This window comes from Notamacropus eugenii, chromosome 1 (genome assembly GCF_028372415.1).
Source record: "Notamacropus eugenii isolate mMacEug1 chromosome 1, mMacEug1.pri_v2, whole genome shotgun sequence".
Taxonomy (NCBI): domain Eukaryota; kingdom Metazoa; phylum Chordata; class Mammalia; order Diprotodontia; family Macropodidae; genus Notamacropus; species Notamacropus eugenii.
In genome coordinates, this window is record NC_092872.1 from 406,404,252 (window position 1) to 406,462,841 (window position 58,590).

General features: G+C 39.3%; 1 protein-coding gene across 1 annotated transcript; it reads left to right on the forward strand.

Annotated features, from left to right (window-relative positions):
• The first annotated feature begins 6,358 nt into the window (after window positions 1-6,358).
• C1H5orf47 (chromosome 1 C5orf47 homolog) lies at window positions 6,359-35,272 on the forward strand. Its single transcript, XM_072630998.1, has 5 exons — window positions 6,359-6,757; window positions 12,964-13,037; window positions 24,226-24,325; window positions 27,003-27,051; window positions 33,662-35,272. Exons 1-5 carry the CDS (start codon window positions 6,367-6,369, stop codon window positions 33,678-33,680), a joined length of 633 nt encoding a protein of 210 aa, XP_072487099.1. The 5' UTR covers window positions 6,359-6,366; the 3' UTR covers window positions 33,681-35,272.
• The last annotated feature ends 23,318 nt before the right edge of the window (window positions 35,273-58,590 follow it).

Here is a 58,590-nt window from a genome sequence, read left to right on the forward strand (position 1 = left end):
CTGTGAGAAAGTTGGCACCTGGCATTAAATAGTGTACTACAGGAAGCTGAATAAAGTCATCATAATCATGACTGCAGTTGTTTCTGACATTGTCAATGTCATAGACTAGGAAGCTTAGGCCCAGGGTGAATGGTATGGGGTTATTGGTTTTGATGACTTTTTTTCCTCTATTCCTGTGGCTGAGACTAGTCAGGGGCATTTTGCCTTTACTTGGGATTTACTTTACTTTACTTGCCATTATACTTTCACTGTTCTTCTGCAGGGATATCTGAACACCCCCTCATACTACCACATTATGGTCGGCAGAAACCTTAAAGAGGCCTCCATTCCTGAGGCCACTATATTGATGACATGTTGACCAGACTAGATGAAGTCTGAGTGGCAAAGATCCTAAATTATGAGATGGTGGCCCATACTGGGGATAAGGGATGGGAAATTAAGCATAAGAAAATACAGAGTCTAGTCTACTCAGTTAAGTTTGAGGAATGAAGTAGTTGGGGAAAACCAAGGGGATTCCAGGCAGTCTAGAATAAACTACTTTAAAAAAAAAAATTATGTTTATTTATTTATTTTTGGTTTCCAACATTCATTTCCACAAAATTTTGAGTTTCAAATTTTCTCCCCATCTCTCCCCAATCCTGAAACACCATGCATTCTGATTACCTCTTCCCCCAGTCTGCCCTCCATTCTATTACACCCTTCCCTTCCCGTATCTCCATCTTCTCTCTTTTCTTGCAGGGCAAGATGGACTTCTATACCCAATTACCTGTATTTCTTATTTCCCAGTTGCATGCAAATACAATTTTCAATATTTGTTTCTAAAACTTTCAGTTCCAATTTCTCTTCCTTCCTCCCTCCCCACCCATTCCCACCGAGAAGGCAAGCAATTCAATATAGGCTATATATGTGTAGTTTTGCAAACACTTCCACAATAGTCATGTTGTGTAAGACTAATTATACTTCCCTCCATCCTTTCCTGCCCCCCCATTTCTTCTATTCTATCTTTTGACCTTGTCCCTCCCCCAAAATGTTTACTTCTAATTACTCCCCCCTCCCATTTTCCCTCCCTTCTATCATCCCCCACTTCACATATCCCTTTCTCCCCTACTTTCCTGTAGTGTAAGATAGATTTTCATACCAAATTGAGTGTGCATGTTATTCCCTCCTTAAGCCAAATGTGATGAGAGTAAGCTTCACTTTTTCCCTCTCACCTCCCTCCTCTCCCCCTCCACTGAAAAAGCTTTTTCTTGTATCTTTTATGAGATAATTTGGCCCATTCCATTTCTCCCCTTCGTCTCCCAATATATTCCTCTCTTTCCTCTTAATTATATTTTTTTAGATATCATCCTTTCCTATTCAACTCACCCTGTGCTCTCTGTCTATATATGTGTGTGTGTGTGTGTGTGTGTGTGTGTGTGTGTGTGTGTGTGTGTGTGTGTGTGTATAATCCCTTCAACCACCCAAATACTGAGAAAAGTTTCAAGAGTTACAATTATTATCTTTCCATGTAGGAATGTAAACAGTTCAAATTTAGAAAGTCCCTTATGATTTCTCTTTTCTGTTTACCTTTTCATGCTTCTCTTGGTTCTTGTGTTTGAAAGTCAAATGTACTATTCAGCTCTGGTCTTTTCATCAAGAATGCTTGAAAGTCCTCTCTTTCATTGACATTCCATTTTTTCCCCTGAAGTATTATACTCAGTTTTGCTGGGTAGGTGATTCTTGGTTTTAATCCTAGTTCCTTTGACTTCTGGAATATCATATTCCAAGCTCTTTGATCTCTTAATGTAGAAGTTGTTAGATCTTGTGTTATCCTGATTGCATTTCCACAATACTTGAATTCTTTCCAACTGCCTGCAATATTTTCTCATTGACCTGAGAACTGTGGAATTTGCCTACAATATTCCTAGGAGTTTCTCTTTTTGGATCTCATTCAGGAGGTGATCTGTAGATTCTTTCAATATTTATTTTGCCCTTTGGTTCTAGAATATCAGGGCAGTTTTCCTTGATAATTTCATGAAAGATGATGTCTAGGCTCTTTTTTGATCATGGCTTTCAGGTAGTCTCATAATTTTTAAATTGTCTCTCCTGGATCTATTTTCCAGGTCAGTTGTTTTTCCAATGAGATAGTTCGCATTGTCTTCTATTTTTTCATTCTTTTGGTTTTATTTTATAATTTCTTGGTTTCTCATAAAGTCATCAGCTTTTATCTGCTCCATTCCATTTTTTAAAGAACTATTTTCTTCAGTGAGCTTTTGAACTTCCTTTTCCATTTAGCCTATTCTGCTTTTTAAAGCATTCTTCTTCTCATTGGCTTTTTGAATCTCTTTTGCCAATTGAGTTGGTCTATTTTGAAAGGTGTTAATTTCTTCAGTATTGTTTTGGATCTCCTTTAACAAGTTGTTGACTTGCTTTTCATGATTTTCTTGCATCACTCTCATTTCTCTTCCCATTTTTTCCTCCACCTCTCTTACTTGATTTTCAAAACCCTTTTTTGAGCTCCTTCATGGCCTGAGACCATTGTATATTTATTTTGGAGGTTTTGGATGCAGAAGCTTGACTTTTAGGTTCTCCTCTGATCATATGCATTGTTCTTCCTTATCTGAAAGGATGAAAGAAAATACCTGTTCACCAAGAAAGTAGCCTTCTATAGTCTTATTTTTTTTTTCCTTTTTGGGGGGCATTTTTCCAGCCAGTTACTTGACTTTTGAGTCCTTTGTCAAGAGGAGGATATACTCTGGGGACCTGTAAGTTCTCAGTTCCTCCAAGGTGGCACAATCAAGGGAGAGGAGTTATTCCTCTACTGGCCTATGCTCTGGTCTGGGAGCAACCATAAGCACTCTTCTGCCCAGGATCTGCAAGTAGGATCCCCTGTCCAGAGCCAGCTCCACCACACCAGTGCTCCTCCTCATCCCAGGGCTGCCACTCAGGGCTGAGACCCAGATCAGTGGCTCAATTCCTCAGGGTTTTAAGCTGAGGGCTCCAAAAATGGATGCTGCCAACAGTGGCTGCTGCTGGCAAGCTTTCTCGCTGACCTTTGAAGCTGTCTCTGGTATTTGTGGGTTGAGCAATTTGGGAACTGCTGTTGCTGATGGTGGCACCCTGAAGCCTCCTCTGGTCCTGTCCCTACCAGCCACGTGGCCTTCTGGCCTGTGCTCTGCTCCAAGCCCTCTGTGATAGACCTTTCCTGTTGGCCTTCCAGGCTGTATTGGGCTGGAAATCTCTTTCACTCTGTTGTTTCATGGCTTTTAATGCTCTATAATTTGTTTGGAGTCATTTTTTACAGGTATTTTATGGGCTATCAGGTCAGTTCTTCTACTCCATCATCTTGGCTCAGCCTCCCCCTTCCCCCCCGTTCCTGGAATAAACTGCTGATAATAATTTCCCCACATTCTAAAAAGGAAATCCAGATACTTATTGAATTCAATATATTTTGGAGAACACATATTCCCCCTCCCCCCCCACTCGGTTATTCTGATGGTCCCCATTCACTGTCACATGCAAGTTTGCCTCTTCCAAGTGAGGCTCAGAATCGGTCACAGTCCTGGAAGATTTAAAGCGGGCTGTCCAGTAATCTTTCATTGGGCTATTATTATGACCCTGGAAAGCCCTGGTTTTTGGAGGTTTCTGTCCATAAAGACCCAGCTGAGTAGAGCTTTTGGTAAGGGTTGTGGGGGGGGGGGGGGTGAGATAGAAGCTGCTTGAATCTGTCTGTTAGCTTCTGAAGCTGCAAGTGAGTTCCCACTTTGGTTCCCAAAGTAGTCATTTACTATAACACTTTTGAAAAAGCAGTTATTCACTTGTGCCTTAGTTTCTACTAAACATGGGCTAAATACATGGATCCTTTGTTCAGAATTGTCTATTATGACTTGGATGATACAAAGTGGTTCCTCTCATATAAAGGGTGGAGCACAGGTGCCCTCTATTGCTAAAGGGAAATAGAACAATCAATCACATGTGCTTTAGTCCCTCTAGTTATAGTATCTTTCATAAACAAGTGATAACTGGGCCAGAGACTAAGGCCTCTAATCTAAGCCCTGGAACCATGCCTTCTTTACTAGACCAATGTGTCCCCCCATATAAGGATTGGTTTCTAAGGAATTCCATTTTGCCTGGTTTACTTATGGCTCCATATGTTACAGGAGGCACGTGCAAATGGACTTCAGCAGCCACTAATCTAGTAATGGGATACTATAGGGTATTAGGGTCCTGGTAAGTCCTCCTAGAGTACTTATCTCCAGGCTACATAGCTGGCATGTTCAAGGGACATGAGGAATGGCACAGAGATTTCAATCTACAGATTCCTGGATGGCATCCATAGATCTAGTCAAATAATCTGGGACCTAGAGAGCTGGGAGTTAGATAATCAAAGGCTTTTCCCCTTAGGATCAGAACCCATGGAGGAATTTTGATGACCTCCTATTGCATATAGTTGTTTATATACTAAACAACCAGGCTGAAGCCACTATATGAACAGCAGAGGTTGAAAAGTGGGTTCATTTGTTAATATGGACATTGGGGTGATGATTCCATATTGTACTAGAAATGGGATATAATCCCCCTAAGAACAAAGCAGCTACTCCTGCCCAACTGGACTCATTGTATCAGTCAGAGTATCACTTAACCCAAGTGGCCTTCAATTTGTCTCCAGCTGGCAAAATAACTTCCATTTTAGGGCAAGAAATTTGCCTCTGTTGATGACAGCTACATCACGTACTACATCATAAGCCGTATATGGCATGTACTATACCTGTAACAGGTGGCGAGCCTCCCAAAAGCCAATTCATCACTACACTAGGAAGGGGAAGGGCTCTCTGTCAAGTGGTTTCTGGGATCCAGTCTCCAGAAAGACTAATCTAACAAGAATGGACTGCTTTTGGAGAAAGTTTGGGTCAACCCTTTCTGATCCTTTCTTATCCTTCCCCAGTTTAATCTCCTTGGTCTCAAGATACTTGCCTCAGAGAGCTCTGTACCCACTGAAGAAATAGCTCGAGTGCTCCTCATTTGGCAGGCTTCCTTTCCTCTCCATTGGTTCAGAAAATTCCTTCCTATAAGTGGCTTGGAGAACCAAAGTGGGGTATTGTTGGGAGGTACCTTACTAATAGTGGACCACTATATAACTATGATGAATCTATATTAGAAGAAAGGAGAATCCTCTAGCTGACTTGGTAGTAATTCTGAATCCCTGAATGTTGCTGAGGGATAATCCTTATTTAGCTCATGTGGAAGAAGTGTGTAGTCCCTTCAATGATGCCTCTAAGTGGACAAAGTTTTCGTGTCATTCCTTTCATATGGCTATCAGAGAGTGGAAGGTTTTGGTGAGTGGACTAGGGAACACTGAATGGGTGGTGCTATTGAAAGAGTCTGGGGATCAACTTAGATCCTAGAGCTGGTTGAATGCATGACATGTATGACCTATTAGCCACTTTACTACAGGCAACCTTAATGTGTGATGAAGAATTGTTGAGGGTATCAGAAGTGTCATCATTTGTGCTGTGTGTGGCACTCTTGGTGCTGTTCTGTCTCATAGTTACCACCTTTCACTACGAATTGTGAAGATCAGCATCCTATACCACATGAGATTTCAAACTTGGTCCTTTGTAAGAGTTGGGGGCTTTGGGGGAGGGGAGGATAGAAAACTCTAGGATTTCTGACTTGTTTTCCTCTACATTTTTTCCCCTTTCTGGTGATTCTTGGTGGTGGTAGGAAAGGTGTATTTTCTTTTTCTTTATCCTCTCAGTACTTGCCCATTCAAGGAGGTTTGTCCATTTAAAGTCTTAGAAAAATTTAAATAGTGGAAGATCCTTAGGATTTTGCCACCATGGCACAGCGTGTGACAGCCCAGAGTTAGGACCAAAAGGTGTCAGGGCCAGGATGGGACTGACTGGGGTGGGGGTGGGGGGCAGGGTGAAGGGGGGATGGGCAAGGCTCAAGCTGTGCCTTCCCGGTGGCTTCTACTCCCCTGCCCAATGGTTTCTCCTTCCCCACCCCACCTCCCTGCCCTGGTTTGGTCTGGCCAGCTGCAGTTCTCATCTTGGTGCCCTCAGCCCCGCATGGGTCTGATCTGTCGGGCTCCCCGAGTCCCCACGCCGCCCCCCACCGTGTCCAATCCCTCTCCTGCTCCAGTTCTCCTTCCCAATGCCCTCCCCTACCACGGTCTGATCCGCTCCAAGGATCTCTTACAAGGTCGGCGCCCTTCCCCTCCCGCCATTTTCGATTCTGCCCAATTCCCTCCCTCCCTCTCTTCTCATCAATGGTGTGAGCGGCCCAGTTTCCCCGTGTCTTCCCCCCCTCCCCCCGCGCCCATGGTCTGGTCCGCCGGGTTTTCTTCCCAGTAGTTTCCCCCGCGGGGAGTGGTGCGTGCCGGCAATGGCGTCGCCCTCGACCTCGCCCTCGCCCCGGCCCTCGCCCCGGCCCTCGCCCCGGCCCTCGCCCGCGCCGAGGCGGCCTTTGCCGCGCTGTGTCTACGTGAACTGCTTCGGCTCCCACCCGTGCGGAAGCGTCCTTGTCTATGAGGGCCGCGGCTCGAGGAGGCTGCAGCGTCACGAGGCCGGGAGGGCGCTGTGGGGGGCGGAGGCGGACGAGAGGATGGAGGCCGAGGCGGACGAGACGGCCGCGGGCCCCGCGGGCAGCCCCGAGCTCGCCCCGCCCAAGACAGAAAGACCTCGGGCGCCGAGGGCCCGGGAGCCGCCGCAGCTGCCAGGCCAGGCCGGGGGCAGCCGATGGGGGCGGGCCGCGAGGGCCGTCAGGACCCGGCCAGGTGGGAGCTGTCCCGGGGTGGAGGTGTGCATGGAGGAGGGGGTGGGGAAGGGCCGCGCCCGTGCCCCCAGCTCCCCCCGCACCGCGGCCTGGAAGACAAGTCCCGGGAGGGCTCCCCACCCGCAGCGGCCTCGGCCCCTCATCTTTAAAACGGGCGGGGGATGGGGTGGGGTAAGGTGTCACCGGATAATTCATAAATTGGTGATTTCCTCCCTTTCTTTGAGCGCTCTGTCTCATGAGTGACCTTTTCTGCCACTTTCTGGTGAGATTAACTCAAGTGTATTTGATTATAAGATGTCCTAAAATTGTGTTTTCCTCTTACAATTTATTCATTCATTCTTTGTTATTTTTTAAAACCAAGTGATTGTTGGGTGTAGAACCTTGGTCTGGTGCTTTGGGACAAAGAAAGCATGGCTAAGGCGTGGTCCTTGTCTTCTGGAGTTTAGAGTTCAGCCGGTCAGGGTGATAGTAGTAATAACGCACAATAGTAAATGCGAAGAGGGGTACAAAGCGGATTGTCCTGTGAGGATTATTGAAGAGGAAAGATGGAGTAAAAGGACCTGGATTCGGATTCCCCTCGATGAGCCCTTTTCATTAGTGTAACCTTGGGCAAGTCAACCCACCCTCTGGGCTTTGGTTTCTTCTTTTTGGAGACCTCCCTAGTCCCTTAAAAGCTCTAAATCTCTGATCCTGGGACCTGGGAAAACAAGTTCTTGTTCCTTCCATAGTGGAGGGAGAATAGAATGTTTCAGGACATTAAAGGGATAGGACTTCTTTTTTTCTTAACAATTTAAACTTCATTTAACTTTTTTCAGTTAATAAGCATTTATTTTCTTTCCCATGCTACCTTCTCTTCCCAATGGAAAAGAAAAAGAAAAAAATATAATTGATTTTTTCTTTTAATTTTTCAGCGTCCTTAGGTCTTTCAAAATTATTTTCCTCTACATTGTTGTTCTTAGTGTATAATTATTCTGGTTATCCTCCGTTCACTCTGCATCATTTTGTAGCATCTTACCAAGTTTCTTTGAAACTGGCGCCTTCATCATTTCTTACAACATGGCAGTATTCTATCACATTGATATGCCATGATTTGTTGAGCCATTCCCCAATTAATGGTTACCCCTGTTGGGGTCTGGGGCTCTGGGAACCCTGAAATGCAAGGGTACAGAGGACATGCCTCAAAAGAATTTGACTTCTCAAGCATTCCAGTCAAAGTAGGGAGTTTATTGTGATGCCAATAGAAGTGGGCAAGCTGCTTAAGGAAGCTGCTCAATTTAGTGGGGTTAAGATTGGCACTTATACACTAGAAAAAACAATGAGAAGATCTGAATAGGGTTAAGGAGTGGTAATGATGAAGGTTGAAGAGAGGTACAGGAACTCCAAGACTTGGAGTGCCCTGCATGGGCCATCTGGGAAAGAATTCATGGACTCAAGCATTGTGGAAGTCAAGGTAAAGATTTATTACACTTTTCAGAAAGCAAGAACTCTTAGGGAACCTGTAACCTTAGAGGGGTACAGGTAAAGTTTAAATAGGATGTTCTATAGTAAAACGTGCCAAATATGCTAACTAGGTGATTCAGGGTGGGATTAGGGAGTGGTTAAGGAGCATTCTTAAAGAAACATGAACTTTTGGTATCTATTGTGCAGGTATTTTACTCAGAGTTTATCAGGAAATAGCCCAAGGTGGAGCTACAAGGAGGTATGGTTTTAGGCCAGAAATGTCACTAAGTCAACTAGTGATCAGGACTGACTAAGGAATACCAGGCTGCTCTCATCAGGGTCTTGTTAGACAAGATAAATGTAAGGGAGTATACGAATGTCTAAGTCTAGGATACATAGGATTGGTCAGTGAGAGTAAATGTTATGACCCAGAACACAGCCAGCTCAACCAGGTACACAGCTGGTTCAACCTAATAAGTTCTATAGGTACAGCTGGTTACTGTATCAGGAAAAAAGATAAAAGTTTTGCAGGGGCAGGCTGGGTCTTTTGGCTTGGCTGGGGAGAAACTACCTGGGGTAGTGTTTTGAGGCTAGGGAGAAATGTGATTTTTAGAGAGAAATGTGATTTTAGAATTAGGGTCCAAGCACATGCACCCAGGTACCACATCAGTAAATCGCCTGGGGTGGCCCAGGTGCAGACAGTGAAAGGAGTTAAGTGATTGGAGAGCCACAGTTAAAGGACTGGTGAAAGGGTTATTGAGTAGGTAGACTGGTGACTAGATGCCTCAGGTGACTGCCAGGGTTCTGAGCTGCTGAAATGTATGGGAAAGTTCAGGGGCTGGGTTGCATTCAAAGACATGGTCTTTCCCTTTTAGGGATCCAGGGCCCATTGATCCATAACGCCCTGTAACACCAATGTAATACCCATAGTGGCTGCTATGAATATGCATGCATATTTCCAGGGTAAATTTGCAAAATAAAATAAACTCTCTTCCTCAAAGGCAAAACCAAAATATTTGAGATGTCATTAGAATATCAGGAGGTAAGATTTAACAGGGTACTTATCACCAATCCAGGGAGCACTGACAACTTAAACCTTTCTGTCAGGCCTCCCCACAAAAATAAGTTCCCCTAGACAAATTCCTCCTTCAGCTTGCTTCTCTCTCTGCCGTGCCTGCTCTCACTCTCTGCTTGTGCTCCCCAAACCCTCTCTCCCCCTCCTCCCCTCTCCTCCTTGGGTAAGCTTCTCCCAGCCTGAGCTCCATGTGACCCAGGCTCCATGTGATCATGGGCCTATTAATGGGAGGGGACGATCTTCCTATTCTATTAAAATTACACCCTCACAGTTCCCTGTTCATTGCCGTGAAAAAAGAGCTGCTATAAATATTTTTGTAGATAGGGGTACTGTTCCTTTCCTAAGTCTGTAACTTGAGGAGTACAGACTTAGTCAAAGGGTTTACAGTTTGACTTTTTGGGTATAGTTACAAATTATTTTCCAGAATGGTTGGAAAATAGCCTTTGCAATGCTGACGTATGTGTCAGCATTTGTCATTTTATTTGTCAATTTTGCCAGTCAGATGAGGTATATCCTCATTTAATATATCCTCACTTTGCTGTAATTTGCATTTCTCTAGTGATTTGGAACACTTTTTTCTTATACCTTTTGATTACTTGGATTTCGTTTCTGAAAACTTCCTATTCGTATCCACAGTCTTTTTAACCAGTTGGAAAATAGTTTTTTTTCTTATTAATTTGAATTAATTCCTTATTTTAGAATATTTAATATTTGTTTATTTCAGATAATGTTTTGGAAATAAGACTTTTGTCAGAGAAACTTGGTCCAGAGATATTTTTCAAGTTACCTGCTTCTTGTAACTTTAACCATATTGGTTTTGTTTGTGTAAAAAGCTTTGAATTTTATGTAATAAAAATTGTCTGTTTTATCAATGTGATACTTTTTATCCTCTGGGTCATAAACTCTTCCCCTATTCACATATATGAAAGGAAAAGTAATTTCTTCTTTAATTTATTGTCACTTTTTATATTTGTCATGTATCCATATCTTGATATGTGATTTCATATGTTCTTCTGTTCCTAATTTCTTATATTCTGCTTTCCAGTATGCCTCTCAGACTTTTTTCATAAGAACTATTTTCTGTCTTCACCTTCCTCATCCAGTATTTGTTAAGTTGATATTCTGAACCTAATTTTATATTTATCTCCATTAAATTTCATCTTATTTGATTCAGCCTAAAGTTTTAGCCTGTTGAGATAATTTTGGATATAGGTTCTATAATCCACATATTAGTTATCCTTTTTAGTTTCATATTATTTGCATGTTTGGTAAGTGTGCTTACTATTACTTTAAGTCAGAACAAAATGTTGAACCATACAGCACTAAGGGATGATGTTTAAGTTAGGTTAGAGAGACCTCACTCCAAGTCAGAGGTCTTGGAGTCCATGAAAATAAAAAACAAAAAACAGCAAAACTTGACAACTATTTCAGTATAATCTATTTTCTGTGTAATCCTGTGTATTTTCTTTTGTACATTTAAAAACATTATTCTGAGAAGGGGTCCACGGGTTTCACCAGACTGTCAGAGGGGTCCATGGCATTAAAAAAATGTAAGAACTCTGCCTCTAAGTTGACATTGACTCAGTAATGACTAGTCTTTGGATGTGGGCATTCAACTAGTTCCAAATCTACTATCTTATTTTTACCCATAAGGACAACAAGAAGACATTATCCAGGTATACTTCATCAACATTATTCCTTTGATTGACTTGTTTTGTACTGTCAAAAATGAAATGAATTGAATTCAGAATGACTGGTCTTTATTAAGTCATTCTACCCACTAAGTGTTCACTGCTTCCTTTTCTATGTGCTCATATAAAGCATCACTTTAAAAAATGTCTACTACAACTTTGCTAGTAATAGAAACTCATTGACCTGTAGTTTACAGATTTCATACTCCACATTTTTTTAAAAAATGAAAACATATTTTCTAGCCCTTCAGTATTTTGTCCATGCTCCATGATCTTTCAGATATCACTTGTAATGAGTGAGTAAGCACTCAAATCTGCCAATTGTTTTCCCCCCCTAACTAACTGAAGATGTTTTCTTATTATCTCCTCACTTAACTTGGGTCTCAACCCCTGCTAACCATTTTTGTTTTTCATTTCCTAATCTAAAATCCTTCTCCTTGGAAAAGAAAAAAGAAGTTAAAATTTGAGTTAAATAGTCAGCCTTTTCACTGACATGCATTACTGTCTTCCCCTGCATCCTAGAAAGTGGTACTATCCTTTCTTTGATCCTCCTTTTGACTCCAAAAGAGCAAAACTATCCAACCAGCAAACTAATTGAAAAACAAAACCTCTTGTTGTTAACATTCATTACCAGTCAGTTCGTTTGGAGTGTTTGCTTTCTTTTGCCACATTCTTTGACTCTTATACATTTTTTGGTTTCACTTTCAATTTCTTCATTCTTCCATCTTTTTTACAGCTTTTTAAAACATCTGAGTCCCAGTACTGTTTCTACAGCATTTTTTACTACTCGTTGAGATTGTTTTTTTGCTCAAAGCCAAAGTACGCTACAAGTCAAATGAGTCATAGAGACATAAACCAATAGAGATGAAACTCCAGAGATTATCTAGTCTAAAAATATCAAATATGTGGCCCACTCCCATCAGAACCAGATTAAAATGTAATTGGGAAATATTTAGCAAAATAAAAATACAGTTGAACATACGTAACAGTTTTCTAAGTCAACATATATGGTCTGCGGGGATTGTTATCTAAAATTTAGTAGCCCCTATTGCTATTTGCATAATGCCATTGATCTATCTAATCCAACCTCATGATTTGCACATGAATAAACCAAAGACTAGAAAAGTTATATGAGTTTGGCTACAGGACTTAGACTAAGATTTAGCCTCAACACTATCTTCAAAGATGAGGAAACTGAAGTCCAGAGAGTGGGGTTGATTTGATGAGGGTCTGCTAAGTAGCCATTGTTAAAAACAAAAGAATGTGAAGAACCAAGAAACTACTGTCATTTCTGTCACATGATAGAAATACCATCTTGGATTATAAACTACTATTCTTTTCCAACATCATAATCTTTATGAAAACTGTCTTAAAACTTTGTAAACGACCCAACAACTGGCACTGTGCTCTGCATGTGCTCAAAAGAATTAAGTTCATTCACCCCCAATCCTTGCCTCAGTTAATTTTTTTTATTATGACCTTAATCTTCAATAAAAACATCAGTATAAATAAAGGATTGCATATGAAAATAAACTCATATACAGTTTGTTTTTAAATAGTGTATACTAAATTTAACGAGATCTGGCCTCAGTTTTTGACTAGGACTCAGAAACTGGACTAGGTGAAGTCTGTTTAAGAACTCTTCAAGCCCTTGCCTTAATTTTCTTATATGTAAAATAAAGGGATTGAATCAGATAATCTTTAAGGTTCCTTCTGTCTATGTTTCTAATGTTAGAAGATGCTTAGATACTAGCAGCAGATGTTTTGCCTGCTGCTTGTTAGGCTTTAACAATTGGAGCAATGTATAATGCTTTTATTTCTAAGCACAGAAACATATAACATACAAAGAATTCCTTGATGCATCATAATGGGCATTTGTATTGTTTCTATTCCTTCAAAGATAGAAACCTCTAAATTGTGTCACTGATTTAAGTTATGTGACAACCTTATTTTCTAATTCCTTCTGTTTCATATTTTAAAACAAAATTTGCTTTTTATTAGGAAATGTCAGTGATGCATTTGAATTCTGCATGCCTTTGAATGAGGCTGCTAAAATTACAAAGAAGAAGAAAAAGGTAAGATATAGATAGAGAAAGAAGCCACTGGTTAATTTAGGATTGTACTAAGGGCAGATGCCCAAAGGTAGCCAATATGAGGGGGAAAAACTGTTTGGAAATAATTCTTTGAGATTAAAAAAAAAGAACCACATGACTAGGAAATCAGCCTTTTGTGGAATCTATAGTTCACTCAATAATCATAGGGATGTGGTTAGAAGGCTGTGTGATTCAAATTTGTCAGATGAAAGAGATAAATAATTGAGAAAAATGTAACAGATAATTGACGTAGTTCAAGAAAAGAACTGTATTTTATAGGAAAAGAGAACATTTTCTTTGCTGTTATCAAAATATTTATTTTATGTTTTCTTTCTGACTAATGTAATTAATTTGATTCCTTATTATTTCCTTTTTTATTTTTTATTTTTATTTCCTTTTACTTTTTAAATTTTTTCCCACTTGTATTTTTTTCTAATTATATGCAAAGATAATTTTCAGTGTTCATTTTTTTTTTAAGATTTTGAGCTTCAAATTTGTCTCCCTGCCTTGCTCCGTTTCCCTCTCCCCAAGACAGCAAGAAGTCTGATATTAGCTATACGTGTACTACATTAATCATGTTGAGAAAAAAGAATCAGAACAAAAAGGAAAAACCACTGGAAAGAAAAAAAAACAATAAAAAACGTGAAAATAGTACGCTTTGATCAGCATCCAGACTCCATAGTTCTTTTTCTGGATGTGTATAGCATTTTCCATCTTGAGTTATAAAGGGTACACCTTGCTGTAATAATCTTAGTGTCACTGAGCTCTGAATGCACATCCCATTTCTTAGAGATGGAAAAATTCTGAAGTTGAAAATCATCAGAATTCAGCTTGTTTCACAGAATCTTACAGTTGCGAAGGACCTCTGAGGTCATCTAATCTATCTTATACCTAGTCAAGAATGCCCAAACAACATCACTAGCAAGTAGCCATCTAGTCTTTGCTTTAATACCTATAACTGGGTATGGAGAGTTGGGGACAAGAATTTCTGAGAAAGCCCATTCTAAGTTTTCATAGCTGTATCCAAGTTAGTAGCATTGATTGATTAATATCCTTTTACAGTTTCTATTCTTTATGCTAAATATCCCCATTTCATTTAATCCTTGTGTCAATCAAAAAGCATTTATCAAGTATCTACTGTGCCAGGTATATGATCTTAACATTCTGTTGGAGAATGCCAAATATTAATAAACACACATATATGTATATGTATACACACAATTGCAAGGTAATTTTTTTTTTGTGAGAATGAGGGCATTAGAAGCTGAGGGAATTAGGAAGAGTTTCATGTAGAGCAAAACTTTTGCTATATGGTCTTAAATTTCTTGACAAGGGCTTCATAATCCCTAGCAATGCTTTCCAGGATCCATCTAGCTATATCATCTTTCCTCATATGAATCCCCAGAAGTGTGTAGTATAGTAATTATTAGGGTTGACCTAGAAAGTTCTCTTTATGTCCTGAGAAGAGAGTGGAACTCCATTTTTAATATGAGACCAATAGATACATGCCAAGATACTCCTGTTTGCAAATGACATTGTGCTGATTTCACCAAACCCAGAACGCTATAGAACCTCCTAAATAAGATCCATAATCACGCAAAAGAGTTCTGTCAAATACAGTCAAAACCAAATGGCCAAAGATTCTCTGTTATTCAGATTGTGATATACAGTTGGATAGACAAACGATAGAACCTATCCAGTGCATATAACTCAGATAAAATATATAGACAGTGATCTGGGCTGAACCTTGAACAGGAATGGGAGGTTGGGTTGGATTGTCTTAGAAGTTTTTCCCTAAAACAAAGGCTTATCTTTTTGACACTAGTATTCTTCTATTGACCTGTGTATGAATATCAGAAATGCTAAATTCTCCAAGGATATGAAGTTTCAGACTACCCAAAAAGCAAGGGAGATGTGCAAGATGAGCATGAGGAGACTGCAATGTGTTATAGATGTAGAAGCAATGTAAATTATGTAGTCAAAGAAATGTATGACAAGAAAAAAGGGTAGGCTGTTCATGTTGTAAGAGCAAGTACAATCACATGATCACATTGGTATACATGCATTTTCTTTTTTTTTTTTTTTAATTTAGCTTTTAACATTCATTTTCACAAAATTTTGGGTTACAAATTTTCTCCCCTTTTCTCCCCTCCCCCCCCAAATGCCAAGCATTCTAATTGCCCCTATGACCAATCTGCTCTCTCTTCTATCATCCCTCTCTGCCCTTGTCTCTGTCTTCTCTTTTGTCCTGTAGGGCCAGATAGCTTTCTATACCCCTTTACCTGTATTTCTTGTTTCCTAGTGGTAAGAACATTACAGTTGATCCTAACACTTTGAGTTCCAACTTCTTTAGCTCCCTCCCTCTCCACCCCTTCCCTTTGGAAGGCAAGCAATTCAATATAGGCCAAATCTGTGTAGTTTTGCAAATGACTTCCATAATAGTTGTGTTGTATAGGACTAACTATATTTCCCTCCATCCTATCCTGTCCCCCATTACTTCTATTCTCTTTTGATCCTATCCCTCCCCATGAGTGTTGACCTCAAATTGCACTCTCCTCCCCATGCCCTCCCTTCTATCATCCCCCCCCACTCTGCTTATCCCCTTATCCTCCACTTTCCTGTATTGTAAGATAGGTTTTCATACCAAAATGAGTAGGCATTTTATTCTTTCCTTTAGTGGAATGTGATGAGAGTAGACTTCATGTTTTTCTCTCACCTCCCCTCTTTATCCCTCCACTAATGAGTCTTTTGCTTGCCTCTTTTATGAGAGATAATTTGCCCCATTCAATTCTCCCTTTCTCCTCCCAATATCTTTCTCTCTCACTGCTTGATTTCATTTTTTTTTTAAGATATGATCCCATCCTCTTCAATTCACTCTGTGCACTCTGTCTCTATGTGTGTGTGCGTGTGTGCATGTGTGTGTGTGTACTCCCACCCAGTACCCAGATACTGAAATGTTTCAAGAGTTACAAATATTGTCTTTCCATGTAGGAATGTAAACAGTTCAACTTTAGTAAGTCCCTTATGACTTCTCTTTGCTGTTCACCTTTTCATGGTTCTCTTCATTCTTGTGTTTGGAAGTCAAATTTTCTTTTCAGCTCTGGTCTTTTCATCAAGAATGCTTGAAAATCCTCTATTTCATTGAAAGACCAATTTTTCCCCTGAAGTATTATACTCAGTTTTGCTGGGTAGGTGATTCTTGGTTTTAGTCCTAGTTCCTTTGACTTCTGGAATATCCTATTCCATGCCCTTCGATCCCTTAATGTAGAAGCTGCTAGATCTTGTGTTATCCTGATTGTATTTCCACAACACTTGAATTGTTTCTTTCTAGCTGCTTGCAATATTTTCTCTTTCACCTGGGAGTTCTGGAATTTGGCCACAATGTTCCTAGGAGTTTCTCTTTTTGGATCTCTTTCATGTGGTGTTCTGTGGATTCCTTGAATATTTATTTTGCCCTCTGGTTCTAGAATCTCAGGGCAGTTTTCATTGATAATTTCATGAAAGATGATGTCTAGGCTCTTCTTTTGATCATGGCTTTCAGGTAGTCCCATAATTTTTAAATTGTCTCTCCTGGATCTATTTTCAAGGTCAGTTGTTTTTCCAATGAGATATTTCACATTATCTTCCATTTTTCCATTCCTCTGGCTTTGTTCTGTGATTTCTTGCTTTCTCATAGAGTCCTTAGCCTCCATCTGTGCCATTCTAATTTTGAAAGAACTATTTTCTTCAGTGAGCTTTTGAATCTCCTTTTCAGTTTGGCTAATTCTGCTTTTGAAAGCATTCTTCTCCTCATTGGCTTTTTGAACCTCTTTTGCCAATTGAGTTAGGCTAGTTTTCAAGGTGTTATTTTCTTCAACATTTTTTTGGGTCTCCTTTAGCAAGGAGCTGATTTGCTGTTCATGCTTTGACTTCATGTCTCTCATTTCTCTTCCCAGCTTTTCCTCCACCTCTCTAACTTGATTTTCAAAATTCTTTTTGAGCTCTTCCATGGTCTGAGCCCATTGAGTGGGCTGGGACACAGAAGCCTTGATTTCTGTGTCTTTGCCTGATGGTAAGCATTGTTCTTCCTCATCAGAAAGGAAGGGAGGAAATGCCTGTTCCCCAAGAAAGTAACCTTCTATAGTCTTATTTCTTTTCCCTTTTCTGGGCATTTTCCCAGCCAGTGACTTGACCTCTGAATATTTTCCTCACACCCACCTCACCTCCTGATCCTCCCAGCCAGTGTTTGGGGTCTGAGATTCAAATGCTGCTTCCAGCCTCAGGGCTTTGGGCGGGGGCAGGGCTGCTATTCAGTGTGAGATTAAATTCAGATGCTCAGGTGAGGGCAGGGCTGCCTCTCAGGCTCAGTTCCCTCAGGGAGTTTATGCACAGACCTTCAACAATGGATCCAGGCTCCTGCCTGCTTGGAGAGCCCTGGTCTGCCGCTGCCCCTCAGCTTCTGTCTCCCAAGGGGGCCTGAGCCATGGGGGCACCCCACTCCCCCCTCGACCTGCCAAAGGGACTCTCTCACCAACCCCCGTCACCTGTGGGTGGAGGTACTTGTGCGGCCGCTGGAGATCCCGTCCCTGAAGCCCGCTCGGATCTGTTCCTCTCGGTGCCGCGGCCACGGCAGGGCTGTACTCAGCTCTCAGTCCCAGCGCCCAGTCCGCAGCATGAAGGACCTTTTACGAGAGGTTTGCAGGTCTCTCCGGAACAGAAATCTCCCTCGCTCCAATGTTCTGTGGCCTCTGGGTGCAGAATTCGCCATGAGTTACTTCTTTGTAGTTGTTCTATGGGTTGTGGGTTCGGAGCTATGTGTATGTGCGTCTTTCTACTACGCCATCTTGGCTCCGCCCCCTACATGCATTTTCAAGAGCTCCAGGGGAGAGATTATAACATTTTGGTTGGATTGTTTAAGGTGAACTTTGAGGAAGATGTGAATAGGAGTCAAGTAAGATGAGCAAACAGATATAGATTGAGATCTGTGTCATCAATAGAGGGAGTATCCACAGTGACGAAATCACAGATCCATTGACGTATCAATACAGCTAAAGAAAATGCTAGATGAGGTCTCTTGTAAAGAGTAACAAGACTCATGAATGAATTTTTAAAGTATCATTTGAAAGTTACCTTTGGATATAGCTGTCCACATGATGCTTTTTATGAGAGTTGGATTCTGTGAAAAGTCTTTTCTTTGTGCTACAGCCCAAGACAATTACACATCTGTAACTGGGATATTTAAAACAAACTCCAAACCAAATGAGCCAGAGCTGTCCTAAAAGCACAGAATCTTAGAGTTGGAAGGCACTTCAGAAGCCAGCTAGACCAATCTGTAATTGGATAAAAATTCTCTTTCCAACACATTCAACAAATGGTCATCTAGATTTACTTGAAGACTTCTAGTGAGGGTAAACCCCATACCCCATGAGATAACTTATCCAGTTTTTAATTAGTTCTAGTTATTAGGAAGTCTACCCTAATATGAGCTTAAATTAGCATGTTCTCACCTTCCACCCCTTGCTTCGGGTTTTGTTCTCATGTCATTTAATACACTCTATTTTATCAGATAAAGAGGTAAAGTGATTTGCCCACAGTCAGATAGCTAGTAGGCTGTAGAGGTGGGATTTGAACCCAGTTCTGCCTCTTAATCCATACTCTTTCTTCTGTCATCATGAATTCATTTACATGTGTAGTTTATGGCCTTTGATATTGATATATGAAAAAATCAGTATTTAGACAAATTTACTACAAAGAAAGAAATAATGGGGGGTGGTGAGCCAAGATGATGGAGTAGAAGGACAGACCTGCTCCAGCTCTCTCCCCATAGACCATGAAATACCCATAAAAATGACTTTAAACCAATTCTAGAGCAGCAGAAGCCACAAAATGGCAGAGTGAAACAGATTTTCAGCCCAAGATAACCTAGAAGGCTGACAGGAAAGGTCTATCTATTGGACTCGGAGAAGAGACTGAAGTGGACAGGATAGGGTGCAGAATCACAGGTAGCAGCTGCAGTTCCCAGATTTCTCAATTCATAAACACCCAAGACAGTTTTGGAGGTCAGTAAGAAAATTCTTCCACCTGGGTGAGAGGGGAGCGGGGATCCAGCCCCAGGGTGGCAGCAGCAACCACTTTTGGAGTCCTTGGCCTAAAGACCCTGGGGGAGCCAGCAGTTGATCTGGCTCTCAGTCCTGAGTGGTGCTCCTGGAGTGAGGAGGAGTGCTGACATGGTGGAGATCATGGTGGCAGTGGAAAGGAAATTCTACTCACAGATCCTGGGGAAAGAAAAGTGTTTGTGGTTGTTCACAGACCAAAGTGCAGGCCAGGAGAAGAGTAAACTCCTCTCCCTTGATTGTGCCACTTTGGAGGAACTGAGAACTTACAGATCCCTAGAAATATCTCAGAGAACAGCTGCACGAAACCTCTAAAGCCTAGGATACTATACCCTCCACTTGACAAAGGACTCAAAAGTCAAGTAACTGGCTTAGAAAATGCCCCAAAAAGGGAAAAAATAAGACTATAGAAGGCTGCTTTCTTGGTGAACAGGTATTTTCCTCCATCCTTTCAGATGAGGAAGAACAAAGCATACCATTAGAGGAAGACATCAAACTTAAGGCTTCAACATCCAAAGCCTCCAAAAAAATATGCAACTATCTCAGGCCATGGAAGAGCTCAAGAAGAATTTTGAAAATCAAGAAGGTGGAGGAAAAATTGGTAAGAGAAATGAGAGTGATGCAAGAAAATCATAAAAAGCGAGTCAACAGCTTGCTAAAGGAGACCCAAAAAATGCTGAAGAAAATAACACCTTCAAAATAGACCAACTCAAATGGCAAAAGAGGTCCAGAAAGCCAATGAGAAGAAGAATGCTTTAAAAAGCAGAATAGACTAAATGGAAAAGGAGGTTCAAAAGCTCACTGAAGAAAATAGTTCTTTAAAAAATGGAATGGAGCAGATGAAAGCTAATGACTTTATGAGAAACCAAGAAATTACAAAACACAACCAAAAGAATGAAAAAATAGAAGACAATGTGAACTATCTCATTGGAAAAAACAACTGACCTAGAAAATAGATCCAGGAGAGGTAATTTAAAAATTATTGTTCTAACTGAAAGCCATGATTAAAAAAAAGCCTGGACATCATCTTCCAAGAAATTATCAAGGAAAACTGCCTTGATATTCTAGAACCAGAGGGTGAAATAGAAATGGAAAGAATTCACCAATCACCTCCTAAAAGAGGTTCTGAAAGGAAAACTCCTAGGAACATTGTAGCCAAATTCCAGTGTTTCCAGGTCAGGGAGAAAATATAAGCAGCCAGAAAGAAACAATTGAAGTGGAAACACAATCATAATAACACAAGATCTAGCAGTTTCTAAAGTAAGGGATTGGAGGACTTCGAATATGATATCCCAAAGGTCAAAGGAGCTAGAATTACAACCAAAAATCACCTACCCAGCAAAACTGAGTATAATATTTCAGGGGAAAAAATGGAATGTCAGTGAAATAGAGGACTTCCAAGCATTCCTGTTGAAAAGACCAGAGCTGAATAGAAAATCTGACTTTCAGACACAAGAATCAAGAGAAACATGAAAAGGTAAACATGAAAGAAAAGCCTTAAGGAACTCATTAAAGTTGAACTGTTTGCATTTCTACATGGAAAGATGTTATTTGTGACTCATGAGATCTTTTTCAGTATTAGAGTAGTTAGGGGGTATATATATATATATATAGGTGTGTATGGGTGCATATGTATGTGTATATATGTGTAGGTATGTATATGTACATGGCTGTATGTGTATATATATGTAAATATATATATACACACACCCATATATATGTATATATGTATACATACATAGGAGAGCACAGGGTGAGCTGAATATGAAGGGAGAATACCTAAAAAAATACAATTTACTATTGAATAGAATGCACTAGGTATAAGAGAAAGGAAGAGGTAGAAAGTAGCAAATCATCTCACGTAAAAGAGGGAAGAAAGAGCTTTTACGATGGTGGGGAAGAGGAGGGAGATGAAAGAAAATAATTGAGCCTTACTCTCATGGAATTTGACATTAGGAGGGAATAACACACACTCAATCGCACATGGAAATCTATGTTACCCTGCAGGAAGGCAAGGGGGAAAGGGATAGGGGAGGGAAAATAATAGAAGGGGAGAAAATTAGGGAAAGGGATAATCAGAAGCAAACGCTATTGTGGGAGTTCAGGTCAAGGGAGAGAATGAAATAAATGGAGGGCAGGATAGGAGGGAGGGAAATGTGCTTGGTCTTTTACAACGTAACTATTGTGGAAATGCTTTGCATTGTCACACATGTATGATGTGTGTTGAATTGCTTGTTTTCTCAATGAGTGTGGGTGGGGAGGGAAGGAGAAAATATGGAACTCAAAGCTTTAGTGATGAATGTTAAAATTTGTTTTAGCATGCAGCTGGAAATTAAGATACACAGTCAATGGAGAACTGAAATCTGTTTTGTCCTACAAGAAATAGAGGGGAAGGGGGAATGGAAGAAGGGTGAGTAGTAGAAGGGAGGACAGAATGGAGGAAGAGGTGTATGGGGTGCATGCTGTCCTGGAGTGGAGGTGGGGAGAGATGGGAAGAAAATTTTGAATTCAAATTCTTGTGGAAGTGAATGTTGAGAATTGAAAATAAATTACATATATTAAAAAAAGAAAGAGATAATGAGTCAGTCAATTATGTATGCTTATACATTCAGGGCTTTTCAAAAGAAACCTCATCTAGGACTGATAACAGAAATGCTGAAATTTACTTTGAGAAAATGATGTCCATCCTAGAAATGAGTTATGAGAGGGGTCAGAGCCAAGATGGGGCACAAAAAGCATGGACCTTCTTAAGCTCACCCCCCCACACCCCTGAAAATACCTATAAAAATGACTCTAACTAAATTCTTGAGCTGAACAACCCACAAAGTGACAGAGTGAGACAAATCTCCAGGCTTGGAGAGCCTGGAAGGTCTACAGGAAGTGTGGACTGGGAGCAGAGTGGAGTTCAGTCTGGTGTGAGCTGCCAGCACAGAGCAGGTTGGAGCAGGCCTCCATTCACAGCTGTGGCATTTTCCAGGCTTCTCAACCCACAAATGTCAAAAAGCATAGAAGGTTAGTGGGAAAACTATCAGACCTGAGTGGGGGAGGGGCACAGTTCAGCTAGAGTCTGGCCCTAATCCTGGGGTGGAGGAAGAGGTGGCACCGAGCAGTGGCAGCAGCAACAGCTTCCAGGACTTCTGGGTTCACAGATGGTGGGGGATTGAACAGCTGATACAAAACCCCTGAATCCTGGGACAGCACACCAACCCCCACCCCTACTCCTACCCCCAGTGGAAGCAGAGTCCTACCTTGACAAAGTTAGAAAGTCAAGTTATTTGTCTGGAAAGATGAGCAAAGAAGAAAAAAAGTCAAACTAGAATCTTACTCTGGTGATGAAGATCAAAACATATAACCAGAAGATAACAAAGTGAAAGCTCCTACATCAAAAGCCTCCAAGAAAAATATGAATTGATTGCAGGCCATAGAAGAGCTCAAAAAGGATTTTGAAAATCAAGTAAGAGAAGTAGAGGAAAAATTGGGAAGAGAAATGAGAGTGATGCAAGAAAATCATGAAAAACGAGTCAACAGCTTGCTAAAGGAGACCCCAGAAAGTACTGAAGAAAATAACACTTTAAAAAACAGACTAACCCAAATGGCAAAAGAGGTAAAAAAAAACCAGTGAGGAGAAGAATGCATTAAAAAAAGGATTGGCCAAATGGAAAAGGAGGTCCAAAAGCTCACTGAAGAAATTAGAATGGAGCAAATGGAAGCTAAGAACTTTCTGAGAAATCAAGAAACTGTCAAACAGAACCAAATGAATGAAAAAAATACAAGACAATGTGAAATACCTCATTGGAAAAGCCACTGACCTGGATAATAGATCCAGGAGAGATAATTTAAAAAATTATTGGACTGCCTGAAAGCTATGATCAAAAAAAGAACCTGGGCATCATCTTTCAAAAAATTATCAAGGAAAAATGCCCTGATATTCTAGAACCAGAGGATAAAATAGAAATGAAAAGAATCCACCAATTTCCTCCTGAAAGAAATTCCAAAGGAAAACTCCTGGCCAAATTCCAGAGTTCCCAGGTCAAGGAGAAAATATTATAGGCAGCCAGAGAGAAACCTCAAGTATCATGGAACCACATTCAGGCTAACACAAGATCTAGCAGCTTCTACGTAAAGGGATTGAAGGGCTTGGAATATGATATTCCAGAGATCAGAGGAGCTAGGATTAAAACCAAGAATCACCTGCCTAGCTAAACTGAGTATCATACTCCAGGAGAAAAAGATGGAATTTCAATGAAATAGAGGACTTCCAAGTATTCTTGATGAAAAGACTGTAGCTGAATAGAAAATTTGACTTTCAGATACAGGAATCAAGAGAAGCATGAAAAGGTAAACAGGAAACAAGTCATAAGGGACTTATTAAAGTTGAACTGTTTACATTCTTACATGGAAAGATGATGTTTGTATTACATGAGATCTTGCCTAGTATTAGAGTAGTTGGAGGAAATATAGATAGATAAAGGGCACAGGGTGGGTTGAATATGAAGGAATGATATTTAAAAACAAAGGGTGAGAGAGGAATATATTGGGAGAAGGAGAAAGGGAGATATAGAATGGAGTAAATTATCTCATATAAAAGAAGCTTGAGAAAGGTTTCACAATGAAGCAGAAGAGTGGGGAGGTGAGAAGGAATGAGTGAACTTTCCTTTCATCGAATTTCGCTGAAGGAGGGAATAACATACACACTTAATTGAATATCTTACCCAGGAAAGTAAGGGGGAAGGTGATAAGGGGCAGAGGGAGATAAAAGGGATGGCAGACTGGAGTGAATCAGAATGCATGCCACATAGGGGTGGGAGGAGGGGAAAGATAGGGAGAAAACCTGGAACTCAAAATCTGTGTAAATGAATGTTTAAAAATAAATAAATTAAAAAAGTAAATGGGTTATGAACAATTAGTGCAATGTTAGAGAAAAACTCAAGGTAGATTTTAGGTCTGCGTTTCAATAAAGAGTGAGAATCCAAATAATATTCTGATGAATGTGCATCATGGTGAAGTTATTCCTTAATAATGAGCCTCTTTAAAGGTTGTCAACAAATTGACATTCCTTATGGTGTTTGTCTTTTTAGTGTGCAGCATGGGACAGCGTATACAAAGTGATTTCCAAGATGCTGAATGAAAATGAAAAAATCAGAGACAGAATGAACTTCAAACAGGGTTGTGCTGAAAGTAGGTAATACTTTATTTGAGATTGAGAAACTTCTATTATAGGTTTTAGTCACAAAATAAAAGTGCTGGTACATCAGCAACTCTCATAATTGTCATGTGCAGAGTGCAGAGTCACAAATTTCTGTTTCTTGTAATCATTACTCTTTTTAATTAGATCTCCCTTTACTATATTTTTAAAGTATCCTGTCTAGAACTGGTGGGTGGGGAAAAAGGTTTGTATGAGTGAGAGATATGGTACCAAGTACAAAGGTATTCATTCTATTTAAAGCATAGCAGGAAAATGGAATAGTCTGGTTTCTTCTGATAAAAATATTTCAAATTCCAGTACTTTTTGACTTCATCTGATGAAGTAAAACATCCTGTCCCTGTGTGAACTTTTGTAAATTACTTAATTTTTTTGGATCCCAGTTTCCTCATATGTAACATGAAGGGATTAGACTAGATGGACCTCCAAAGTCCCTATAAGTTTATAATTCCATGTTTCTTTCCTTAAAGATGCAGTGCAGCCCAAACCCTTTAATAATGGCCTTTACATAACTACTTCCAAATAATCAAAGTGCACATTTACACTGTTGTTATAGTTGACGTTATTGTAATTTAGAAGTGTTAATGTAGCTAAAGTACATTGAGAAATAAATACTGTATTAAGAAAAGTGGAAAATTCTGTGTCTACAATGCTTAGTGTACAGGGCAGGGGAGAGACAAATATAACTATTAACTGTTTTGATTTTATTTATTCTATTGTTTTTTCCTCAGGAGACAATGTAAACCATAATGACCTTATATAACCAGCATATATAACCACCAAAGAATCTGAACTTGCATGTCTGTACTATAGTTGCAGTAGGTTCAGTAATACTTTGTATTAAGTAATTGGTAAAGTTGTGCCATAAGTTGATTCTTACCATAAAATTGTTGTTTAACAAAATTCTAATTTGTAAATAGTAAACTGCCAGGAACTTACTACTGTTCACCTGAATTTGTATGCAGTGATATTGTTCATAATGGCAAAAAAGGGTAAAAAGCTAGTGTGAACATATATAACTTTTCTGATCTAATTTTAAATTGGAATAACATGGACATTTTACCTTATCTCCCTCCATCTCTTTTTAAAAATAAAATGAAGAAAAGAATAACTTGAAAATACAGGGGTTTTACTGGGGGTAGTGAGATGGGCCACGCTGGGAATGTCTGGGGTTCAGACGTTAGCTGTACTCATTTGATGCAAACAACATATATCATGAGTGTTGAGAAAAGGTCTGGTGTTTAGGTGCTGGAGAATCCAGAAGAAGTGATGAGGCCTCTGATCTTGATATTTTATGTGAATTTTGTATGCAAGGTAGTAGTCTCAGAAGAAATTGGACAAATGGAACAAGGGGCTCATTTTGACAGGTGGGAGACAGACCAGAGAGACGCATTGATAGTGAACTGTCTGTGATATGCATTTTTGGGTTCATTCCCAAAGATTTTATTATAGAGTCTGGTAGGTTTGAGAGCATGTTGAGAGCAGGGATGTTATTCTTGGTATTGTTTGAGGATGAATAAATGAATAAAGCATTTACTAAGTGCTTAGTATGTGCAAAGCACTATGCAAAGCACCAGGGATGCAAATTGAAAAGCAAGAGAGTCACTCCTTACAGGAGGCTCACATTTTAATGTGGGAGACAACACATAAAGAAGCTTTTAGCTGCAAGTCAGATGGAAAAGTTCCATGTTCATTGGAGTGCAGTAGTGAAGCAGATGTTAATGCCTCTTCTTGAATGTCATTTCCACTGATAACATTTTATCAGTTTCTGATGCTAAACCATTTGACAGTGTCAAGGACTTTGGTAGTGAAAATTTTGTTTTCTTCAGTAGTTGTGGCTGTAGCACCAGTCTGAACAGTTGCCAGGCTGCAGATCCACAAGGGCTGATTCCCAAGATGATGGCTGAGTTCACTGGGCTAAGAGTATTGCTGTTCCTAAGGTTTTTGGCCTCAGAGTCCTGGGCTGTCTCCCTCAGGGTCTAACAGTAAATGGTGGTCTAGGTGGTGGTGTTGGTTTGACCTGTCCAGCTTATGCTTCTCCCTCAGGGTGCTATGCTGCTTCAGCTAAGCTGGCTTGTTTGTCCCTTGTGTGGCAGTGTGGTGAGGATGACTGACCCCCTACTCCTTGGAAATTATTTTCTTGGATGATGATCTTAAAGTTTGGACTGGAAGCCCTAACGTTCTAGGGCTGCCATTTTTAGGGATCCTTCACCCATCTGTCTATTGGTGGTATTTGATGAGTTATTGCTAGGAGCTGATGAGGAAGGTAGATTGCTTCTCCACAATGATTTCTCATTTTAATGATGACAAATATAGTAGTCTGGGTGGGTGAGAAACCCTTAAATTATTACCAAATTTCAAAGGAATCAGGATCATCCATATTTCTATCAGCTTTTGCAAAAAGTCCTACATTAAATAAAGAGAAAAATGGCTTGGAATTTCTAAGATGAAACTTAAAATAAATTAAACAAAATTAATTAATTCTTGTCATCAAGTATTTTGTGTGGCTGCCCTAAAGTGGTTTATACAATATTAAATATATTAAATTGACAAATACTAAAGAATAAAAACTGATGAATGCTTTTAAAAGCCTATTCATAGGAAAATTGTCATGGAAGGTGATATTTTCCATATGTTTTTTATTCATCCTAGATGGTGATCTGGTCCAGAGTACAGAAGAGGAGTCTTCTTATCTCAGTGGGTGAGTACCAGGGTAGATTATAACCTATGAGTTAAAATATAGATGGGTTTAATTTTCTCCTCTTTTACTGCCAAATTTCTCTTACCTGGGGTTTGCACCTGTTGCTTGCTTTTATTTCTTGAATTAAACATTCATTAAATGTCTGTTGTGTAAGGCATAGTGCTAGATGTTGGGTGAAATACAAAGTTGAATGAGTGATAAAGCATTTATTAAATATTTACTGTGTGTCAGGTATTGAACTAAGAAAGTAGAAGTGTAAGGATAAGATATAGGCAATATACAGTAGTATTTGTTTGGATATGACCAGAAACGGATACAGAGGCCCATTTCTGGGCAAAATAGGGCAGAAGTTTGCCCATCAAGTCCCACTATCCCAGGGTCAGAGTCTGAGGGTTTTGTGGGAGGGATACATTTGGCATTCAGGCTATGTGGGCAGCCCATTGGAGTTGTGTTCTTTGCAATTGTGTTTGAATGCTTGACAGTTATGGTTGAGACAGAACCTCAGTGTCCCAGTACCTTATCTTGCCAGGTGATCGTCAGAATCTTCCTAAGTCAATTCAAATGGAAGAGATTCATTTTCTTGGCATGGTGCTGGTAGATTGTTCAGGTTTCCTAGACTGTGCAGGTTTCACAGGCATACAATGAGGTCAGCACAACGGCTCTGTGGATCCTGTTTGGTAGGCAATCTAATGCTTCTTCTCTCCCATACTTTCCTTTGGAGTTTCCCAAACACTGAACTAGCTCCAACAATGCATGAGTCAATCTCATCATCTATGAGTACATCCCTGGAAGGTATACTTCCAAGGTAAGTGAACTTATTCTCGACTTTCAACATTTCTTCATTTTCTTTAACCTGTGTTTCCACATATGAATGGTATGGTGCTGGCTGGTAGAGGACCTCTGTTTTCTTGGTATTAGGCTAAAATTAGCACAGGCAAAGACTCAGTCTGTACTTTGTTGCCTCTCTGCCTCTGAGGCCCTCAGAGCTGGGAGAAACAAATAAGGGTGATGCTTGAAAGGAGCTGAAGCAAACTAGGGATTGTGAAAGAAAGTAAGTGAAAGAATGTATTTCACTCATTGAAGGAATGGGGTAGGTGTAATGTCAGAAAGTCAGGAAGGCAAGATGTGGAGGACTGAATATAAGGAACAAAAAGATCAGTTTAGTTACTGCATAGTTTGCATTGTAGGGAGCAGCGTTTAGTAAGATTGGAAAATTAGGTTGGGACCAGGTTATAAGGAGTGCTGAATATATATAAAAAAAAAAAAGGAGTTTAATTTGCTCCTATAGGTTATAGGAATTTATTGGTTAGAGTGATGATGTGTCAGATCTATGCATTAGGAAAGTCAGTTTGACAGCTTTATGGAGGATGGATTACAGGGGAAATACTTGAAGGAAGTCAGCCAACTAGGAATCATCGTCCAGGTGAGAGGTGATGAGGGCTTGAACCAGTGCTGTTATGAGAGGAGAGGAAGAGATAAAAGCAAAAGATGTTGTAGAAGTAGAAATGATAAGATTTAACAACTAGTTAGATAGATATATGAGGGGAAAGAGAATGAAGAGTAAAGAATGATACCAAGATTGAGAACCATAGTGACTGGGAGAATAGGGGTACCCAGTAGAGAAACAGGAAAGTCTGGAAGAAGGTAGGTTTTTAGGGGAAGATAATGTGAGTTTGCGTGCATGACAGGATAATGAGTCAGGCAGACTTGAGTTCAAAGCAAGCCTCAGACACTTATTGTGTGACCTTGGGCAAGTCACTTAATCTCTACTTGTCTCAGTTTCCTTAACTATAAAATTGGGGTAATAACAGACTCTACCTTGCAGGGTTATTGGCAATATTATTGAATGCAACAAAATGTAAGCTTTAAAAAAATTTCTAATTTTCTTTCTTATTATTGTGTAATTTAATACATTCACATTGATAGTTATAATTTTAAAATTTGTGTTTTCTTCTGTTAATATAAATGTAGAGTTTTATCTGGATCTCTAGTTGCATTGCAATAAGCAATTCCCAATGAGGATCCTCTGTTAATAGAGATTAACAACTGCCCTGCAATTTATAGTCTTAAGAAAATGGAGCACAGATAGTTTAAGTGACTTGTACAGTCACATAGCAAATATGTCTCAGAAGTAGGATTTCTGAATAATCATACACACACATGTGTATATGTGTGTACATCTATCATTGCTTGATCTGTCTGTCTGTCTATATATGTCGTCCAAACTTTGAAACCTTCTATCCATCCATCGTACCATACTATGGTACCATCTATGTGTATATTCACATACACACATACAGACATGTATATGCACACACAAATCCTGTTGTAAAATATGTATTTATAATATGTATGTGCACATATAGTTCCTGTTTTAAACTTAAATATGTATATGTTTGAGTGTATATGTGTTATACATTACATGTATATGTACATACAGATACACTAATACATATATATTTCTGTTTTTTTCTCCCTCATGTACATGCTTGGTTTTTGTTGTTGTTGATGTTTTGGGAATTCTCTTGATTTATGCCTTCCTATTTGCCTCCAGTTACTTTGGGCAATTTTTTCTATGTGATTTCTTGAAATATAGTATTTAGACTTTATTTTTTATGGTTTGTTTTTAAAAGATATATCCTTAGATTATGTGTTTTATCTTTTAGTTGTATATTCTTGTTTTGATTAGTGCTATCAGTTTTTGTCTTTGATTTTGTTCAATTAATTTTTCTTCTTCATCTGCCTTTTTGCAATGTTAGTCCCCTTTTCAGAAAAATCTATGATTACAGAGTACCTCTAACTTTTGGTTTAAATTTTACAGTCTTTCCCCAATTGATAAATGGTCAAAGGATATGAACAGGCAATTTTCAGAGGAAGAAATTAAAGCTATCTATAATCACATGAAAAAATGCTCTAAATCACTATTGGTTAGAGAGATGCAAATCAAAACAACTCTGAGGTACCACATCACACCTATAAGATTGGCAAACATGACAGAACAAGAAAATGATAAATGCTGGAGAGGATGTGGGAGAGTTGGAACACTAATTCATTGTTGGTGGAGCTGCGAGCGCATCCAACCATTCTGGAGAGCAATTTGGAACTATGCCCAAAGGGCTACAAAAATGTGCATACCCTTTGACCCAGCAATATCGCTACTAGGACTATATCCCCAAGAGATCATAAAAATGGGAAAGGGTCCCACATGTACAAAAATATTTATAGCAGCACTCTATGTAGTTGCCAAAAACTGGAAGTCAAGGGGATGCCCATCAATTGGGGAATGGCTGAATAAATTATGGTATATGAATGTAATGGAGTACTATTGTGCCATAAGAAATGATGAACAAGAAGACTTCAGAGAGGCCTGGAAGGACTTATATGACCTGATGCTGAGTGAAAGGAGCAGAACCAGGAGAACTTTATGCACAGCAACGACCACAGTGTGTGAGAGTTTTTTCTGGTAGACTTAGATTTTTGTAATAACACAAGAACTTCTTACAAAAAAAAAAAAAAAATCCCAATGGTGGATCTCAAGGCAAAATGCCTTCCACACTCAGAGAGAGAAATATGGAAGTCACTCACATAATGTAGCAGATCATGTTTGTGTATGTGTATGTGTTTGTGTATCATGTTCTGATTTGTTATACGATTTCTTTCATTTATCTTAGTCTGACTACATAGCATGACTATAGTGAAAATATACTCAATAGGAAAGTATATGTAGAATCTATACAGAATTGTATGCAGTCGTGGGGAGGGAGCGGGGTAGTGGGGGGTAGGTAGGGGGGGATAAAATCACAATTGTATGGCAGTGATTGTTAAACATTAAAAAATAAAAATAAAAAAAAAAGACTTTTGGGAAAAAAAAAAATTTTACAGTCTTCAGGTTTGTTGTTGTTTTTTGTTCTGTAAGACCTCACATTTTTGTTTGATATTTCCACTTAATCCTTTGATTATTCTACTGAGTTGCTGTGGCGCCTTGCAGAATATTTTTTCTGGATTTAAAAATTCACATTCAGTGAAGCAAACAACAGACATTTGATGAGTTCCTGTTATGTACTAGGTATTAGTAGTGAATTTAGATGTGGACTTAGACATGTGGTAGCTATTTGACTTTGAATCACTCTCTGTGCCTCACTTTCCTCAACTGTAAAATGAAAGGATTGGACTTGATGATTTCTAAGGTCCTTTTCCAAGATAATCTATTATCCTACCCTTAAGGAGCTTGCATTTTATCAAAGAAGTCAGTATGTATGTAAATAAGTAAGTAAATAAGTAAATAAGTGCTACACTTATATGTAGCACTTTAAGGTTTGAAAATCATTCTCATTTGATCATTCTAATGAAATCGAAGCTATTATCCTCATTTTACAGATGAGTTACCTGAGACTGACAGAGTTCAAATAACTTGACAAAGATTAGACATCTAGTAAACATCTAAGACAGCATTTGAGTTCAGCTGTTCCCTACTGCAAGTCCAAAACTATCCATTTCATCACCTAATTGCCAATATACTCAAAATTGATACAAAATAATATTTATTAATTGTGTTGGAGTTTTTTCTGCTTGCCTGTTTTGCTTACCTTTTCTTTACATGAAAAGTAATTCTTCTTTAAGCTTACTTGATAGATTCCTATCTTTTTTTTCTGCCTCCCTATTTATTTTTGTGGCCATTTTCATCTTCTTTCATTTTGTGGATGTTATGAAATTGAGCAGAGCTTTTTACTCTGCCACCATAACAGAACCCCAGATTTCTGTAAGCTCCATTTATATTCCTTATTATAATATTCTTAATAATGTTAATTATTGTTTACATTTTAAAAATGTATATCCTTTTGAAAATACCTTTTTTGCATTGTTCCTTCTTTTCACATTGACTCTGGTACTTTAGCTATTTTGTTTGTTCTGTGAAATTTTTCAAAATTAGAGGTGCTTTCCTTACTTTGCTCATATAAAAATATATTTTCATTATCTTGTGGTCTTTTCAGCCATTGTTGTTGTTATTGCTGCTGTTACTCTTCCTCCTCCTTCATTCTTCATCCTTCATTCATATGATTATTCTCATTCATATGACTACTCTATTGTAAACTTCAACTCAGTCATCTTGACTGAAAGTCTGAGAGGCTCTGTCTGTTGAGAATGTACAGAATGGAAGAGGGAGTCGGCACAACTATCTGGCTCCTAGGTACAGTGCCTTAGAAGCTTAGAGATTAGTTTTACTTCATTTTGGAGATATGCCTCTATCCAGAGTTTGAGCTGATTTCCCTCAGAAGTAAGCTAAAGAGTTTCCAGTTTCTATAGAGCCTATAGTAACAGAGTTCAGGAGTTTTATCTCAATATCAGGGGTCTCTGTCTCTGTGTGTGTGAGACAGAGAAAGACAGACAAAGATGGACATAGAGACCAGGTAAGAGGAAAGAGACAAAAGACAGAGAGAAAAGCTGGGAGTCTTTTTATCTATTTTATTTTGAGACCTTTGAAAAATGGATAGATTTCTTATTCCCATCAGTTAGAAATAAGGTAAGAATTGTACTGCATTAGCACTTCTTTCCTTGGAATATTATCAGGCAGATATGTGTGCAGATTTTCTCACTACTTTATATAACTTTTTTTTTCATTGAAATTTCTGTGGTAATGAGAGTGTATGTAACAGAGGTGGCATAGTGGCTAGAACCCCAGGCCTGGAAAAAGGGAGACCTGAATCCTCAGATACTAATTAGCTGTGTGATCTTTGGGCAAGTTGCTTAATCTTTATTTTCTTCAGTTTCCTTATCCGTAAAATAGAGATAATAATAGCACATAATGAGATAATTGTAAAGTGCTTAGCACAGTGCCTAGCACACTATATAAATATTAGTTATCAATGGATGTTTCTATTACGCAATGGTGTGTGATTTTATCAGAATAGCCACTCCTGTCCCTGCGAATCACAACTCTTTCGGACTTCTTGAAGACCACATATTCTGTTGCTGTGCTTACAAAAGTTCATGGTATAGTGGCTATTCTGTTGGTAATGATGCCTTCCCTCCTTATCCCCCCACCCCTTCCATACACACACAATTTCCCTAGGATGTGGTGTGTGGTGTGTCTTTCATCTTAGGACCACTAAATACTCAAAGTCCTTTCAATTAGGTCAGCCTGCCAAGAGCTACTATTAGAGTTTATTGAGTACCCATGCTTGCTCCCACACTATGAGGAAGCAACAGAGGAGAACTTGATATCCTGAACATTAATGTGCCTCCACTCTATTTGGTGTATAATAAATATAATGCTGATTGCTACTTCCAAAGATGGCCTTTTTTGAGGGCATAATAATTAGGGTTGTATTTATTCACATTCTGATTAGTATTGGCAATAGTTGAGCTATTTTAAAATTAAGACTGTATATGAGAAAGCCTAATTCAAATAATTTTGAGGAACTTCTAGAAGGTCGTGAAGTAGGTACATCCTAAAAGCAAAAGCTTATTACCCCTAATTCTTAGAAGTGAAATGGTTCAGCTGACTCTGCAGGCATGTTGGTTGTTATATATGTTTTGGGAGGGTAAAAGGGGGAAATTTCCTTGAAAATGGAGAAAGATAGATGAAATTCCTTCTTTTTGTGTTATCCAGGAAGAACAACTCATCATGAAATGACTGATAAACATTCAAAAATGGAAGAGATCAAAATTAATGGATGGATACTGACAGCATCATTTGGATTTCATGGAACGTTTTAGTTTAGTTTCCTACCATCTGGTATAGACATTTAGCTTCTCCCACTCCTTACCCTTGATAGCTTTAGTTTTTTTCCAGTTTTGACTAATGCCATCAGCTCTTTGGAAGGACTTTGAAAGTCTACCTCCCACTTGAAAGTCAGGTAGAAAAGTGACTCTTACCTTTTCAAGGTAAGCCTAGGTATAATTGTGCACTTTGTTGTCAGTAGGAGTCATTCTTGGAGATCTATTTAAATCCAAGGAATAAAACATTCCTTTGTAAAATGAAATTGAAAAATGAACTGTGAATATTATTGTTCTATGGATTTGTCTAGGTGTCATCTAGGTTTCCCATTGTATATTTTCAAAGACATAAGAGTTTGTGATTATTTTGATTAGGGAGGTGCACCTTGTGCCTTTCATGTACAGCATCTCACCTCTAGTATTACATTTCTCTGAGGCGTCAGAGCAGTATTAAGTTTGTATAGTCCCAAAACTATAGGGACTTTGAAGTCATAGTTCATATATTTGCAGTATAATGTGCCCATATGAACCTCCTACTGCTCTTATCCTAGGCAAGACGTATTTGAAGGAGGCAGGCCTTGAATTTAGAAGGCCTTCTGAATTTAGCATAACTCAAAGAAATGACTTACTGTTGAAGTTTTGGAGACAGGAGTAGTGGTGGAGGAAGGGGTTCATTTGGGGGAAAAGCTTTTTTTTTCCATTCATAGAAGACATCTACTTTAAGATGTTTCAGAGCACTTCAGTTAGATCTGAAACCCACTGAGAGACAATGGCCCTGGCAGTCAACCTTATAGTCAGGTGTTTATAAAATCTTTTTAAGTATAATACTTAGCTTTTTTTCAAGCTGCTAATGATAGTGACACTCTTAGGTTCAGGAATTCACAAAAATCCTTACTTTAAACCATAGTAAGTTTGCAGGTGATTCTGGTAAAAGATTTCTTTGAAGTATTTTCCCCCCTGTGGACCACTGACTGAAGGCTCAAGCTCTTATTTACTGGTGTTGTAAAACCATCATAGCCCAGATCACTGGTGCCTATGCCCAAGGCATCTGGCCCACCCTAGCCCATCTAGATCACTAATAAGCTTACTTGACAGTCCAAGGCATCTAGAGCCCCCCCAGACTACTTAATACTCCTTTCACTATTGCATTTGGCCCACCCTAGACTACTTACCATTCCTTAAACCCATCCAGATCCTTTCACTGTCCTGTTTTGTATATAAACATCAGCTTCATCCCCATTAAGTTGCATGTTCAGTAGGTTTGAATGTGTGAATTCATTCTAGCCAGACATCATCCTGTATCTAGATGCTCTGAGGTTCCCAGCAGCCCCAAACCACATCATTCCCATTTCAGTTTAATCTATAAATGTTCCTAGGATTTTTTTGACTGAGTTGATCTTCACATCATTCTTTCTATATGTGTTATACATTATTTTATTCTGGTTTTTGAGATGATATTGCTCATAAAATTACCAAAGTAAAACCTTTAACTTTTGTTAACAGATTCTCTTAGCATTCTTTATCATTTAGTTCTTTCCTTTTTATGGTTTTAAAGAGAAGCAGTTGGTTTTCTTTCACTTGCTAGTTTGGTAGGTAATTTTCCTTTCTATAATTCTATTCAATGAGTGGGCATTACCTCACTCTAAGTGAGTACCTGCTAAGACCTTGGCCTAAAGGGCCCATGGTCTCCCAGTGCATCCTGGGTCATCTCCAGTCATCCTGATGAATATCTGGTAACTGCATTCAGATGACTCTGGAGGAGAAGTGAGGCTGGTGACCTGCACAGCCCTCCCGCACTCAAAACAAAGTCATGTGCAAATCATCATCATTTTTCTGATGGCATGGTCTTCTTCAGCAATAAAGGATGAACAGTTTCTCTTGAAATTTCATTTTCTGTATTGAGAGAAAACTTTTAAAAAAGTTTTGAAAAAAACTGTTTTGAGGGACAGAGCTAAGATGGTAGAGTGAAAGTATGGACTCATCTGAGCTCTTCCACAGATTCCTTTAGATACCTCTAAAAAATGAATCTGAACAAATTTCAGAGTGACAGAATCCACTAGGAGACAGAAGGTGGCAGTTATACAGCCCAGGACAGCTTGGAAGGTCAATGGGAACAATATATTGCATGGGGCTAGGGGAGTGCAGAGTGTGCAGGTGGCACCAGCACAGACTTGACCGTAGCCATAACGGAGCAGGAACAGCCCCGAGTGGACTGAATCAGAAATGGCAATGCAATTCCCAAGCCTCTCAGCCCAGGACAAGAGTCCAGTGGAACTGAGTGAGAGATAAGTGTAGAGTAGCAGCAGCAGCCACTCTTTGGGCGATCAGTCCACAGACTAAATGTTTGAAAGTCACTTACTTGAACTTCTGGAAGTCAAGATGGTGGAGTAACCTGTAAGTGTTCTCACCCTCACCTTGTTGACCTTGAAAAATGCAGAGAATATTGACCCAGGGAAAATCCTGAAATAGTGGAGCCCAAACAGGTAAACAGTCTTTTAGCCCAGTAGGCTAGGGAGACCACTGGGAAGGGTCCCTCTTGCTGTAGCTGAAAGGGATCAGTGTAGTACTGGAAGCATCCCAGCAAGCAGAAGAGCCTGAGCCCCACAGGGGTGTGGAGTGGGTAAGTGCCAACACCGGGACCCCACAGCCAGGGGAATTGGGCAGATACCAGCACAGATGGGGTTCACCAGCCACTGAGCCTTCCTGTGCTCTAGTGCAGACCTAGGAGAGGACGAGACCTCCCACAGCCAGACAACCCCTTCCCCACACCTCATGCCAGGAGCTTCAGTGTAACCCTGGGGAAAGTCAGGTTTCACCTGGCCTTGGCACACACCAGCCAGCTCAGCACCAGGTAAGCTGTAGCATTATATATAGCTTCTAACTGAAAGAACCAGAGGCCACAACCCACAAAACCAGAAATCAGGCCCCAAACTCCCAGCATAAGAAAGCCCCTTGTGCCCCAGTATAGAAGTCCACTTTAAAAGTTAGTAAAAAGGCAGTCATCATGAGCCAGAAGCAAATCAGAAAAGCAAAACACATAGAATCTTACTATGGGGACAGGAAAGATCAAAATATGAATTCAGAAGAAGACAACACTGACACTACTCACATCTGAAACCTCAAAAGGAGGGAATAAGAACTGGTCTTAAGCCCAAAGAGTATTCTTGGAAGATTTCAAGGATTTTAAAAGCCAAATTTGAGAAGCAGAAGAAAAATTGTCCAATGATTTCAAAAATAACAGTTGACAGAATGAAAAAAAGAATTCACTAAAGAGAACAGCTCCTTAAAAAGTAAAATTCATCAAAGAGATGAGGTACAACACTTAACTGGAAAAAAAAATTGGACAAACGGAAAAGGAAGTACAAAAGCTAACTGAAAAAAACAATTTGTTAAAAATGAGAACTGAGCAAATAGAAGCTACGAGGCATGAAGAATCAATAAAACAAAATCTAAAGAAAAAAATGGAAGAAAATGTAAAATAGCACATTGGAAAAACAACTGACCTTGAAAAATAGATCCAGGAGAGAAAATCAAATTAGTATTGGTCTACTGGAAAGCCAGGGTGAAAAAAAGGAGCCTGGACATCATCTTTCAATAATTTTCAAGGATAATTACCACTGTTATTCATTATGGTACTAGGAATGTTAGCTTTAGCAATAAGAGAAGAAAAAGAAATGGAAGGAATTAGAATAGACAAAGAAGAAACTAAGTTATCACTCATTGCAGACAATATGATGATGTACCTAGAGAATCAAGTAAAAAATTACCTGAATAATAAAAAACTTTGGCAAAGTTACAAGATACAAAATAAACCTATATAAATCATCAGCATTTCTATATATTACAAAGCCCAACAGCAAGAGATAAAAAGAGAAATTCCATTTAAAGTTATAGCAGACACGTGGGAGTCTACCTGCCAAAATAAACCCAGGGACTATATGAGCACAATTACAAAACACTTTTATCATAAATAAATTCAGATTTAAATAACTGAAAAAAAACATCAGTTGCTTGTGGGCAGGCCAAGCTAATGTAATAAAAATGATAATTTTACCTAAATTAATTTACTTTTTCAGTGCCATACTAGTCAAACTACCAAAAAATTATCTTCTCGAGCTAGAAAATATAATACCATAATTTATCTGGAAGAACAAAAGGTCCAGAATATCAAGGGAATTAATGAAAAGAAATGATAGGAAAGGTGGCTTAGCCCTACAGATTTCAAATTGTCTTATAAAGCAGCAATCATCAAAACCACTTGGTACTGACTGAGCAATAGATGGGTAGATCAGTGGAATAGGTTAGGTTCACAAGATACAGTAGTCAATGATTATAGCAGCTTATTGTTTAGTAATCCCCAGGACCCCAGCTTCTGGGATAAGAACTCATGGTTTGACAAAAACTGTTGGGAAAACTGGAAAATAGTGTGGTGGAACTGGGCATAGACCAATGCCTGACACTGTACACCAGAATAAAGTCCAAGTGGGTACACAATTTGGGTATAAAGGCTGATGCTATAAACTAATTGGGGAACAAGGAATAGTTTAATTGTTAGACTTATGGAGAATGGAGAAATTTATGCTGATACTATAAACAAATCAGGGGAGCAAGGGATGGTTTGTCAGATTTATGGAGAATGGAGAAATTTATGACCAAACAAGAGATAGAGAACATTATGAAATGGAAAATGGATAATTTTGATTACATTAAATTTAGAAAAGTTTTTTCCCAAACAAAGCCAATACACCCAAGATTAGGAGGGAAACAGACAAATGGGAAATAATTTTTGCAGCTAGGGACTGTGATAAAGGCCTCATTTCTAAATTATATAGATAAGCCAAATTTTCAAGAATACAAGTCATTCCTCAATTGATAAATAGTCAAAGGATATGAACAGGCAGTTTTCAGAGGAAGAAATTAAAGCTATATACAGCCATATGAAAAAGTGCTCTTTTTGGTTACTGTGATGGATTTGATTTTCTGGTATTGAAATTTGGCTTTCTGGTATCTGAGTAAATATTTTTCTTTTGCCTTCTGTGTGGAGAGTCTGTTATACGTTGTGATTCAGAACCATGGTGGCACATTCCTAGTCACCATTACTGCTATGAATATTGTATTGGCGATACATTTGGTGTCATAAACAGGATCGCAGGGTATAAAAATCTCTGTTTAGAGACAGAAAGGCTTAGAGGAAGCAACATATCCCAGAATGAGAGGATTTACCATATTCCTCCCTAGCAAGGGAATGGGCTAAAAGCATTGGAACTCTAAAAAACTGGGAACTGAGGTTACAGGAGGAGGAAGCTAAAGATTTAGAAAGGTGTTTGCAAGGAATACCAATAAAACCAAGGAAAGAACTGGAAGAGGTGTATAGAAGATCCTGGATTTACGAACAGGTTATCATATTATGCATAAAAGCAGAGCAAATCTGCTAAAGGAAAAAAAATAGATGGAAAAAAGTTATCTAGTTTCAATGGAAATTCTCAGTGTTTGGGCTTTCCTTAAAAAGAACAAGCTGGGAGGTCTCAGGTGGAAGAAAAGGCTGTTCATTTTGCTAAGAAGTGGAAGACTGGCAAAGGAAGTATGCATGCAACCTTTGTACAGATGCAGCCTAGTTGCCATGGTGACTGCTAGGCGAGTGTGTGGGAGGACAATGTAACAAAGTCAGCTGGAAAATGAAACCATGTTAGAGGGAGAAACTTCTCAAGCAGAAGCACGCCCAGTACTAAGGTGAAAACAGAAGAACCAAGAGGACAGCACAGTGTTTAGGGAGATAATTGCAGATTTTACTTAGCAGGAGGTCACAGATATTTTGAGTCCATTCACCCAAGGATGAGAGAATTGTTAGTATCTTAGATGTTGAGAATCAGTGATGAAGGGGCTGGAGGAGTATCTATAGATGGTGTGGATTGCTGGAAATTTTTAAGTATTAGAATTCTCTTATACAGCAAACTTTTAGAGATGACATCATGTGAGGAAGTAACAATATGACTAATCTGTTAGCTTTGGCAGCAGATGGATGTAATAATGACTCTGTGTGGCCTAGTGGACTCAGACCCTGGTATTCTTTTAGGGACTGTATAAGAAAGCTAAAGGATGAGGTAATGAAGATTGCTATAATGATCAGAAATGCACATGCATACTATGAAACCCCCTTAGCAATTTCCCATAGGAATATAATAGTTAAGATGGTGCCTCCTGCTTAGAAGCCCATTAGTTCTGACTCTACTTGGGGAAATAGGGTGCTGGACTAGATTTCCCTGTTAAGTGACTTAGGGGACTGGTGAAAGGATAAATTTCCTTGAGAGAGAAGAGTAAACATAGCCAGTGGATTCAAAGTTAAAATATGTTAGGGCCCAGCTCTGGACCGTGGCCTCCTGTATGGAAAGTTGAGACACCTGGAGGTGCTAACCTGCTTACGTGGCATGCTAGCTGGTCTAGTAAGCTACGAGGTACTGGGAATGCCTCAGTAACAGGATAGGCTCCGCCTATGGGGAGGAACATGGGAGGAGCTCGGGTGCCTAAAGATATACTGGGGCATTGGGGGGATCCCAGAGAGAGTGATGTAGCCATTAAAGTGTGTGCAGCTGCCAACTCGGGTGTTCTGTCTAGTTATTCCCCTTCCTCACCAGAGGGGGCCAGAGATGTCTGAGGACCAATAAAGACATAGATCTTGAGGTAAGATTCCAAGCGAAGCCCAGGGAGGGAAAGTTAGCGTAGGGAGCCCGGGAGATTTAAATTAGTGAAGAAAGCCCTGGACAAGAATAAATTGACAAGAAAAGAATTGTTTACTCCTCTGTTGTGAGCAGAGTTAGATTTTGGAAGCATAGATGGTATTCCAACTAATGAACTACACAAAATGTACTGAGAAAAGGGGTTTGATACTTGACAGGATAGAGAAGTAAGAACTACCCCAACAGATTCTCCTGCACCCTTGAATTCAAGTGTTTTACACCTTCGGGGAGAATAGGAAATTGGTTGAGCCCCAACTCAGATTAAAGAAATACATAGGATTACAGACCCCATATCAATTTGACCACATATTAGAAAAATGGATCAAATACTGTAACTAGGGCATTACTATGTACTGAGGCAGAGGTTTCCCTTATATATGAAAACTCTGATAAGTTTAAATATGGGGAGGGGCTGAAACATCAGCCAGAGAAATCAAACTAATGACGAAAATTGGACAATTACCTAAGAAAGAATATATCATGGTAATTATACCCATCCCTGAATACATCATTGGAATAGATATATTGAGAGGTATGACTTTAAATTTACCTGAAGGAAGATAGCAATTTTTAATAAGAAAGATGAGGATTAATATAGTTTTAGCAGATATAATAAAAATGAACCCAATCACTTTACCTGAACCTTCTGAAATAATTACTTCAATGCAGTATCATGTGTCAGGTGGGCAAGATGAAATTATCAATACTATAAAGGAATATGTTGAAGCAGGAATGTTAATCTCTATAACCATTCAATGGAATAATCCTGTCTGATCAGTATGAAAATCAGATGGAAGATGGAGGATAACAGTGGATTACAGGCAATTGAATAATAATTATCCCTCATGTGCTGCTATTACAGATACCATTACCTTAACAGAAAGGATCCAGAAATATGATGGGACTTGGTATATAGTTGGTTGATTTAGCCAATGCTTTCTTTACTATACCAACAGATTCTAAACAATAGGACCAATTTGCTTTCACTTGGCCGGGCCAATAATATACTTTTACATACTTTTACACCTACCACAAAGATATCTGCATAACCCCAGTATTTGTAAAGGAATTGTGGTTAAACATTTAGATGAAATAGATCTACCTGGTGTACAGTTTACCCACTACATAGATGATATGATATAGGGAAAAAATGAAAAAGAAGTAGAGAAGAATTTGACCCTGTTAACTGAGCATATGAAAGGCAAAGGGTGAGAAATTAACCCTGCAAAGACTCAAGGGGCAGCTCAAACCATAATATTTTGGGGTATACAATGGATTAGGGGGCTGTAAGAGATTCTCCCACAAGCCAGAAAAAAGATTCAGGATTTTCCCATTCCCACCAATAAGAAAGAGGCCCCAAAGTTTATAGGATTATTTGGATATTGGTGACATCACATACTGCATCTAGGGCAAATTTTGAAACCCTTGTATAAAATTACAAGGAAATAAATATGAATTTCATTGGGTATTTGAGCAAAGTAAAATGTTTTGAAGAAGCAAAAGCTACTATACAGTTGACCCTAGATTTATGTCCTATGCAAAGTGGCCCAGTGGAATTACAAGTGATTGTACAGGATGAATATGCAAACTGGAGTTTATGGCAAAAACAACAAAGTGAAAATATACCCTTAGAATTTTGGTCTAGGAAACTCCCTTCATCTGGAATTCAATATACTTTTTGCAAAGCAGTTGTAAGCTGCATATTGGGCTTTGGTCGAGACTAAACAACTGACTTTGGACCATAAGGTAATATTAAGGCCTGGAATCCTGATTATGACCTGGGTAATTACTACCCCAGCTTCTCATATGTGGATTGGACATGTGCAAGAGGCTAGCAAAATTAAATGGAAATGGTATACTCAAAATAGATCTAAAACAGACTAAAGTAGAGATTCTGCTTTACATGAATCTATAGCAAACAGATGCTGAGGGAAATGATACACCTCCTGAACCAAAGCGACTGCTGTTACAGTCCTTGGTGAAATGGAATGAAGGATACGATGGAGTAACTGAAGAACAAAAGAGACATGCATGATTTACTGATGAGGCAGCAAAATATTTGGGCAAAAAATGACATTGGAAAGTGGTAGCTTATAATCTATATACTAGGCGGACTTTGGAAAGTACTAAAATAGGTGGACATAGTCAATATGCTGAACTTATGGCAGTACATCAAGCTATCAAAACAGTCATATATTCACTGATTCATGAGCCATAGTTAATGGGTTAGCTACATGGATGCCCATGTGGAAAAATTAAAATTGGGAAATTCATGGCAAACAAATCTGGGGCAAAGAATTATGGGAAGATATATGGGACATGTCTTTGGTTACTAATTTGTCAGTTTTTCATGTAGATGCTCATGTGGCCCTCACCACACCAGAATATGAGTACAATGCAATTGCTAATCAACTAGCAAAAATTGCTAGTCAACATTTTGTCCCTACTCTGACACCAGCTGATGATCCCATACTAGAAAAATGGGTCCATCAAACGCCCAGCCATTTAGGAATCCAGGCCACACACCAGTGAGCACAAGACTGAGGTATTAGTATCTCTCATTCATTGTTAAAACAAGTAGCAGAGGAATGTTATATATGTCAATTAGAAGAGGAACGAACTATTCCTTGGGTAGTAACTGGAGAGATATCAAGGGCAAAAGAACCAGCCTAAATTTGGTAAAAAGGTTATACTGGACCCCTACCTACCCCAGGGTAAAGGAAGCAAATTTATTTGTATTTAGGTTGACACCTATTCATGTGTACTAGTGACTTGTCCCTATAAGAATGCAACCCAGAAAATCACATGTAAAATTGTAGATATCTTATGTCTATATTATGGAACCCTGATATAAATTCAAAGTGACAGTGGGTCACATTTCATAATGAAATGAAGAAATATTGTATATTTCTTGTATATAGAGTGGATATATCATATTCCATATTATCCACAAGCATCTGAATTAATTGAAAGAATGAATGGATTATTAAAAGAAAGAACGGCTAAGGAAGTTAAGTTCTAATAATTTTTATCAACATTGGGAAGATAATTTGTTCAATGCTTTATGTAATTTGATCATTGGGAGAAAGTACACCTCTAGCCAGAATGATGACCCCCAATCTGCAAATTACAAAACAATAAATACATAAAATTCCAAATGTTTAGTATTGGACTATGAGACTAGATGTTCCAGCACCATATCCAGGGATACTTGATTCAACAGAATATGACTTACATTGTTTAGAGGACTTTTGGTTGGATAGAAAAGAAATATGAAAAATCTCTAGTGGAATATGTTTTGAAATCCTTAAAAATCATTTTGGATGGAACTTGCTGTCAGGGTTAGCAGCTCAAATAATACATGTATTGACTGGAGTGATAGATTCTAATTACCAAGGAGAAATTATTGTGGCATTCCAAAATTTAGATGAAGAACACATACTGTTTTGTAAAAATGATGGAATAGTTCAATGATTATTACTCCTTGTAAAACAATACCTCTTGTGAAAACTGACCCTTCTTCCAAAATAACTAGAAGAGGAACTGAAGGATTGGGTTCTACTGATAGAATAAAATTGGGGGCTAAAATATGAGTAAAATGGAACCCAGACAATGTTTTGAAGGCTGCGGAAATTATAGCACATGGTAAAGATAATACTGTAACTTTTGTTTATGCAGGAGAAGATAACTACCAAATTGTACCCTTAATTCAAATATTCCACCATGAATGAGGCTGTAATAGTGGGTTCATGGACTCCAGAAGCATGACTGACCCTATCTATCCTGCTTTGAGTTATTGTCTCCTTGTTTCTCTGACATTTTGTCTATTAAACCTTGTTTACTAGATTTGTTTTTGGCAGGTTTAGTACCCAATACTTGCAGATGCCTGATTGCTTAAGCTGGATGTCATCCCCTGTCCATGACTGTGATGCATTGCCCCTGGACCTGGCATTGACCAAGCTCCGGATGCCAGCTAAAGAACTGACCTTGGAGGTGGAGCCAAGATGGCAAAATGAGAGCAGCTACTCACCTAAACTCTTGGACAGATTCCTTCAGATACCTCTTAAAAGAGAATCTGACCAAAAATTGGAGGGACAGAATCCAATAGGAGATAGACTGTGGCAGATTCACAGCTCAGGACAGACTGGAAGGTCAATGGGAAGGTTCTGTTCTCTGGGGGTCAAGGAACACACAGTGTACATCATGCAGGCTGTAGTAGCATGTCCCCACCATAGCAGGGCTGAGTAGGAAAGTCCTGGGGTGGTCTGAGGCAGCGGCAGCATGGCAGAATCTCAGGCAAAACAGCCCAGGATGAGAGTCCAGTGGAACCGAGTGAGGGGGAGCCATGGAGCCCCAGGTATCTTCAACAGCTGCTCCTGAGACTATCAGCTCACAGATTAAATGTCTGTAAGTCACCTACTTGAATTTCTGGGAGTCAGAATGGCAGAGTGATCAGTAAATGCTCCCTCCTCCCTTCCCTTGTTGATCTTAAAAGAACCATAAAATATTTCCCCATAAAAATCCTGGAACAGTGGGGTCAGCAGAAGGGGCAAACAGTCTCGTAGCATTTGAGGCTAGGAAAATCATTAAGGAGGATCCCTCTTTCTGTGGCTGAAAGGGACCAGTGCAGGACCAGAATTGTCCCAGACAGCCCCACCTCAGCAAACTGGAAGGAGATCCAGAGCCCCAGGGTGGGTGGAGCCTTGCAACCACCAACATCAGGGCACCATGCATTCTGATTACCCCTTCCCCTAATCTGCCCTCTCTTCTAACACCCCTCCCTTCCCTTATCCCCATCTTCTCTCTTGTATTGTAGGGCAAGATAAATTTCTATACCCCATTGTATGTATTTCTTATTTCCCATTGTATGCAAAAACAATTCTCAACATTGTTCCTAAAACTTTGAGTTCCAACTTCTCTTTCTTCCTCCCTCCTTACCCATCCCTACTGAGAAGGCAAGCAATTCAGTGTAGGCTATATGTGTAGTTTTGCAAATGACTTCCATGATAGTCATGTTGTGTAAGACTATATTTCCCTGCATCCTATCCTGCCCCCTATTTATTCTGTTCTCTCTTTTGACCTTGTCCCTCCCCAAAAGTGTTTGCCTCTAATTGCTCCCTCCTCCCATTTGCCCTCCCTTCCATCATCCCCCCACCCTGCTTATCTTCTTCTCCCCTAAGTTCCTGTAGTGCAAGACAAATTTTCATACCAAATTGAGTGTGCATGTTATTCCTTCCTTAAGCCGAATGTGATGAGGGTTAGCTTCACTTTTTCCTTCTCACTTCCCTTCTTTTCCCCTCCATTGAAAAAGCTTTTTCTTGCCTCTATTATGAGATAATTTGCCCCATTCCGTTTCTCCCTTTCTCTTCCCAATATATTCCTCTCTTATCCCTTAATTTTATATTTTTAGATATGACTCCTTCCTATGAAACTCACCCTGTTCTCACTCACTCTCTCTCTCTCTCTCTCTCCCCCTCCCTCCCTCCCTGTGTGTGTTTGTGTGTGTGTGTGTGTGTGTGTGTGTGTGTGTGTATAATCCCTCCAACTACCCAAATACTGAGAAAACTTTCAAGAGTTACAAATATCATCTTTCCATGTAGGAATGTAAACAGTTCAACTTTATTAAGTCCCTTATGATTTCTCTTTCCTGTTTACCTTTTCATGCTTGTCTTAATTCTTGTGTTTGAAAATCAAATTTTCTATTCAGCTCTGGTCTTTTCATCAAGAATGCTTGAAAGTCCTCTATTTCATTGAATGATCCTTTCTTCCCCTGAAGTATTATACCCAGTTTTGCTGGGTAGGCGATTCTTGGTTTTAATCCTAGTTCCTTTGACTTTTGGAATATCATATTCCAAGCCCTTTGATCCCTTAATGTAGAAGCTGCTAGATCTTGTGTTACCCTGATTGTATTTTCCCAATGCTCAAATTTCTTTCTAGCTGCTTACAATGTCTTGTCCTTGACCTGGGAACTCTGGAATGTAGTTACAGTATTCCTAGGAGTTTTTCTTTTTGGATCTCTTTCAGAAGGTGATCAGTGAATTCTTTCAATACTTATTTTACCCTCTGGTTCCAGAATATCAGGGCAGTTTTCCTTGATAATTTCATGAAAGATGATGTCTAGGCTCTTTTTTTGATCATGGCTTTCAGGTAGTCCCATAATTTTTAAATTGTCTCTCCTGGATCTATTTTCCAGGTCAGTTGTTTTTCCAATGAGATATTTCACATGATCTTCCATTTATTCATTCTTTTGGTTTTGTTTTGTAATTTCTTGGTTTCTCATAAGGGCATTATTTTCCATGTGCTCCCTTCTAATTTTTAAAGAACTATTTTCTTCAATGAGCTTTTGAACCTCCTTTTCCATTTGGTTAATTCTACTTTTTAGGGCATTCTTCTGCTCATTAGCTTTTTGGACTTCTGTTGCCAATTAAGTTAGCCTATTTTTAAATGTGTTATTTTCTTCAGCATTGTTCTGGGTCTCCTTTAGCAAGCTGTTGACTTGCTTTTCATGATTTTCTTGCATTGCTCTCATTTCTCTTCCCAATTTTTCCTCCACCTCTCTTACTTGATTTTCAAAATCCTTTTTGAGCTCTTCCATGGCCTGAGACCATTGCATATTTATTTTGGAGGACTGATCGTAAGCATTATTCTTCCTCATCTGAAAGGATGGAAGAAAATACCTGTTCACCAATAAATTAACCTTCTATAGTCTTATTTTTTCCCCTTTCTTGGGCATTTTCCCAGCCAGTTACTTGACTTTTGAGTCATTTCTCAAGAGTGGGGTATACTCAGGGGACCTGTAAGTTCTCAGTTCCTCCAAGGTGGCACAGTCAGGGGAGAGGAGTTTACTCCTCTCCTGGTCTGCCCTCTGATCTGGGATGTAACAAAGCTTTTCTGCCCAGGATCTGCAAGTAGAATTCCCTGTCCAGAGTCTCCACAAGCTCCACCACACCAACCAGTACTCTTCCTCACCCCGAGGCCTCCACTCAGGGCTGAGACCCAGATCAGTGGCTCAATTCCCCCAGGGGCTTTAGGCCAAGGGCTCCAAAAATGGACATTCCTGTTGCTGCCACTGCTGCAGCCACTGCCACCACCTGGGTTGGGGGTTAGGGGAGGACCCTCCTTCCTTCTCACTTGGATGAAAAAGTTTTCTCACTGACCTTTGAAGCTGTCTTTGGTGTTTGTGGCTTGAGGCATCTGAGAACCTCTGCTGCTGCTGGTGATTCTGCCCATGAGGCCAGTTCTGGTCCTGTTCCTGCTGGTGCCACGTGACCACGGCTGGGCTGGGCTCCATGTGCTATGCTCTACTCCGCACCCTGTGTGATAGCCCTTTCCTGTCGGCCTTCCAGGCTACCTTGGCCTGGAAATTAATTTCACTCTGTCATTTTCTGGCTTCTGCTGCTATAGAATTTGTTTAGAGCAATTTTTTACAAGTATTTTATAGGCTGTGGGGGAAGAGCTAGAGTTTGTGCATCTTTCTACTCAGTCATCTTGGTTCTGCCCCCTAGCAATTTCTTTAGAAATCTGAAAACTAACCTTAGTCGCCACCTCATTTTCTCAGTTTACTTTCCTGAAAAACCATTGTTCCCCTCTGAGATTTTTCAGCAGTTTGGATGCTTTAATTTGTTTTTCATTGGTGTCCAATTTGCTTAAGTCTGGATGTTTTTATTCAAAATGACTATGAAGATTGTATTCCTTTGTTGTAGAAGGAATTCCTTCATAGGTGATTTGGACAAGATAGTCCCTGAGGTGCTTTCCATGTGAGATTCTCTCATATTAGAATATTAGAGGGGGCAGAGCCAAGATGTCAGAGTAGAAAGATGTACATACACATAGCTCCAAACCCACAACCCATAGAACATCTGTAAAAAGAAACTCACAGTGAGTTCTGGAGCAGCAGAGGCCACAGAACAGTGGAGTGAGGGGGATTTCTATTCCAGGGGGACCTGCAGGCCTCTTGCAGAGGGTTCTTCACTCCGTGGACTGGGAGCCAAGCATAGCCCTGCCGTGGCCATAGCGCCAGGAGGAGTGGATCTGAGCGGGCTTCGGGGATAGGATCTCTAGTGGCTGCGCGGGTCCCTCCACCCATGGGTGGTGGGGGTCGGTGGGAGGGTCTCTTCGGCAGGTCGAGAGGGGAGTGGGGAGCCCCCATGACTTGGGCCCCCTTGGGAGGCACCAGTGGAGGTGGGGGTGGACTGGGGCTCCCCAAGCAGGCAGGAGCCTGGATCCATTGTTGAAGGTCTCTGCATAAACCCCCTGAGGGAACTGAGCCCGTGAGGCGGCCCTGCCCCCCCCCCCCCCCCCCCCGGGCAGCTGAACTTGATCTCACACTGAATAGCAGCCCTGCCCCCGCCCAAAGCCCTGAGGCTGGGAAGCAGCATTTGAGTCTCAGACCCCAAGCGCTGGCTGGGAGGATCCAGAGGCGAGCTGGGTGTGAGGAGAATATTCAGAGGTCAAGTCACTGGCTGGGAAAATGCCCAGAAAAAGGAAAAAAACCAAGACTATAGAGGGTTACTTTCTTGGTGAACAGGTTTCTCCTCCCCTCCTTTCTGATGAGGAGGAGTGGTGCTCACCATCAGGGAAAGACACGGAAGTCAGGGCTCCTGCATCCCAGCCCACTCAATGGGCCCAGACCATGGAAAAGTTCAAAAAGAGCTCAGAAAATTTTGAAAATTATATTAGAGAGATGGAGGAAAAACTGGTAAGAGCAATGAAAGACATGCAAGCAAAGTATGATCATCAGATCAGCACCCTGCTAAAGGAGACCCCAAAAAATGCTGAAGAAAATAACACCCTGAAAAATAGGCTAACTCAATTGGCAAAGGAGGTTCAAGAAGCCAATGAGGAGAAGAATGCTTTCAAAAGCAGAATTAGCCAAATGGAAAAGGAGATTCAAAAGCTCACTGAAGAAAATAGTTCTTTCAAAATTAGAATGGAACAGATGGAGGCTAATGACTCTATGAGAAACCAAGAAATCACAAAACAAAACCAAAAGAATGAAAAAATGGAAGATAATGTGAAATATCTCATTGGAAAAACAACTGACCTGGAAAATAGATCCAGGAGAGACAATTTAAAAATTATGGGACTACCTGAAAGCCATGATCAAAAAAAGAGCCTAGACATCATCTTTCATGAAATTATCAAGGAAAATTGCCCTAATATTCTAGAACCAGAGGGAAAAATAAATATTGAAAGAATCCACCGATCACCACCTGAAAGGGATCCAAAAAGAGAAACTCCTAGGAACATTGTGACCAAATTCCAGAGTTCCCAGGTCAAGGAGAAAATATTGCAAGCAGCTAGAAAGAAACAATTCAAGTATTGTGGAAATACAATCTGGATAACACAAGATCTAGCAGCTTCTACATTAAGGGATCGAAGGGCGTGGAATAGGATATTCCAGAAGTCAAAGGAACTAGGACTAAAACCACGAATTACCTACCCAGCAAAACTGAGTATAATACTTCAGGGGAAAAATTGGTCTTTCAATGAAATAGAGGACTTTCAAGCATTCTTGATGAAAAGACCAGAGCTAAAAAGAAAATTTGACTTTCAAACACAAGAATGAAGAGAAGCATGAAAAGGTAAACAGCAAAGGGAAGTCATAAGGGACTTATAAAAGTTGTACTGTTTACATTCCTACATGGAAAGACAATATTAGTAACTCTTGAAACTGTTCACTATCTGGGTACTGGGTGGGATTACACACACACACATGCACACGCACACACACATAGAGACAGAGTGCGCAGAGTGAATTGAATAGGATGGGATCATATCTTAAAAAAATAAAAAAAATGAAATCTAGCAGTGAGAGAGAAATATATGGGAGGAGAAAGGGAGAAATGGAATGGGGCAAATTATCTCTCATAAAAGAGGCAAGCAAAAGACTTTTTTAGTTTGGGGAAAAAGAGGGGAGGTGAGAGAAAAACATGAAGTTTACTCTCATCACATTCCACTAAAGGAAGAAATAAAATGCATACTCATTTTGGTATGAAAACCTGTCTTACAATACAGGAAAATGGGGGATAAGGGGATAAACAGGGTGGGGGGGACAATGGAAGGGAGGGCATGGGGAGGAGGGTGCAATTCGAGGTCGACACTCATGGGGAGGGACAGGATCAAAAGAGAGAATAGAAGTAATTGGGGGCAGGATAGGATGGAGGGAAATATAGTTAGTCTTATACAACACAACTATTGTGGAAGTCATTTGCAAAACTATACAGATGTGGCCTATATTGAATTGCTTGCCTTCCAAAGGGAGGGGATGGGGAGGGAGGGAGGAAAAGAAGTTGGAACTCAAAGTTTTAGGAACAACTGTCGAGTACTGTTCTTGCCGCTAGGAAATAAGAAATACAGGTAAAGGAGTATAGAAAGTTATTTGGCCCAACAGGACAGAGGAGAGGATGGAGACAAGGGCCGAGAGAAATGATGGAGGAGAGAGCGGAGTGGTGATGGGGACAATTGGAATGCTCGGTGTTTTGGGGTAGGGGGAGGGGACAAGGGGGGAGAAAATTTGGAGCCCAAAATTCTGTGAAAATGAATGTTAAAAGTGAAATAAATAAATATTAAAAAAAAAACCCAAACAAACAAACAAACAAAAGAATATTAGAAAGTAGGATCTTTAAAAATAGGAATTGTTTCGTTCTTTGCCTTAGTATCTCTAGCACCTAGCACAGGGCCTGATACATAGCAGTCATTTAGCAAATGCTTTATCAACTGATTTCTCCATATTCTGCCATAAGTCAGAAACCTAATTGCATCGATGATCTAAAGCAGACCTGCTTTGTCCATGTCTGTAGCCTCCATCGTTTCTTTTCCGTGGTGCTTTTGGGGTTTCTTCTATCCATGTGTTCTGTTATTTCTTTCCCATTTCTCCAGTCCTCTCTTGTTATCCACTTTCTCTAATTGGAACCCTGGAGTCTTGAGGGTTTGTCAGGGCACACATCATCTGACTCCCCAGGAACACCACACAGCTGAAGTAACCAAGGCTCTCCTTTCCACTTCAAGCTTAATTGCTTCCTATACCAATTAATTATTTGTCATAGAGACCTGCTCCAAACCAACTACAATAGAAATACATTATTTGTTGCTGAGTCATGAAGACGTGGGGGCAGGGGAGGAATAAGGGAGAAAAACCAATGTCCTATAGGTTGTATTTCTCAATTTTGTCGTTCATTGTGATCTAGAGTTACATCTAGCATTTCTCACTTGACTTCTCAGACAGATGATTTCCTTTGAGCCAATTGCCCTGTATCTGACCCAGGCTGATAAATGCAGACAAACCATTGTCCAATGAGTATTCCATATATACAGTAAGATGCTTAGAAGGCGGACAGTTTAAGGGAATCACAAGGAAGTATCCTTCACTAACCTTGAAACCAGTGATCTTCAGAGTTACTTTGAGAGCATATCTTGTCTCAGAGCAGGTTAAATAGGAATGGGAAGTAAACTCTATGAAGGTCATGCTCCTGTATTTCTGTTGCTCAGTATCACTAACTGTTCTAGGAAGGCCAAATACTCCCCTCTTCACTGTCACTCACTATCCATACTCCTGTCTAGGTGTAGCATACATTCTTGCCTTTCATTTAACTTAGTGCATATTATTTCCATTTTATTCACTATGGAAAGTCTTCATTCCCCAATTAATATAAACAACATGTCATTTTTACAACATAAAATCTAAACTTCATAGTCTGGTAGTCAAGGTTATCTTCTGTGTGGGTTCTACCTATCTTTTCAGCCTTATCTCATACTACATCTCTATTCATACCTCACATTCCAGTGAAACTCACCATAGTGAAAAGAACTCTGGAGTAAGAGAACCTTGGTTCAAATCCCAGATTTGATGCTTATTTTCTATGTAACGTTGGTCAAGACACTTGCACTTTGGAGAACTGCTCCAGTGCTGTGGGGTTGATTTCTATAGTTTTGGTCTTTAAGACTCTGAGAGGGCAGGTGAAGTATGATGTGTTGTGATGTGGTTTTGAGATCTATTTCAAACCCAGATTTTTGTCTTGTGCATTTTTCTCTTTTCATCTACTCTCCTGCAAGGATTTCTTTTGCAGCACAGAACACTGTTGCCCCAGTGCTTACTGTCTGTGACAGTGCCAGCAAGCTTCCTCAACCTGGAGCATGGATCTCCATGATGTTGAAAAGAGGGAAGGGGGACCATTGTCTTGGATTGGGTTTTGTTGTAAGTTTCTCTGTTGGTTCCTTAGGTTAGCTTGTACAGCCTCATTGCTGGATGCATTGGTTTTCCCTGAGAATGTACACTAGTGCTTCTTAAACTGTGGGTTATGACCCCATATGGGGTTATGAAAAATTTGGCAACACTAAAAGATTTCTGAATGTACAATGACCAAAATTTCATTAAAAGTTAAACGCTTAAAGAATCCAAAGTATTTCTGGTAGCACTTGCCCGTGTTGCATCTTGCAATTTCACTGTAGCTTTGGTTCTGGACACAAAGCACACTCACTTTGCACTACTCATGCCCTCAGGCCATAAAAAGCCAGCAAATGTGGCCAAAAGGTGAAAAGAGTTAAAAAAGTTGAAGGCCTGATGTAAACCATCCTCTGTCTCTCCCTTCCCCCACAGGTGCTTGAGCACCATGACTAATTACTAGGGGCTTAGGTGAATTAATAAACAGGTTTAAGTAATGGACATAGTACTCAAAATGGAACAAATCTGGAAGATATCTGCTATTTTTTGATGATAGAATCAGGATCCAGAAAGATCTCTTCAGGTTAAGATGATAAGATATATTTTAATGCCTATTAAATTTCAAGCCTTAGGCATGATTAAAAACAAAAACAGAAACAAACAACCTAAATGCAGGATGGGGACTCCCCAACAGTCCATGTAGAAAAAGATCTGGGGATATTAGTATTAGATTTTAAGTGCTTCTGTCCAATTTACCTTTCCAGGTTTCGCTACTCCTGTGTTGGCATTTCAAAATTTCTTCACAGTTCTGGTCTTTTAACTGAGAATGCTTGAACATATACACATACATAAATCTATATATGTATGCATATATGTGTGTTTATATGTACATGTGTGAATGTGTATATATGTATATATAAACACACACATATACATACACACACGCATACACATACACACATTTATGAGTATTTGTGTGTATAAAAGGTTCATAGTTTCCCCTACAGGATTATACTTACTCTTGCAAGGGAAGTCTTTTATCTTTTGGAATATTAAGAGTCCAAGATTTTCTCTTATTTATAGTACTTTTATTATAGCCTTGTATGATTCTAGTTGTGGTTCCTTGGTATTTGAACTCTTGGTTCATGTAATATTTTTTTATTTGACTTGGAAGGCTCTGGTTTTGACTATGCTATTATTGGGTATTTTCAGCACAGAGTTTCTTTCAAGAGGTGATCAGTAGATTTTTTTTTTTCTACGTTTACTTTGCTTTCTGGTTCTAAAATACCTATGCAGTTTCCTTTTACAATTTATTCAAACATAGTACAGTTACGGTTTTTAGTGATTCTGAAATCTCTGATTCCTTAATGAGTCTTAAAATTATCTCTCTTTGATCTGTTTTCCATGTCACTTGTTTCTAATAATATATACCTTACCTTTACTTCTGTTTTTCAACCTTTTTGACTTTGTTCTAATATTTCTTATTATGTGTAATTATTGAATTCTGATTATTCCATTCTGCTGTTCAGGAAACTCATTACTTGTATAACTTTTTCCTTTTGTGATATTTATTCTCCTTCCATTTTCCTCCATAATTCTTGTTTAATTCTAATTTCATTTTTTCTTCATTTCTTTTAGCTACTCTTGTGGACAAGTCATTTTTTTCCTGTTGGTTTATTAATATTTATTGTGGAGATACTTTTTTCATCTGAGTTTATTTCTTGGACTTCTATTAATCCATAATATTTCCTTGTTTTTTCTCTTGTTTTCACATTTTTTTTTTCCTGCTGCAACCACTTCTATCAAAGTTTATACGATCTAAATTTATTTCTCAGGCTTTGGATTAGTTTTCTTGGTGTGACCCCTGTCCCAGACACTGCTAAGGTCTGTCCATTTAAAAAAATAGTTTTGGATTGGATGAAGTACCTACTTCTGCTATTTTCTTTTTCTGTTTTGTCATCATTTTCATATAGCATATTCTTACAAAATTTAGTAGGCTATGTGAGAGAGAGCTAGGTTCCTCTATATCCTTTCACATTGTCATCCTAACTGGAAATGTGGGATGAATTCTCTTATTTAGGTTCCTTAGGATAGTGTTGGGGAACATAGGCTAGAGACCTTGGACCTTGATATTGAACCATTAATGACAAATTTAGGGGTTTAACCTCTTCTAAGTTCTAGAAACCCCTTTTGAAAGGGGACACAAGGTTCATTTGTCCAGCCTTGTGTTCCACTAATGAATTCATTGTGCTATGCTTGTTCACTGTAGGGACAACTGTGGAACAGAATTTGTTCTTAGTCCTGGTTTATGAAATAAAGGAAGGAACAACAAAGGAATCCCTTTGAGTCAGGGCAAGCATTCTCAGTTCTTAGGATACTCACTGAGAAAGACCATTATGATGGTAAAGGGAAGTAATACTTCAATCATACTTTATTTAGGTACAGGAAGTAGAGAGGCAAATGGTGTGGAAATTACTGAGGTAGATGATGTGGAGATGGGAGGTGGGGTTGTGGAGGGAGGCAGGCAGCATGGGGAAGAGAATGGGGAAGAAGAGGGGCACAGAGATTCAGTTATATAAAGTTGGATCAAATTTGGGAGCATTTGAGTAGCATAGACCATGTTTTAAAGAAGAATTAGAACTGAAGGGAAAAGCCATGAAAAAGAAAAAACAAAAAAAAATGAGAATAGTTTGCTTTGATTTGCATTCAGACTCCATATCGCTTGCTCTGATGGCCATCAGGAGTCTTTTGGAATTGTCTTGCATCATTGTGTTGCTGAGAAGAGCTAAGTCTATCATAGTTGATCACTGCATAATCTCACTGTTATGATATACAACGTTCTCTTCTTTCTGCTCACTTCACTCAACATCAGTTTGTTAAAGTTTCCAGGTTGTTCTGAAATCCACCTGCTCATCATTTCTTAAAGCACAGTAACATTCCATTACATTCATATACCACAACTTATTAAACTATTCCCCAACTAATGAATATCTTCTCCATTTCTGATTCTATGCCACCACAGTAAGAGCTATAATAAATATTTTTGTACATGTGAGTTCTTTTCCCTCTTTTATGATCTCTTTGGTATACAGACCTAGTAGTGTTATTACTGGATCAAAGAATATGCACAGTTTTATAGCTCTTTGGGCATAGTTCCAAATTGCTCTCGAGAATGGTTGAATCAGTTCACAGCTCTTCCAATAATGCATTAGTATCCTAATGTTCCTACATATTTTCCAACATTTAGTATTTTCCTTTTCTGTCATATTAGCCAATCTGATATGTGTGAGATGGTACCTCCGAGTTGTTTTAATTTGCATTTCTCCAATCAACAGTGATTTTGAACATTTATTTATATGACTATAAATAACTTTAATTTCTTCTTCTGAAAACTGCCTGGTCATATCTTTTGGCCATTTATCAATTGGAGAGTGGTTTGTGTTCTTAGGAATTTGATTCAGTTCCCTATATAATTGAGAAATGAGGCCTTTGTCAGAAACACTGGCTGTAAAAATTGTTTCCTAGCTTTCTGCTTTCTTTTTAATCTTGGTCACATTGACTTTGTTTGTGCAAAACCTTGTTAATTTAATGTAACCAAAACTATCCATTTCGCATTTCGTAATGTTCTCTCTCTCTTGTTGGTCATAAATCCTTCCCTTCTCCATAGATATGACATGTAAACTATTCCTTGGTTTCCTATTTTGCTTATGGTGTCACCCTTTATGTTTAAATCATGTGTTCATTTTGACCTTATCATAGGGTGCGGTATGTTGGTGTATATCCAGTTTCTGCCATAATGTTTTCCAGTTTTCTCAGCAGTTTTTGTCAAAAGTGAGTTCTTATCCCAGATGGTTTTCCCTAATTTAGCACATAGTCTCTGGATGTGGTTTCTGTTAATTTATGAGGCAGTTGTCAGTGACTCCTATGCTCCCCTAATTTGTGAGATAACATAAGTAATTGTTATACCTCTTAATTTAAGGGAGAGTTTGTAAGTATCCCCTTTTGCAATCTTATTTCTTAGTGTTGTTACGTTATACTAGCTACTTATAAACTTACTCTACTAACTAGGGGAAGGGGTAATCAGGGGGACTAGATCCAAGATACAATTTCAACATACTATACAATTATCCAGACAACTTCTTTCAGTCTTGTCCATGAGAAAAGCATGAGAGACCTTCTCAAATGCTTTGCTGAAATCTAGGTAAATTATATCTTTAGTATCTCTTCAAAGATCAGTTTTGAAACTGTGTCTGAAATGAAAATGATGTTAGCCTGACATTACCTGTTCTCTTTGAAAAAAAAAAAAAGGAATGCTTTTTGTACAGTGGCCATATTAGTCATCTCTGTATTATTTCAATTTTAGAGTATGTGCTGCTGAATGACTTTGTTTTTGATAAAGCCCTACTGACTATTTGTGTTCACTATTTCCTTTGCTATTCATTCATTAATCATATTTTTAATAATGTAGACTTGAATTTTGCTGGGAATGGAAGATAAGCTTGCTGTCCTATAATTGCCAGCTTTTATTCTGTTTCCTTTTCTGAAAATCAGGATAGTTGCTCTTTTCTTATCTTTTAGTACATCTCTCATTACCCATAATTTTTCAAAGATTACTGACTGGCCATCTCCTGTGTCTAGAATGCAGTTTTTTTCTCATTCTAGTCAGATATCCTGAGTTCCTTAAGAATTCAGGTATAAGGCCTTCTCCTATATGGGACCTTTTCAGATGCCTGAGTTGCTAATGCCCTTCCTCAAATAAGTTTGTATTTACTTAGTATGTATTTTAGATTTCTACTTATGTTTGTGTATTATTTGCCCAAATTAAATGTGAGGTTCTTGAATGTAGGGACTGTTTTTTTCTTATTTTGGGTCTCATGCACCCAGTTCCTGGCACATAGTAGGCACTTAAAGTAGGCTTGTAGATTATTGGCAGTGTGACTCAGCAGTCACATTTGTTAGTTCTTTCAGTATCTGAGGCTGTAATTAGTTAACTTGAATTGAAGGAGGTTGATATAAGGTCCTTTTATATTCTCTGCCTTGTCTTGACTGTCAGCTCTGCATGAGCCATTTCTTTTGATTCTAGACCCAAGATCATTCTCCTTGTCAGAGAACACAGAAGTCAATAAGAGTTTATCCTTTTCTCATCAATAGTTAGTATACTCCCATTCTCCCCAAACAACAGTTTGAACCTATATTTGATCTTTTTAAAAAATGTACCTAAGAATTGATAATTCAAGTCAAATTAGCAAGCATTAAATAAGCACCAACCATGTTTAAGGAACTGTGCTAGATGCTGTGAATACAAATACAAAAGTAAAACAGTCCCTGTCCTCAAGGAGCATACATTCTAATATGCGGGACCACATACCCATATCTAGACATATGTCACACTCATACAAAAGGGATGCAAGATACTAGCATCTGGGATGCTGGGGAGAGAAGGCAGCTCAGAGGAACCTCAGACAGAAGGTAGTCTTTGAGTTGGCTTTTGAAAGGAACCAAAGATTCCAAGAGGAGGAGCTGTAGATGGAGTACATTCCAGGCAGAGTGGACAACCAGGGCAAAGGCACAGACAGAAGAGTGAATGAACTATGTGAGGAATAAGAAGAAAGCCAATGTGGTTGGACCATAGAGTGTATGGAAGAAAATAATGCATAATAAGTCTGGAAAGGTAAAAATGGGGCTAATTCGTGAAGAACATTAAGTGCCACACAGAGGAGGCTATATTTGTTCCTACAGGGAATAGGAAATAACTGCAATTTATTGAGTAGGGAGTGGGGATGATGTGGTTAAACCTGTGCTTTAGGAATCTCATTTTGCTGGCTTTATGGAGGATGAATTAAAGTAGGGAACATTTATGGTAGAGAAATGGATGAGAAGGCTGTTTATAGAAGTGAGAATCATAAAGGCTTGGACAAAACAGTA

Bases quoted from the DNA above. Each gene is read 5' to 3' on its own strand.
- C1H5orf47 (XM_072630998.1), top strand. From the start codon at position 6,367: ATGGCGTCGCCCTCGACCTCGCCCTCGCCCCGGCCCTCGCCCCGGCCC. The intron at 6,758-12,963 runs GTGGGAGCTGTC...GCTTTTTATTAG, and splicing joins GGCCGTCAGGACCCGGCCAG to GAAATGTCAGTGATGCATTT. The intron at 13,038-24,225 runs GTAAGATATAGA...TTGTCTTTTTAG, and splicing joins TTACAAAGAAGAAGAAAAAG to TGTGCAGCATGGGACAGCGT.